General features: G+C 42.3%; 1 pseudogene; it reads right to left on the reverse strand.

Moving 5' to 3' along the window:
- Positions 1 to 23,895: 23,895 nt before the first annotated feature.
- Positions 23,896 to 38,210, reverse strand: LOC125540661 (annotated as a pseudogene).
- Positions 38,211 to 72,089: the final 33,879 nt, after the last annotated feature.

Consider the following 72,089-nt stretch of genomic DNA (forward strand, 5'->3'; position numbering starts at 1 on the left):
AAATAGGAGATCATTGTTATCATGGCTTATGTGATATGGGTGCTAGTGGTTGTGCAATACCCTATGATTTATATAAAGAAATTATCCATGATATTGCACCTGCTGAAATAGAGGATATTGATGTTACTATTAAGCTTGCCAATAGAGACACCATTAGTTGAAGATGTTGAAGTCTTGTGTGGGAAGGTTAAATATCCTGCTGATTTCTTGTTCTTGGTTCCCCACAAGATGACTTTTGTCCCGTTATTTTTGGTAGACCCTTCTTGAATATAGTTAATGCTAGGTTTGATTGTGAAAAGGATGTTGTTACAATTGGCTTGGATGATATGACTCATGAGTTTAATTTTGCTAAATTTCATAGACAACCCCGTGATAAAGAATTGCCTAGTAAGGATGAAATTATTGGGCTTGCTTCTATTGCCGTGCCTCCTACTGATCCGTTAGAACAATATTAGCTAGACCATGAAAATGATATCTTTATGAAAGAAAGAAGGGAAATAGATGAAGTGTTCCTTAAACAGGAACCTTTTCTAAAACATAACCTTCCCGTTGAAATTCTAGGGGATACCCCTCCACCCAAGGGTGATCCCGTGTTTGAACTCAAACCATTACCAAATAATCTTAAATATGCTTACCTTGATGAAAAGAAAATATATCCTGTTATTATTAGTGCTAACCTTTTAGAGCACAAAGAGGAAAGATTATTGAAAACTCTGAAGAAGCACCATGCTGCTATCGGATATACACTGGATGATCTTAAGGGCATTAGTCCCACGTTATGCAAACACAAAATTAGTTTGGAGGACAATGCCAAACAAGTTAGAGATCCTCAATGATGATTGAATCCCAAGATGAAAGAAGTGGTAAGAAAGGAGATACTAAAGCTCCTTGAGGCAGGTATAATTTATCTCGTTGCTGATAGTGATTGGGTAAGCCCTGTCCATTGTGTTCCTAAAATGGGAGGTATTACTTTCGTTCCTAATGATAAAGATGAATTGATCCTGCAAAGAATTATTACAAGTTATAGGATGGTAATTGATTTCCGTAAATTAAATAAAGCTACTAAGAAAGATCATTACCCTTCACCTTTTATTGATCAAATGCTAGAAAGACTATCCAAACACACACATTTCTGATTTCTAGATGGTTATTCTGGTTTCTCTCAAATACCTGTGTCAGCGAAGGATCAATCAAAAACTACTTTTACTTGCCCTTTCGGTACTTTTGCTTATAGACATATGCCTTTTGGTTTAGTAATGCACCTGCTACCTTCCAAAGATGCATGATGGCTATATTCTCTGACTTTTGTGAAAAGATTTGTGAGGTATTCATGGATGATTTCTCCGTTTATGGATCCTCCTTTGATGATTTCTTGAGCAACCTTGATCGAGTTTTGCAGAGATGCGAAGACACTAGTCTCGTCTTGAATTGGGAAAAGTGCCACCTTATGGTTAATGAAGGCATTGTCTTGGGGCACAAAATCTCCGAGAAAGGTATTGAAGTTGATAAGCTAAAGTTGATGCTATTGAAAAGATGCCATGTCCCAAGGACATAAAAGGTATAAGAAGTTTCCTTGGTCATGCCAGTTTTTATAGGAGGTTCATTAAGGACTTTTCTAATATCTCTAGGCCTCTGACTAATTTATTGCAAAAAGATTTTCCTTTTGTCTTTGATGATGATTGTGTAGAAGCGTTTGAAATACTAAAGAAAGCTTTGATCACTGCACCTATTGTTCAGCCACCTAATTGGAATTTACCTTTTGAAATTATGTGTGATGCTAGTGATTATGCTGTAGGTGCTGTTCTAGGGCAAAGAGTTGATAAGAAATTGAATGTTATCCAGTATGCTAGTAAGACTCTTGATACTGCCCAGAGAAATTATGCTACTACTGAAAAAGAATTCTTAGTAGTTGTGTTTGCATGTGATAAGTTTAGACATTATATTATTGATACCAAAGTTACTATTCACACTGATCATGCTGCTATTAAATATCTTATGAAAAAGAAAGATGCTAAGCCTAGACTTATTAGATGGGTTCTCTTGCTCCAAGAATTTTATTTGCATATTATTGATAGAAAGGGAGCTGAGAACCCCATTGCAGACAACTTGTCTAGGTTAGAGAATGTTCTTGATGACCCACTGCCTATTGATGATAGCTTTCCGGATGAACAATTAGCGGTCATTAATGCTTCTCGTACTGCTCCTTGGTATGATGATTATGCTAATAACATTGTTGCTAAATTTATACCACCTAGTTTCACATACCAGCAAAAGAAAAAGTTCTTTTATGATTTAAGACATTACTTCTGGGATGACCCACACCTTTATAAAGAAGGAGTAGATGGTGATATTAGACGTTGTGTACCTGAGCATGAACAGGAACAGATCCTACGCAAGTGTCACTCCAAATCATATGGAGGACACCATGCTAGAGATAGAACTGCACATAAGGTACTGCAATCCGGTTTTTATTGGCCTACTCTCTTCAAAGATGGTCGTAAGTTTGTTTTGTCTTGTGATGAATGTCAAAGAATTGGTAACATTAGTATACATCAAGAAATGCCTATGAATTATTCTCTTGTTATTGAACCATTTGATGTTTGGGGCTTTGATTATATGGGACCTTTTCCTGCCTCTAATGGTTACACACATATTTTAGTTGCTGTTGATTACGTTACTAAGTGGGTAGAAGCTATTCCAACTAGTAGTGCTGATCATAACACTTCTATTAAAATGCTTAAAGAAGTTATTTTTCCGAGGTTTGGAATCCCTAGATATCTTATGACTGATGGTGGTTCACATTTTATTCATGGTGCTTTCCGTAAGATGCTTGCTAAGTATGATGTTAATCATAGAATCGCATCTCCTTATCATCCGCAATGTAGTGGTCAAGTAGAGTTGAGCAATAGAGAGCTCAACTTAATTTTGCAAAAGACTGTCAATAGATCTAGAAAGAATTGGTCCAAAAACTTGATGATGCATTATGGGCCTATAGAACTGCATACAAAAATCCTATGGGCATGTCTCCATATAAGATGGTTTATGGAAAAGCTTGTCATTTACCTCTAGAACTTGAACATAAAGCATATTGGGCTATCAAAGAGCTCAACTATGACTTCAAACTTGCCGGTAAGAAGAGGTTGTTTGATATTAGCTCACTTGATGAATGGAGAACCCAAGCCTATGAGAATGCCAAGCTATTCAAAGAAAAAGTCAAACGCTGGCATGACAAAAGGATACAAAAGCGTGAGTTTAACATAGGTGATTATGTGTTATTATTCAACTCTCGTTTAAGATTTTTTGCAGGAAAACTTCTCTCTAAATGGGAAGGTCCTTACGTTATCGAGGAGGTCTATCGTTCTTGTGCCATAAAAATCAACAACTTCGAAGGCACAAGTCCGACGTTGGTGAACGGTCAAAGAATTAAACATTATATATCAGGTAATCCTATCAATGTTGACACTAATATTATTGAAACCATAAAACCGGAGGAATACATAAGGGACACTTTCCAGAACGTTCCAGACTCCAAAAAGGAATAGGTATGTGGTACGGTAAGTAAACCGATTCAAAACAATTCTAATGGCAATTTTTATCAGTTTCGGAATATTTATGAATTTTAGGAAGAAAGAAGTAGTCCGGGAAGGACACAAAGCCTACACGAGGGTGGAGGGCGCGCCCACCCTTACTGGGCGCACCCCCTGTCTCGTGGCCACCTCGTGTGTCTCCCGGACTCCGTTGTCTTGCACGTTATGTATTTTGGTCGGTAAAAATTCATTATATAAACTCCCGAAGGTTTTGACCACCGTATCACGCAAATATCCTCTTTTTTCGTTTCAAGCTGTTTTCTATTGCAGGTCTAGAGCATCCTGGCATCTCCAAGCACTCCCAAGGAGAAGTTTTTCGAGAGGGTTATCAACCCCTATCTCACGGAGGTGCTGCAACACCCTCAAACCATTGAGATGCGTGAGGGGGTGCTGCACATCCATGATGTGGAGGGACCAAGGCGTACCGGAAGCGTGGAGACCAAGCTCGAAGCCGTGGAGTAGCAAGTCTTCAAGTGCCAAGGGATGGTGGAGCGTGGACTCAACGCCAACCAGATGATGATCATGGAGTTCACCAACAACCACAAGCTAGATGCCAAAGTCATTGGGGAAACCATCTTCAAGCTTCAAGAGAAAATCGAGCACCTCCAAGCCCATATCTATGACCTGCAAACCAGAACTGTGAGTATGAATATAGATTCAATAGGATGAGTTTGGCTGCAGATTTAAGGATCCCGGAGACTCAATCATCCTTCTATGACTTGGAAGATGGACGACAAGCCTACATCATCAACAATTCCTACTTCACCACCTCCAAGGACATAATCACATGGGTATGGGCACTCCCCTTGGCAACTGCCAAGCTTGGGGGAGGTGCCCCGGTATCGTATCACCATCATACTCCTATCTTTACCATTTTATTTAGTTCGATCCTTTTAGTAGTATCTTGATCTAGTAGATTGAAGTTTTGATATCAAGTAGTTTTGAGTTTTGCTTTGTGATCTCTTTATGTAATCGAGTCCGTGAGCTATCTTTAATAAAGATTAGTGTTGAGTCAAGGGCTTTGCTTTCTTACTATGATCTTGAGGAAGTAGAAAGAATAAAAGAGTTCATATTGATCTTATGGATAGTAATGACTTCACACATAGAAAGTATGAGGCATAAAAGTTGTTGAGAGTTGATAAACGTAGTTTTGGTCATCGTTGCAATTAATAGGAAGTAATAAGGAAAGAGAGGTTTGACATACAAATATATTATCTTGGACATCTTTTATGATTGGGAGCACTCATTAAGTATGACATGCTAAAAGAGTCGACGTTGGACAAGGAAGACAGCGTAATGGTTTATGTTTTCTCACATCTCAGTTAAAGTATATTGTCATTGACCTTCCAAACATGTTGAGCTTGACTTTCCCCCTCATGCTAGCCAAACTCCTTGCACCAAGTAGAAATCTACATGTGCTTCCAAATATCCTTAAACTCAGTTTTGTCATGAGAATCCACCATACCTACCTATGGATTGAGTAAGATCCTTCAAGTAAGTTGTCATGTTGCAGGAAATAAAAAATTGCTATCTAAATATGTATGAATTATTAGTGTAGTGAAAATAAGCTTTATACGATCTTGTTGTGGAAGCAATAAAAGTGACGGACTGCATAATAAAGGTCCACATTCAAGTGGAAATATAAAGTGACATTCTTTTGCATTAAGATTTTATGCATCCAACCCTAAAAGCACATGACAACCTCTGCTTCCCTCTGCGAAGGGCCTATCTTTTAATTTATGTTTTTACTTTATGCTTGAGTCAAGGTGATCTTCACCTTTCCCTCTGCAAGCTCCTCGTGTTTGAAAGATCATGATATATATATATCCAATTGGGTGTAAGTTAGCATGGACTATTATTGTTGACATCACCTAATGGTGAATACGTTGGGAGGCAACACAATAAGCCCCTATCTTTCTCAGTGTCCGGCTGAAACTCCATAACCACAAGTATTGCGTGAGTGTTAGCAATTGTAGAAGACTACATGATAGTTGAGTATGTGGACTTGCTGAAAAGCTCTATTCTTGACTCTTTCTGATGTTATGATAAATTGCAATTGCTTCAATGACTGAGATCAAAGTTTGTTAGCTTTGAATGAAGTTTCTGAACCATACTTGACATTGTGAATTGATTGTTACTTGAGCATAAGAAGTCATATGACAAAATCTATTTATGTTGCTGTTATAAGAATGATCATGATGCCCTCATGTCCGTATTTTATTTTTATCGACACCTCTATCTCTAAACATGTGGACATATTTTTCAATTTCAGGTTCCGCTTGAGGACAAGCGAGGTCTAAGCTTGGGGGAGTTGATACGTCCATTTTGCGTCATGCTTTTATATCAATATTTATTGCATTATGGGCTGCTATTACACATTATATCTCAATACTTATGGCTATTCTCTCTTATCTTACAAGGTTTACTGATAACCCACAAGTATAGGGGATCGCAATAGCTTTCGAGGGTAGAGTATTCAACCCAAATTTATTGATTCGACCCAAGGGGAGCCAAAGAATATTCTTGAGTATTAGCAGTTGAGTTGTCAATTCAACCACACCTGGATAACTTAGTATCTGCAGCAAAGTGTTTAGTAGCAAAAGTGCTATGATAATAATGGTAACAGTAGCAACAGTAAAGATAAATGTTTTTGGGTAGTAGTTGTAACGGTAGCAATGGAAAAGTAAATAAGCGAAGAACAATATATGAAAAGCTCGTAGGCAATGGATCAGTGATGGATAATTATGCCGGAAGCGATTCCTCATGCAATAGTTATAACATCGGGTGATATAGAACTAGCTCCAGTTCATCAATGTAATGTAGGCATGTATTCCGTAAATAGTCATACGTGCTTATGGAAAAGAACTTGCACGACGTCTTTTGTCCTACCCTCCTGTGGCAGCGGGGTCCTAGCGGAAACTAAGGGATATTAAGGCCTCCTTTTAATAGAGAACCGGACCAAAGCATTAACACATGGTGAATACATGAACTCCTCAAACTACGGTCATCACCGAGAAGTATCCCGATTATTGTCACTTCGGGGTTGTCGGATCATAACACAAAATAGGTGACTATAGACTTGCAAGATAGGATCAAGAACACACATATATTGATGAAAACATAATAGGTTCAAATCTGAAATCATGGCACTCGGGCCCTAGTGACAAGCATTAAGCAAAGCAAAGTCATAGCAACATCAATCTCAGAACATAGTGGATACTAGGGATCAAACCCTAACAAAACTAACTTGATTACATGGTAAATATCATCCAACCCATCACCGTCCAGCAAGCCTACAATGGAATTACTCACACACGGCGGTGAGCATCATGAAATTGGTGATGGAGGATGGATGATGATGACGACGGCGACGAATCCCCCTCTCCAGAGCCCCGAACAGACTCCAGATCAGCCCTCCCGAGAGAGATTAGGGCTTGGCGGTGGCTCTGTGTCGTAAAACATGATGAAACTTTCTCTCTGATTATTTTTCTCCGCGAGACGGAAGATATAGAGTTGGAGTTGAGGTCGGTGGAGCTCCACGGGGCCCACGAGATAGGAGGGCGTGCCCTAGGGGTGGCACCCCCCTGTCTCGTGGACAGCCCGTGGGCCCCCTGGCCTTGATTCTTTCACCAAAAATTCTTATTAATTCTGAAAAGTGCCTCCGTGGATTTGCATGTCATTCCGAGAACATTTCTGTTCTACACATAAAACAACATCATGGTAGTTCTGCTGAAAACATCGTCAGTCCGGGTTAGTTTCATTCAAATCATGCAAGTTAGAGTCCAAAACAAGGGCAAAAGTGTTTGGAAAAGTAGATACGTTGGAGAAGTATCATCTACCATGAAGAGGGGGAATGCCGGCAGCTGGAATTCTGGCTGGAAAAGGAGCAAACATTGGAAGCCTATTCTGCACAGCTCCAAAAATCCTGAAACTCCACGAAACTTATTTTTGGAATTAATAAGAATTATTGAGCGGAAGAAACACCTCAGGGGGCCCACATCCTGGCCAGGAGGGTGGGGGCGCGCCCACCCCTATTGGGCACGCCCCCTATCTCCTGGGCCCCCTGGTGGCCCTCCGGTGTCCATCTTGTGCTATATGAAGGCTTTTACCCTGGAAAAAATCGTGGGAAAGCTTACGGGATGAAACTCCACCGCCACGAGGCGGATCCTTGGCAGAACCAATCTAAAGCTCTGGTAGAGCTGTTCTGCCAGCAAACTTCCCTCCGGGAGGGGGAAATCATCACCAACGATCCTCTCATCGGGAGGGGGTCAATCTCCATCAACATCTTCACCAGCACCATCTCCTTTCAAAACCCTAGTTCATCTCTTGTATCCAAACCACAAATTGGTACTTGTGGTTGCTAGTAGTGTTGATTACTCCTAGTAGTTGATGCTAATTGGTTTACTTGGTGGAAGATCATATGTTCAGATCTTTAATGCATATTATTACTCCTCTGATTATGAACATGAATATGCTTTGTGAGTAGTTACGTTTGTTCCTGAGGACATGGGTGAAGTCTTGCTATTAGTAGTCATGTGAATTTGGTATTCATTCGATATTTTGATGAGATGTATGTTGTCTTTCCTCTAGTGGTGTTATGTGAACATCGACTACATGACACTTCACCATTATTTGGGCCTAGAGGAAGGCATTAGGAAGTAATAAGTAGATGATGGATTGCTAGAGTGACAGAAGCTTAAACCCTAGTTTATGCGTTGCTTCGTAAGGGGCTGATTTGGATCCATATGTTTAATGTTGTGGTTAGGATTACCTTAATACTTATTTTGTAGTTGCGGATGCTTGCAATAGGGGTTAATCATAAGTGGGATGCTTGTCCAAGTAAGGGCAGTACCCAAGCACGGGTCCACCCACATATCAAATTATCAAAATACCGAACGCGAATCATATGAGCATGATGAAAATAAGCTTGACGATAATTCCCATGTGTCCTCGGGAGCTCTTTTCTCATTATAAGAAATTGTCCAGGCTTATCCTTTGATACAAAAAGGATTGTCACCTTGCTGCACTTTATTTACTTTCATTGCTTGTTACTCGTTACAATTTATCTTATCACAAAACTATCTGTTACCTACAATTTCAGTGCTTGCAGAGAAAACCTTACTGACAACCGCTTATCATTTCCTTCTGCTCCTCGTTGGGTTCGACACTCTTACTTATCGAAAGGACTACGAGAGATCCCCTACACTTGTGGGTCATGAGGATCTTATGACTTTTTAAAGCATCAAATTCTAAATACTGCTTGGATAGGATAGGGTTAAAGGGCAAAGTTGAAACACCCAGCCCTCGTGCTAAAAACGTGGCATAAATTCCACCATAGAAATAGCCGATGTTAGTGTTATGTTGTAGTCCGCGTCCAACAATTGCTCCAAGGTTATATCTTTTATCACCGTACAGAGCGGTGTGAATGAGGCTCAGATCGGGAGCACAATGTGTACTACAATCTTGTTTGCCTGCAATACATTTTCCATTAAATAATGCAAATTAGTGAATTGCAGGAAAATGTATGCTCTATTCTACCCGACGCCAGTCCCCTAGTTTCACCAAAGTAAAGACTAGTCAAAAATAATTCAAACTCAGACCTAGGTGGCTCATCGAGCGAACCCAGAATGGGATGCAGAGGTGAGCAAACCGTTCTAGAGAAATGGTAAATGGATTTTCATACAGTTTAAATGGCGCCCTAGACTCACGGGGAAAGAATTTAAATTCTTTGGCAAATGATTCAGTGAGGATGAGGTGTTGGTTACACTTATCTGAAATGTAGGGACCGAGGTCGGCATTGCGAACATATTTCTCAAATTCCTCCTTAATACCCACACTCACCATATAATCGTTGCATGGCCATAAGCATGTTTTGGTGGTGGCACTTCGAATGGAACTTTCACTTGGTTCAGCATAGGACCGACGAGCGGAGCTGCTGCTAGAAGATGCCTCTGAGGATCTCCTCCTCGAAGAACTCTTTCCAAAGAAGTTCATAATGTTCGCGCACAATTTTCTGAAAAATTTTGGTCACAAAAATTCATTAACAAAACTTCACAAAGTTGATAGGAATTACTCATAGGTATGTATAGAGTCCATAGCAAGCATTCAAACTACTTAGAACTCTAAGAATTCAACATGCAAGCTCATCTATAGCAGCACCAAGAGTACCTAATTATTCTAAAAATAAACCACTAAAACAAAAACTAATTGGACACATGGAGGAGTCACATACCAAGCAACCAATACCTGAAACAGTTTGGGAAACGGAGCTTCGAGCAAAGAGATCGAAATCCGCGGTTTCGGGAGCAAGAACACGAGAGAGAGTGTGACAGTGATTTTTTTCTGGGATGAATGGAGTGATGTGGGAAGAAGAAGTAAGTGAGGGGGCCCACGTGGGGACCACAATCCACCAGGGCACGCCTGGGGCTTCTGGCGCACCCAGGTGGCTTGTGCCCACCTGGGGCACCTCCCTCTGATATTATTTGCACCAGAAATTCAGAAATATTTAGAATAAAATCGTATCAAATTTTCAGAGCATTCGGAGAACTTTTATTTTTGGGTCATTTTTTGTTCCATGGAAAACTCAGATAACATACAAAGCAAGGCATTTTATTTTATTTTACTAAGAAAAACAGAAAACAAAAGGTAGGGACAGAAGGTAGTTGTCGGTGTCAAAACCGGCAGATCTCTGGTAGGGGGGCCCAAGCTGTGCGTCAAGAGATCGATGTTAACAGGAAGTCAGGGGACACAGTGTTTACACAGGTTCGGGCCATCTTAATGGAGGTAAAATCCTACTCCTTCTTGATTATAATCGACGAGTATGAAGATTACAAGAGTTGATCTACCTCGAGATCATAATGGCTAACCCTATATGTCTAGCCTATGGGGATTCTGATGATAGTTGCCCTCTACAAACTAACCCCGCTAGTTTATATAAACACCGAAGGGAGGTCTAGGGTTTGTACAAGGTCGGTTTATCAGGTAGGGAAACCTCCGGACTCTATTCTTTCCTTCCACGCATTGAGAAGACTCATCCGTATCTCGGTACATAATCTTCAGCTTGATCCTGCACGGCCCATGCAACTCGGCCCACACTCCTAGGCCGGACACGTGAGGACCCCCGAATCCAGGACTCCCTCAGTAGCCCCCAAACTTGCCTTCAATGACGATGTAGTATGCGGGCATAAGTCTTCGGCTTTGCATAGCGGGTTCTTCATTGTATTCTGAATTGAAGATAGTCCGGTATAGGTTTCCGCGCCCCATCTTTATGATTCCTTCCTGCCGTTGCCTCGATTTCACTACAAAAAAATACACTTCCGTGATGATAATTGTTTGTCACAGTAGGTCACGTTTTCTGTCATGCATGTACATCCATGACGATTTTATGACAGAATCAAGAGAGTCATACCTGTGCTGTCGTAGAAGTGTTCCATGACATTACCAAAATTATCATCAAGGAAGTGTATGATACGTCTCCGTCGTATCTATCTTTACCAACAGTTTTGCCCTTGTTTTGGACTCTAACTTGCATGATTTGAATGGAACTAACCCGGACTGGCGCTGTTTTCAGCAGAACTTCCATGGTGTTATTTTTGTGCAAAAATAAAAGTTCTCGGAACGACCTGAAACTCCACGGAAGTTATTTTTTGAATTAATAAGAAATACTAGCGAAAGAATCAAGGCCAGGGTGCCCACACCCTGTCCACGAGGGTGGAGCCCCCCTCCTAGGGCGCGCCCCCTGCCTCGTGGGCCCCCTGGTGCTCCACCGACCTCAACTCCAACTCCATATATTCACGTTCGGGGAGAAAAAAAATCAGAGAGAAGGATTCATCACGTCTTACGATACAGAGCCGCCGCCAATCCCTAAACTCTCTCGGGAGGGCTGATCTGGAGTCCGTTCGTAGCTCCGGAGAGGGGAATCCGTCGCCATCGTCATCATCAACCATCCTCCATCACCAATTTCATGATGCTCACCTCTGTGCATGAGTAATTTCATCGTAGGCCTGATGGACGGTGATGGGTTGGATGATATTTACCATGTAATCGAGTTAGTTTTGTTAGGGTTTGATCCCTAGTATCCACTATGTTCTGAGATTGATGTTGCTATGACTTTGCTATGCTTAATGCTTGTCACTAGGGCCCGAGTGCCATGATTTCAGACCTGAACCTATTTTGTTTTCATGAATATATGTGAGTTCTTGATCCTATCTTGCAAGTCTATAGTCACCTATTATGTGTTATGATCCGACAACCCCGAAGTGACAATAATCGGGATACTTCTCGGTGATGACCGTAGTTTGAGGAGTTCATGTATTCATTATGTGTTAATGCTTTGGTCCGGTACTCTATTAGAAGGAGGCCTTAATATCCCATAGTTTCCATTAGGACCCCGCTGCCACGGGAGGGTAGGACTATATTCGGAATACATGCCTACATTACATTGATGAAGTGGAGCTAGTTCTGTGTCACCCTATGTTATAACTATTACATGAGGAATCGCATCTGACATAATTATCCATCACCTATCCAATTCCTATGAGCTTTTCACATATTGTTCTTTGCTCAGTTACTTTGCCGTTGCCACTGTAACAATTACTACAAAACTACTACTGTTACTTTTGCCACTGTTACCGTTACTTCCATACTACTTTGCTACTAAATACTTTGCTGCAGATACTAAGTTATCTAGGTGTGGTTGAATTGACAACTCAACTGCTAATACTTGAGAATATTCTTTGGCTCCCCTTGTGTCGAATCAATAAATTTGGGCTGAATACTCTACCCTCAAAAACTGTTGCGATCCCCTATACTTGTGGGTTATCAAGACTATTTTCTGGCGCCGTTGCTAGGGAGCATAGCTCTATTCTTTGAGTCACTTGGGACTTATATCTACTGGTCACTATGAAGAACTTGAAAGACGTAAGAACTAAGATTTATCCCTCAACTACGAGGGGAGGTAAGGAACTGCCATCTAGCTTTGCACTTGATTCTCCTTCTGTTATGAGTAAACTTGCGACACCTAAATCGGCTTCTGCTATTAATTCTGATATGTCGCATGTTATTGATGATGCCACTTCTGCTATGCATGATACCTATGATGAAACTACTTCTATGCTTAATACTATTGTGCCATTAGGTGAATTTCTTGAGGAACAACTTGCTAGGTCTAGAGAGAATGACATTATTGAAACTGATAATATTGATGATAGTGATGATGAAGGTTCTCCCCCTAAATATGAATTGCCTGTTTTTCCTGAGGGTTATGTTATGGATGAAGAAACTGCTAGAGATTTTCTTGCTTGCAATGATAGATCAGATCTTAAGAAATTATTAGCTAAGATGAAACAAAAGTTTCTGAATACTAGAATGAAACATGACCCTGCTTTTGCTACTTCACCTATCTTTGTTATTGAAAAGGATTATGATTTCTCTGTTGATCCTGAGATAATTACTTTGGTTGAATCCGATCCTTTTTATGGCAATTAATCTAAAACTGTAGTGGCACATCTTACTAAGTTAAATGATATAGCCACCCTGTTTACTAATGATGAGAAATCTCGCTACTACTATATCCTTAAAATATTTCCTTTCTCATTAAGGGCGAAGCTAAAATATGGTTTAATTATCTTGATCCTGGTTGTGTGCGTAGTCCCCAGGATATGATTTACTATTTCTCTGCTAAATATTTCCCCGCTCATAAGAAACAAGCTGCCTTAAGGGAAATATATAATTTTGTGCAAATCGAAGAAAAGAGTCTCCCGCAAGCTTGGGGGAGGCTTCTCCGATTACTTAATGCTTTGCCTGATCATCCTCTTAAGAAAAATGAAATACTTGATATCTTTCATAATGGACTAACCGATGCTTCCAAGGACCACCTGGATAGTTATGCTGGTAGTGTTTTCAGGGAAAGGACAGTCGACCAAGCTGAATTGCTATTGAATAATATGTTTACAAATCTGTACCTATACTAATTTGTGACTCCCTAGAAATTACCACGTTAATTAGAATTTATGAGACGTTAATCTTGTGGGGCCGAGTTATAACGGTGTAGATCAATCCTGGAAAGTTCCATATTAATAAAAAAATCCTACAATTTAGGTTACTCTTACGCCAAAACAAAAGAACCAACCAACTAAAACTGCACCTAAATCTCTCACGTATGCTTAAACTTAACCCAATCTCTCGTGTCTCACATGTCCCTTTTTTTTCCTTTGTGAATCAATGTTTTTTTCTTGCTCAATCTTGCATGTCTCTCTCTCACGTACGAACATGACCCCATCTCTCACGTCTCACCTATCTTTTTTTTTCTTCCGAATCAACCTGTGTACGTATCTCTCAGGTCTCTTCTTTCTCTTTTTTCCTGGCTCCATATATGTACATCTCTCTCAGGTCTCTCCCTTCTCTATTCACTCAGTGCAAAAATAAAAGCAGTTGGCATAAACTTATTATGGTGTAGATCTTTAGCTAAATTCCCCCAAAAAAGATTTAATTGTATGTCGTGATTCCTAGGCCGCTAATTGTTTTGGCTCTTAAAACATATAAGCACATACAAATCAACTTGAAGCGGTTGATTGATTACTGAGTTGGCTGTGAGCACACCAATTGTACATCACAATTTGCGGGCCGGTCGTTTTGGCTTAGAGAACAAACATGCACGTACAAAATAACCTGAGAAGGTGATTGATTCCCCAGTTGTCAAAAATCCTACAATTTACGTTATTGTTACGCCAAAACAAAAGAACCAACCAACTAAAACCACACCTAACTCTCTCACGTACGCCTAAACATGACCCTATCTCTCACGTCTCACATGTCCCTTTTTTTTCTTCCTGAATCAACGTTTTTTTCTTGCTCAATCTTGCATGTCTCTTTCTCACGTACAAACATGACCCCATCTCTCATGTCTCTTCTTTCTCTTTTTTCCTGGCTCCATATATGTACATCTCTCTCAGGTCTCTCCCTTCTACCAAGCGGCCAGCTTGGTAAGCTATCTACAAAAATTTGCAAACAGGTCTCTCCCTTCTCTATTCAGTCAGTCCAAAAATAAAAGCAGTTGGCATAAACTTATTATGGTGTAGATCTTTAGCTAAATTCCCCCAAAAAAGATTTAACTGTATGCCGTGATTCTTAGGCCTCTAATCGTTTTGGCTCTCAAAACATATAAGCACATACAAATCAACTTGAAGCGGTCGATTGATTACTGAGTTGGCTGTGAGCACACCAATTGTACATCGCAATTTGCCGGCCGGTCGTTTTGGCTTAGAGAAAGAACAAGCACGTACGAAATAACCTGAAAAGGTGATTGATTCCCCAGTTGTCTGAACACATATGTATGTACGAGAAGAAGCAGCCGGCTGGATCGATCAATGCGGACGCTAGGTCGAGTCACCGGCAGGAAGCACATATGAAAACTCACGCGGAGCACAAAATTGGATCGGAACAGACCGTGTATTTTGTCCTGCAGTCATCTGCTTCGCCGCCCTTGCTGTTCTTTCAACATCGAGTTCTTGGCTGACTACTACTCTGCTGCCCCAAAAAAATGATTCATAACATGAACTCTAAAAACAGAATCAAATATTTTTTATAAACTATGATGCAAATTAAAACATGCACAATGATGCACTTGAAACATAAATACAATAAACATTTCAATATGATAAATTAGAAAAAATGATACAAATTATGTTCATTTAGTTTTAATGAAAATATAGAGTTGTAGCAAAATCACTATGAAACATGGCTGAATTTGAAGGATGCACCGGTGAAATAAAAACAATGAACACAAGTCATAGAAATTCATCAATAATCTATAGACTAGCCCGTGCATTTGCATGGTCGACGGTTTCGTTGAAGTCATATATGATCCAATTGCTCCTAATGTATTATGTTCGTTTTGATTTGCACCTTGGAAATTATGCTCTACAAACTATTTTTCGGTTCTCTACTATTAATATTTTCCATTTTTTTGTACCTAATAAGATTAAGTAAAACAGTAATGTCTAAGTTAACGCTCTTGCAACACATTGCAGAGTGCAAGAATTCACTTAAAATTGGATCAATATATTAATGCTAGCTACTTTTGCAAACGTAGATGAGAATGGATTTTTTTCCTCTGACATTTTCTAACATGACTCATGAATATGTGATATAGTGTACATCCACGATTGTATTATTTTTCTAAAAAAATATTGTGAATTTTTTGTTTTTCTGTATTTAAAATATTTCAACATCCATGTATATAGTATACTATTAATATCTCCACACATTCGCAAAATGACTAGCCCGTGCGGATGCACGGGTTGACGGCTAGTGAAAATAATTGGACACTTCCTGAACCAACTCCTAAGCCAACTCCGAAGAAACGAGGAGTTCTATTTCTCAGTCCTGAAGATATGCAAGAGGCAAAGAAACCTATGAAAGAGAATGGTATTAAAGCTGAAGATGTTAAGAATTTACCTCTTGTCGAAGAAATACATGGCCTTAATATACCACCTATTAAAGAAATACACGGTCTTGATAACCCGACACAGGTAGTGAAGGTAAACTCTCTATAGATATGATAAAGTTGAAATCCCGTCTACTAAGTTTGCTAGCCGATGCTTGGATGAATTTGATGATTTTATGGATAAACAAGAAAATTTCAATGCTTATGTTAGTAGACAATTGAGAAGTAATTCTTATATGATTGGACACTTGAGTGATTATATGTCTAGAGTTAAGGGTGAACTTAAACTCACTAGTAAACATGCTTCTATGGTTACCACTCAAGTAGAACAAGTGCTTAAGGCTCAGAATGATTTCCTCAATGAATTAAATGATAATAGAAATGATAATGATGTTAGAGTTATGACTAGAGGTGGTAGAATGACTTGGGAACCTTTGTATCCTGAGGGCCACCCTAAGAGAATTGAGCAAGAATCCCAGGGAAATAATGCTGATGCACCTGGTCCTTCTAAAAAGAAGAAAAAGAAAGATGAAAGGACTTTGCATGGTTCTAATGAACCTGTTGTAGACACACCTGAAAATCCTAATGATATTTCTATCTCTGATGCTGAAACACAATCTGGTGATGAACAAGAACCTAGTGATAATACTAATAATGATGTTCATGCAGATGCTCAACCTAGCAATAACAACGATATAAAAATTGAACCTGCTGTTGATCATGATAACCCACAATCAAAGAATCAACGTTATGATAAGAAAGACTTCGTTGCTAGGAAGCATGGTAGAGAAAGAGAACCATGGGTTCAGAAACCCATGCCTTTTCCTCCTAAACCATCCAAGAAAAAGGATGATGAGGACTTCGAGCGCTTTGCTGAAATGATTATACCTATCTTTTTGCGTATGCGTTTGACCGATATGCTTAAGACGAACCCTTATGCTAAGTACATGAAAGATATTATTGCAAATAAAAGAAAGATACTGGAAGCTGAAATTTCCACCATGCTTGCTAACTATACTTTTAAGGGTGGAATACCAAAGAAACTTGGAGATCCAGGAGTACCAACTATACCATGCTCCATTGAAAGAAACTATGTTAAAACTGCATTATGTGATCTTGGAGCTGGTGTTAGTGTTATGCCTCTTTCTTTATATCGTAGACTTGAATTAAATAATTTGACACCTACTGAAATATCTTTGCAAATGGCCGATAAATCAACTGCTATACCTGTTAGTATTTGTGAGGACGTGCCTGATGTTGTTGCAAACGTTACTATCTTAACAGACTTTGTCATTCTTGATATTCGTGAGGACGACAGTATGTTGATTATCCTTGGTAGACCCTTTTTGAATATTACAGGTGCTGTTATTGATTGCAACAAAGGCAATGTCAATTTTCTTATTAATGGTAATGAGCATACGATACACTTTCCAAGGAAACAACCTCAAGTTCACAGTATAAATTCTATTAGAAAAATCCCATCAATTATTATTGGAGGTTTTGAATTTCCTCTTCCTACTGTAAAGAAGAAGTATGATATTCTTATTATTGGGGATGTTCATATCCCCATTGAGGTAACCTAGTGTCAATTCAAAATTTCGCCTGTTTCATACGATTCGGAATGAGTTTGTTCACAAGACATGATCAACCTTGTTAGTGGATTCCTTTTGATGAGCATGAGATGAATGAAGTTAGAAGGCACAACTCTCTGTTCCCTCCTTTTACTTCCTGTTATTTAGAGTAAAGAAAGTAAAAATAGTATATTTTGTCTGTTTTCTGAATTATCCATGCAATAGAAAAATATCCCGAAAATAAATGTTCTCCAAATGCCTAGCAAATTAAATATGTTTTTTTCTGGAATATTTGAGAATATCTGGCATTGAGAACACACCAGAGGGAGCCAGCACCTGGCCACGAGGGTCCAGGGCGTGCCCCCCTGCCTCGTGGGCCCCTGGTGGCCCTCCTCCACTTATTCCTGCACCCATGCTCTTCTTCTTCATCCCAAAAAAATCACCAACCAGCTCAAGCATGAGTTCTAGCTCAACTTGCTGCCATTTTTGATCTCCTGGCTCAAAGCTCCATTCACAAAACTGCTTTGGGGGATTCTTCTTTGGTATGTAACTCCTCCAATGATCCAATTAGCTTTTCTTCTAGTGATTTATTTATTGCAAATTCTTGCTGCTAAGGCGACCCTATTCTTGAGCTTGCATGTCAAATTTAGTTGGTCCCAAGTAGTTCTAATGCATGATATAGTCTCTAGGCACTTTTGGGAGTAGTTGTTATCAATTTTATTGAGTTTGTTTTACTTTTATTTCGAATTACTAAAAGTTTCAGAAATTTTCAGAAAATAATGAGGAGATTTTTGAGGGGCTCTTCTAGCCAAAGCTCGAAGGAGAAACAAAGTAAGGAGAATAAGAAGCCCAAGTATAATCTCCCTCGAGTCGCGGAAGTTCGGCCATGTGAATGGCCTTGTGATGATTTCTTGAGAGCAGCTATTATTCATGATGATTTTTATTCTTTGGCTGACAATGCGGGCCTCACCGACTTCCTCCATGACAAGCTCGATTAGTATCTCCAACTCACAAATACTTTCGTGCAAATTTTTTACTTTCATCCTAAGAAATCACCTCCTTCAGTAGAGTTTCATTTATATGATGAGGCTAGGGAGATGTCACTATATGAATTTTGTGCGATTTGCAAGATACCCTTTGAGGGCAGATTAGATGAACCACTTCGTAAAGATGTGGATGGATTTATTGATACTATTACTGTAGGGGAAACGAGGAAGGTTCCCGATGCAAGAATTACTAGCATACACTTTCCTGTTCTATGTTACTTTGCAATATTTGCTATTAGATGCTTAATTGGTCGCGGAAACTGTGGAAATCTTAGTGTCCCTGATATTATTATTTTGTTCCATGCTTTATTTCGTGATAACTCTGTTAGTATGGGCGCTATTATTGCTAAATGGTTAAGTCTGAACCATACAAAGGGCCCCATCTTTGGAGGTATCTATGCTTCACGCCTTGCTAAACACCTTAGGATACCTATTAGGCATTATGAGAAAGAGGAACAGCTGCTACCTCCTACCTATTTATATTATAAGAGTATGGTAGGACATGAGTTTATTGTTAAAAATGATGAGAAGATGCTTAAGTATAATTTTAGATTGAATAAAACTCATAGTGAAACTATTATCTTGCCTGCACCCTCTTTGTTTGATTTATCTTCAGGCACGTTTCTCATTTTGCCGGAGGCTGTTTACGCGTACTGGGGCCAGACATCAGCTCCAGAGCATGAGCCGAAACCACCACTTGACCCTCATCGACAGTCTCTTTATCAGTGGGATCCGGAGGGGATTGCCAGCAACTGGTACTCAGATGACACTCCTCGGTACACCGGAGGGAGTAGCTCTAGCCTATGGGCATAGACCAACTTATGCCAAAAGCCTAAGCTTGAGGGAGTACGTATTTCTCACCGACATTACATTCATGATCACACACTCACTCCAATTGTCGGCGCTCATACGTTTTCATTGTACTATCCATGCTAGTTTAATTTCTTCTTCTAGTTTTCTTCTTGTGTGTTCGATAAACTTTAAGAAAAACCAAAAAAAATATTTGCTAGTTTACTTTCCATGCTTGTAGTAGTAGTAATTAAAATAAAACCCAAAAAGATTTCTCATTCTTCTTTTGTTTGTTGGGAGCTTTCCTGTGTAAATAGTTTTTATTTTCTTTTCCTTCCTTTGGGGGTCGAGAGCAGAAGACCTTAATGAAAATGCTGAGTGGCTCTTATATGCATAATTAATTTATTTAACCAGGAGCCCATATTGGCTTGTATTCTCCCTTGAATTGAATGCTTGCAGATTCCAGCTTAGTACAATGCACGTGCATTATTATTATTATCCACACTATTCGGTCATGCAAGTGAAAGGCAATAATGACGATATATGATGGACCGATTGAGATGAGAGAAGCTGGTATGAACTCAACCTATCTTGTTTTTGTAAATATGATTAGTTCATCATTCCTGATTTAGCGTATTATGAATAAACATTTTTCCAATGACAATTAGAGATTATAGTTGCTTATGCCATGCTTAATTATCTAGGAGCTTATAATGGTTTACCTTGCGTGCCAACATGCTATTAGAATGGTTGTGATGTGGTATGATAGGGTGGTATCCTCCTTTGAATGATTTGAGTGACTTGACTTGGCACATGTTCACGCATGTAGTTGAAACAAAATCAACATAGCCTTCACGATATTTATGTTCATGGTGGATTATATCCTACTCATGCTTGCACTCGGTGTTGATTAATTTTAATGCATGTTCATGACTGTTGTCGCTCTCTCAGTTTGTCGCTTCCCTGTCTCTTTCTAGCCTTCACTTGGACTAAGCGGGAATACTGCTTGTGCATCCAAACTCCATAAACCTTCCTATATGCGGTATCTACCTGCCGTTCCAAGTAAATTTGTATGTGCCAAACTTTAAACCTTCAAATGAAATTATATTTTGTATGCTCGAACAGCTCATGTATCAACTAGGGCTGTCTGTATCTTCCATGTTAGGCGGGTTATTCTCAAGAGGAGTGGACTCAGCTCCTCACTCACGAGAAAATGGCTGGTCACCGGGATGCCTAGTCGCATGCTCAAATCAAATGAAAATAATTAAACAAAACTCCCCCAGGATTGTTGTTAGTTGGAGGCACCCGTTGTTTTGGGCAAGCCATGGATCGATGCTTGTTGGTGGAGGGGGAGTATAAACTTTACCATTCTCTTTGGGAACTGCCTATAATGTGTGTACCATGGAAGATGTCGAGATCTCTTAGTTGTTATGTTGACAGTGAAAGTATACCGCTCAAAATGTTATTTATCTCTATTTCAAATCGAGCTCTGGCACCTCTACAAATCCCTGCTTCCCTCTGCGAAGGGCCTATCTATTTACTTTATGTTGAGTCCCGCTGCAGAGCACCGTTGTCATTTGCATGCATTACTATTAGTTTATATTGGGTATGACTATGACTAGATCTCTTTTACCATGAATTACAATGTTTAGTCAGTCCTTGATCTTTAAAGGTGCTCTGCATTTATGTTTTGCGGTCTCAAAAAGGGCTAGCGAGATACCATCTTGTTATATCATATTATGATTGTTTTGAGAAAGTGTTGTCATCCGAGATTTATTATTATTGCTCGCTAGTTGATTATGCCATTGATATGAGTAAACATGAGACCTAAGTGTTATTGTGAATATGGTTAGTTGATAATCTTTGCTGAAAATTTGAATGCTGGCTTTACATATTTACGACAACAAGAGCAAACATAGTTTGTAACAGTTTTTCTTTATCACTTTCAGTTTATCAACTGAATTGCTTGAGGATAAGCAAAGGTTTAAGCTTGGGGGAGTTGATACGTCTCCGTCGTATCTAGTTTTCCAAACACTTTTGCCCTTGTTTTGGACTCGAACTTGCATGATTTCAATGGAACTAACCCAGACTGACGCTGTTTTTAGCAGAACTGCCATTGTGTTATTTTTGTGCAGAAATAAAGGTTCTCGGAATGACCTGAAACTCCACGGAAGTTATTTTTGGAATTAACACATAATACTGGCGAAAGAATCAAGGCCAGGGGGGCCCACACCCTGTCCACGAGGGTGGAGGTCATGACCCCCTAGGGCGCGCCCCCTACCTCGTGGGCCCCCTGGTGCTCCACCGACCTCAACTCCAACTCCATATATTCACATCCGGGGAGAAAAAAATCAGAGAGAAGGATTCATCGCGTTTTACGATACGGAGCCGCCGCCAAGCCCTAAACTCTCTCTAGAGGGCTGATCTAGTGTCCGTTCGGGGCTCCGGAGAGGGGAATTCGTCGCTGTCGTAATCATCAACCATCCTCCATCACCAATTTCATGATGCTCACCTCCGCGCGTGAGTAATTTCATCATAGGCTTGCTGGACGGTGATGGGTTGGATGAGATTTACCATGTAATCGAGTTAGTTTTGTTAGGGTTTGATCCCTAGTATCCACTATGTTCTGAGATTGATGTTGCTATGACTTTGCTATGCTTAATGCTTGTCACTAGGGCCCGAGTGCCGTGATTTCAGACCTGAACCTATTATGTTTTCATGAATATATGTGAGTTCTTGATCCTATCTTGCAAGTCTATAGTCACCTACTATGTGTTATGATCCGACAACCCCTAAGTGACAATAATCGGGATGCTTCTCGGTGATGACCGTAGTTTGAGGAGTTCATGTATTCACTATGTGTTAATGCTTTGGTATGGTACTCTATTAAAAGGAGGCCTTAATATCCCTTTGTTTCCATTAGGACCCCGCTGCCACGGGAGGGTAGGACAAAAGATGTCATGCAAGTTCTTTTCCATAAGCACGTATGATTATATTCGGAATACATGCCTACATTACATTGATGAACTAGAGCTAGTTCTGTGTCACCCTATGTTATAACTATTACATGAGGAATCGCATCTGACATAATTATCCATCACCTATCCAATGCCAACGAGCTTTTCAAATATTGTTCTTTGCTCAGTTACTTTGTCGTTGCCACTACTGTTACTTTTGCCACTGTTACCGTGACTTCCATACTACTTTGCTACTAAATACTTTGCTGCAGATACTAAGTTACCCAGGTGTGGTTGAATTAACAAATCAACTGCTAATACTTGAGAATATTATTTGGCTCCCCTTGTGAAGAATCAATAAATTTGGGTTGAATACTCTACCCTCGAAAACTGTTGCGATCCCCTATACTTGTGGGTTCACTACAAGAAATATGTCAACTTGTGACCCTCACTATTGGTCGCTGAAAGGTCATAGTTTTTCATTTGCGAACTTTTTGTGACCAAAAACAGAAGGTCAAAAGCTGGCGGTCGTAAACTGAAATTAGTGACCTTCTTTGTGATATGTAAAAGGTCGTTGGTTCCACGACCAAATTTTTCGTCACTAGCAACCTCCCCAGGCCACGTAGGCATCCAGCGTGGCAAGCTGATGTGGCACAAGATTCAACCCGGTCCAATTCGGTTTTCTACATGGGCCTAGCCCAACAATTCAGCCTTTTTACTGTATATTTTCTCTATTAATTTTTTCTAGCTACATCGGCCTGGCCCAACAATTTGGCCTTTTTATTTTTTAGGCATGGCCCTTTGCGGTCCATTTCATTTTTATTTTCGAGGCTTTTGTGGTCCAATTTTTAGATGGGTCCCAATTGTCAGATTTTTCCTGGCAGTGGATCCACATCACTTTTTAAGCAGTATATATCAAACAGAAAGAAGAAAAGAATATGAAAATCTTCAAATAACAACCAAAATAGGTTTATTACAATATATTCTATACAGAACAGAACATGTGAAACTCCATACACTCGTTCACATCACAACAACTAGTTTAACCTACAAATATTGCATGCCCAGGAACTTAAAAATTCACGTACAAATATTGCGATTGAAAAATAAAAAGCTCTGCCAAGTTAAAGCTAGCTACTTTTGGATATCACGGAACATGCTCTTCAACATAGGAAGAAGTCATCAATGGTGTTCTATCAACAACACAAGCTCCATTGACCTACAAGAACAGAATGGAATAGCAAGTACTCGGATCATTCAAGTAGATTACAACCAACATATATATGTAGAAGTACATCAGGAAATATGATGGAGCAATCAGACAACAAATACATTAAGTAAACAGCCCAACCGATGAGTGATGACGACAAGCAAAGAGTATAAACCCAGGTTTGGACATAAATAGTGTCAACTCGAGAAGAACATAATAAGGCAGTAAACTCAAGCAGAACATAATTAAGCACGATGAAAGGGACCATCCAATTAAATTCCATTCTCAAGTCGATGAATTATTCTAGCAATAACCAAATTAGAAACATCCCTCGTTGTTCTATTTAACCATACTAAAAGACTATAGAAGAATCACTCTTGGTGAATCAAATCATAACAAATCGAGCAATAGATACAAGAGGCACATCAGGCCTAGCCATTTTCGTTTCAGTAATTTAGAAAGAGGGGCGATGGCGCACAGAACCTTGAGGCCCTGTTATGGGGTTGTGTTTGATGAAGGTTTCCCTTTGGGGCGGCAGCTGCAGCTCCGCCAGATGCAGCAGCAGCACCTCCAACCGGCACGACAGCGGCGACAGCACAAATGGTCACCTGTGTGACATTTCAGATCATCATTACATAATTTTATTTATTTATTCAAGACACAAGCAGCAAAGATAGTGTCTACCTTCGCATATAGAACCGAGCATAGATTTACAGCACATCAACGATTCAAGTAGTTCAAGACTTAATTACTTTTTCAACATCAGGGTAAGAGATATGGAACAGAAATGCACAAATGGTGCCTATTGAGTGAGAGCAAGCAATATAAAGGGGCACAACTATGTGAAACTGTTATCAGTATTGTTTCAAAGTTTACTGTGGCATATTTTTCATGATTAGTATGACTTCTTATAAATAATAACCAATAATACTGCCGCCAGATGAGCTGCTTATACATAACGATAAGTCAACTAACAACTACGTAAAGATAATGATAGGCCATCTGATGTCTCAGTATTTCCCAAAATAATTGAGCTCAGGTTCAACATGGTATCAGCATATATATATATATATACCAAGACTTGGTGCGAGAGTATGGCATACAAGCGAAACGACATCACAGTGTTTTTGGCAACAACAATGTGCCGTCTGATCCTACTAAGAAGACTTGTTGTCATCCTGATGATGAAAAAGGAATAACAAATTCCTGAGGGCACGTGAGCAATCATTAGAGCGCATCAAATTTCAAAATCAACACTGACTCGTATAATACTACCTATTCATGTACTTGTACTAGTGCAGGATGACTCATTGTCCTACTACTGCCTATTCCGGTTTCTTTCAAGTTGGGAAATAACTGAAACTACTCATCATTCATGAACATACATCTGTAATCTTAATCTATGAAACACTGAAATTACTGCAGAAAGAACTACTGTAATGAATCATTCATGAAATAGTGGGGGTAGTAGCTGTAGGTAATGTAGCACTTGTCGAGGTAGACCTGGCCGGAGGGGGCGCCGCCGCACTCGACCGTGATGCGCTGCATGTAACACCCCAAAAATTTAACCATGATTTATTAATTAAATTTTTTCCTTGGTAAATTAAAATTTTATTTTCTGGATTTTCTTTGGATTCAGAACCACTCTTTTCTTCTGAGTTTTACCTCCAAATAGATAACCTTTCAAAAATATTGTTGGACTTGTGTACCCTCTCAAGAAACATTTCTTTTATCAGTGGAATTATTTATATGATTATTTTTCCTTGAGCTTTATTTCATTTAAAAATGATTTTTATAAGCTTTAGAGCCTCTTCTGCACTACAACCCTTTCTTATATTCATTTAGAAATTCCACCAATATTTGGGGAGGACATGTGAGGTTGCTAAATCACTTTTATGCAAAAACCTCTCTTAATCTTTTGGAGATTTTGAGCCCTACCTCAAGTTTTCAAATCTTGATCAGTTTGTGGTTTGCACTGCAACCTATTTAAATATGTCTTTAAAAATTACATAAAAATTTGGAGATGTCTGTAGATGCATATAATTCATTTTTATTCAGAAACCCATGAGTGTTCTTTGAAAAATTTGAGCAAATCATCCTCTTTTGCTCTCTGGCCCAGTTGGGTGGTTTCTACTGCAACTCTGTTTTATTTTACTCTAGGGCCCATGATTCTTTCTCCTGCTTATAAAACCATCCTACAAAACCCTTAAGTCCAGGAGATTGGACCCATTGAAATATTTTTGGCCCATGCAATGATAGCCTTTAGTTTCTGGCCAGATTTGGTTTTCTCAAAATTTTGCACTAACAAGTTTCTGGCTTTGCCCTAACAACCTTGCCATCATCACTTGTACCTAAAGAGACTAGGATCTGGAGTTTTTGGCCACCCCAAGAGATGTCTAGATACCCATAGCATTCTGTCGAACACCTTGAGTGCATGAACAGATTTGGGCATGATTTTTAGTTTGCATTGTGAACTTGATCCTGTGAGCCAACAAACTTGTCCACTAAGCTCCTAGCTACCCCTAACCTAGACCTGTTAACTGCCAGCCTCGCTCAAGCCCTCTAGCACACGATGGCATTTCGTCGAGCACCTGGCGTGCGTGCTCTGGGCGTGGCCAGAGCACGCGTTTTGCACGTGCGTGCACCTGAGTCGCCGCGTCTGGCCCCTGGCCTTTGCTCGCCCGCAGGGCTATGCCTCGTCCTCACCCACTCGCTAGAATCCGCCAAGCCACCCCTGGTGCCCTACAGCGCCGCCGTCAGGTCGGCCATGACAGCTAGCTGACGGCCGCAGCAGCCCCTGCCATGGAAGGTGCCGCCCAAGCCATACGCGTGCGCCAGCCGCCACGTCGCCCTGTAAGCTACAGAACAGTGGTTCGCCGTTCTTATCCACGGCCGCCGTCGGAACCGACCTTGGCCGCCTATAAAAGGACCACCCGAGCTCCTCCAAACCCCCAGGCCACCTCAGGCCATCCCTCTAATGCTTCCATAGCCGGCAATCAATGGGGAGAGGCCTTCTTCCTCGTCTTCGGCCAGTTGGGCCGCCGCCGCCTTCCGACCCCGTTCGTCGCAAGCAGAGCCCCCCTCCCCGTCCATCCAGTGCCACCACCCTCTTCCCCTCGACCATGCGGAGCCGCCCAACCCCTCAGCCTCGACCGGGAGCCCCGTAGCCCAAGCCCCCAAATCCTCCCGAAGCCACCTCCGCCACGGAGCTCGCCGCCGGCGACTCCCGTCGTCCCCACCAGTCGTTCGACCACCGGGAGGACCGCCCTGAACCAGCGGATCCATCCCCGCCTTCAGAACCCCGCGGGGAGTCGCCGTTCGTCGACGGTGATCACCGGAGCCCCGCCTCCGCTCGGGCAGTGGAGAAAGGAGGCGGGCGACTGGTCAAACCTGACCAGTGGGCCCAAGGGACCCACTACCAGTGACCCCGAGCCGGTCCACGCTGGCATAAGTGAAGGCGTAATTCGAGAGTACGCTTTCCCCCCCGAACCGTTTTTTCTTTTTCTGTTTCTTTTATTTATTTTTTAAAGACAGAATTTTGACTAAACTTTGACTGGCTATAACTTTTTAAATATAAGTCCAAATGATTTGATTATTTTTCTGTTGTTTCTCAAATTTTGTGTAGTTTATTTTCATATTTATTCGAAAATTTTCCAAACAACTTTTTGTACTATTTCGAAACTATGTGTTAATTTAAATTTTCTCAATATAGGATTTTGAAGAAGGAAGCAACTTTCAAAAAATGCACCCCACTTGCATACTCTTGAAGGCAAGCATTCTGAACCCTGGCATAATATGGTTGTGTGTTATTTGATATGGTTACAACACCACCTTAACACGAAGTATTCGTTATTTTATGTGATGATATGATCATACTCATGAGTGCATAATAAATGTTCCTTGCTGTTGGAATTTAATATGCTTGTGATAGTCATCACCCTCGTATGCCTTTCATGCCTATCGGAAGGAATCCGGGAAAGCCTCTGTCTTGGGTAGACACGAGCTTGTCTCCAGTCTTCGTCGAGACGGTTGTGTCCGGTATGGCATAGTGAGGTATGATGAGTGGTGATTCTTTTTGTTGGTTGAAACATATTTGTTATGCTAATCATGCGGGGAATACTCAAACCTCCTGAGTCGGCCGTAGATCGAGTCTTGTTCCAGTAACCCCCATACTTGTTTCGTACTACCACTTGTCCCTGCCATAGGTAGGGTACGGTTCAGTAAGTTGTCAACCCCTTACTAGCACACATCGTACAGAGAGGCCATGGTGGAAGATACCGACTGCATTCGGTAGGCATGCCAACAGGTCCGGGGGCATGGGTGTTTCCGGTTGTAGCCGAGGGGGTAGCTCCCCTAGTTTGCACGCGTTATAAATTTTGTGATCCCATGCTAATCGATGTTGTAGCCTCCCCACTTAGAGTTTTGCTTAACGGGTGTCGTGGGTGATTCCAGACACCGGTAAGTTAGGCTGGTGTGTGCGGTCAGCTGTGTTTTCAATTAAAAGACCGTAGACGGAATTAGTTCCGATGGACTAAAGGAATCCGTTACTCGTGGGTAAAGAGTACACCCTCTGCAGAGATTACATCTATTCGAATAGCAGTGTCCATGGTAAAGGACTACAGTCTGGGATCGGTCAAGTGTCGGTCTTAGTGTCAGTCTTCAGAGGAAAAATTGCTAAACCAGAACATTGATTATGACCGATGACATATGATGATTATGATTATTATTATTGTGGACTAACCATTTAAATTATTGAGTATCCCTGGGATGGTTCTACCTCCTAGATATTCACTGTGATTATTCTCTTATAAGCCCTTTATGTGGTGTCACTCAGACACCCGACTGTGGCATGCTTGCTATTTAAATCATTTATAAGCCCTTTATGTGGTGTCGCTCAGATGCCCGACTATGGCATGCTTGCTATTTAAATTATTTATAAGACCTTTATGTGGTGTCGCTCAGATGCCCAACTGTGGCATGCTTGTCATTTATATTATTTATAAGCCCTTTACGTGGTGTCGCTCAGACGCCCGACTATGGCATGCCTGTTATTTAAATTATTTATAAGCCCTTTAAGTGGTGTCGCTCAGACGCCCGACTAAGGCATGCTTTATATTTTTATCCTTTCGAGGCGTCGCTTCAGATACCCGATCGGTGCATTCTATTTCTACTCCATTATTGCATATTCATGTTGTATATGAATAACCTTCTTGCGTGCATCATGGATTTTATTTTGTGGCTGACGTTGTTATCATGAGATATTTCAGAGCATGATTATCATTCTTATATTATACATGTGTTCATAATGTTTGCGAGTACATTCAAAAGTACTCACTGGCTTGTCCCTGGCTATTGTCATGGCCAGATTTCTTGCACGGAGAGGAGCGTTGCGATGACAGCCCCGGAGCCTACGCAATGATGATAGCAGCCTCGCGAAGATAGGAGTTATCCTGGTCAGCTATTCCTGTGGGAAGTGGAGTCCCATAGACGCTGATGAACCACAAACCGCTTCCGCCATTAGCCACTAAAAACCCTGTGTTGTACTCATAGGCCAGAATGGTCTTGTACTACATATTATGTATTTTTGCTTGGAGTTTCTGTATCAAGTTGGTGTCTCATCAGCTAACAGTAATCCTGGGGCTGGTGAGAACAAGGGCCATTTTCTGGGAAATTAATACCCGGAAATCCGGTCGTGACAACCTTGGTATCAGAGCCAGACTGACAATGGCTAATCCTATCTTAGCTAGGTCAATAAACCTAGATTAACCAATCCACCAGACCTTAACCTAACCCGGGCCAAGCTTCTCATGTAAGATAGCCACACAGTGACCCCGACACCTTTTGGCAGTCGGTGCCCAACCTATCAGCCTAGCCTGTCGATCACACGCTAGTGACCGACACATAAATTGTCCCTTTCGCAAGCGTGCGAAGGAAGACTCCGTCCCCTTTTTCTATAAAAAGGACACGCTAGCCTCAACCTAGCACAGCACAGCCTCTTCCCCAAACCGAGCCATAATTGCTGGCCATATTGTGCACAAAGAGACCACAACAAACAACCTTGGAGGTTTTGTGCCCGTGCTAGCAACCCCCCCCCGCCGTGCCTTTGCATTAGAGGAGCCCCTAGAATATGTTGTGTACCAAGGGCCCATGAGCAGTGAGAGCCGTCAATTCTGGGCCACTGTGCACATCTATGGTAGGGGTCTATCACCAGAACGCCCCTACAGGTTCACCGGAAGGACAACTTCCTTTGAGCCACAAGCCATCCAACTAGCTGCTCGAGAGGCTATAGTTCAACTCAGGCACTTGTCGCCCAGAGTTAATTGTCGCTCGTTCTACTACTACCCCGGCCGTGACGGGTATGGTAGGCCACCCCAGGTTACCAACGGAGATCACAAGATGGATCCTGCACTGTTGCATCTGGTGCGCTATGTAAGTGCACTAGAGCAACTGTTCGATCAAATCACCCTTGATCTGATCGCAGCTCGTGGAGAACTGGTTCGCCGAGCCCCGGCGAGAGGAGAATATGAGCCCGACGCCGACAACCCAGTCGTGTTGTTCGGACAACCAATAGAGTCCTTGAGGTCTGCCCCAGCCATCGACCAAAATGCTTTGGTGTCCCAGAAGTGCTTCGTCGCCTTTTGGGAACACGCTCCAACGGGATTGTGGCCAACAACCCCCGCGATGGTCATCATCGCTACCCCGACACTGCAGCTCCTCAAATCCATCCAGCTACCCCCGACGGTGAGACCCGTGGAGAAGCCTCGACGTCCACAAGGCATGCCCACTTAGACATTAACGAGGTTGACTAAGTCACTCGAGTGGTACTGAGTCTCAGTACGTCCACGCCCTGTAATTGTGTAATCTTGCATCGCCATAAATAAGCGCAGCCTGCTTGTGTGCCTCTGTTTTGAATAGTAGCATTGCATAAGTATGTAGCGTGCAGTTGCATTTTTTATTCCGGGCACAGCTACCAAAACCACCCCGACGACACCCACAGTAATACGTCACTTTTGGGAGATATGTGTATCTGTAGCATTGACCACGACCCCATAGAGTAGATTCGGCAAACTAGTTGCCCTTCACCGCGATAGGTAACAACCCAGTCCCAATGGTATATAAACGGAAACCTCGTGACCTTGCCAAGTATCCCTCACCTTGTACACAACTCTCACAGCCATTTCTTTGCCATGCCGAGCCCTAGTATTTATCTGAGAACTCCAGATGCAACCCCAGGTAGCTTTGTTAAAATATTGTGGGACTTTACCTGCAGTACCATGGGTGCTACCCATCCACCCCAGTACGAGTTGCTCAAAGCGAGGATCACCCCATTCACCTCGAAATATTGGGCAGTGGTGCACATCCCTCCCACAAACCCAAACCAAGACCCTACGGAAGTCTCCTTCGTGGGGAAATCTATGCCAACTCCGCAAATGGCCATTGAAGCTGCTGCGTACGAAGCACTTGCTCGCCTTCGATTCGCGGTACCCTATGCCAGCGAACGGGGGTATTATTACTTCCCGAGTCGTGCAGCACCCGGTGAAGTAGCATCTTTTCCCGATGGACGAATCGAGAGAGACCCAGTACTGGCCAACCTTGCCCAGTATGTCATCGCTCAGGAGCGCTTGACCCAACGAGTAATGGGTTATCTCCAGAACCTGGCTGATTTAAATCCTCAGATCGCCATCGGCAGACCACTGACGCCCGACCAGGAGAGACGCATTCATCGACTAGTCAATCCGCTTCCCCCGATAGAAGAAGAGTGTGCCCCAATCCCAGAGACATTTTCTCAGGACCCTGTCCATTTACCGTTGTCATTGTAAACGTCACTGCTATGTTTATTGTCTTAGCATTTATTTGTGTGTTGCAACTTATGCGTGGTATCCTAAAAATTGTGCGATGAATTAAATTTTTAGTTTCAGTTAATGTGAGTGATTTTTACTGTTGTTAGTTTTTATTAACTGTTTTCACTCGCGGTAAATTCTGAAGTAAGGTTTTTTCCCTGAGTTGTTGCAGCGTATATCTCTTCACGACATAGATTTTTATCTCCGCAGCACCACGACAGCAGACTCACAACCGCAACCACTCGACCTCGTACACTGATTGCAAATGCACGTGCACATGTTACACCTAACTGATCACCTCACTGGCACCATAGTCTCTGAAGGAGAAATTTGTGGGTGATTATTCGGGTACAAGTTACCTCCAGCACACTGACAACAGTTAGCACCCGACACTGCACTTAATCCTCATGATCACTGCCACCGCGGAGAGCTAACACTCGAGCGGCAGCATCACGACGATCATCGAGGATCATCACGCATAAGAGCACGGAGAACCCCAGCAATGCCGCCAGCCCTCCGCATATGAGGATCGTGTACCAGTCCGGCATCATCTCCGCCATTAGAGCCTCGTTCTGAACCCTTGTAAATAGAAATGGAGGAGAAGGAAGGAGAAGGAGAAGCGAGGCCAGGTGTGAGGAAGAAGAAAGGAGCACCTCGGTCGTTTTATAGCTCGAGATCGGTGTACCGTGGGCGAAGTCCACCAGCGCCGCTCGTCGCTCGATCGCCGGTGTTCGGAGGCGAATCCGCGAGCAGTGCCGACAGCGCACTGGCCCGCGAGGTGAGTGCACGCTGCGCCGGCAGCTAGCACGCCGCGCACTACCGCAGTACGGCCTAGATGCTCTACGCGCTAGACGTCGCCGGTGGAGAAAGCGCGGGAAAGCGCGCAAGAGAGAGGAAGAAGAGAGAGCCAGAGGTAGAAGAAGAGACTGACAGTGGACCCCGGGTCCACCTGTCAGCCAGAGAGAGCACTGTGCTCTCGGGTGCAACTAGCGTATTTTGGGTAATTTAGATATTTAATCAAAAATTTGCTGTAACCAGTAGTAATCCACACTGTAGTTTTACACCATTTAATTGCCCACTTATTGTAGCCACATTTTACTTACATGAGTAGGATGGTTATTTTCGGTATTACCTTGTGATGGTAGGAGTAATATTTTTCTAAACAGCCGTTAGCAAATCTCGAGGACGAGATTTTTCTTAAGGGGGGTAGTGTTGTAACACCCCAAAAAATTAACCAAGATTTATTAATTAAAATTTTGCCTTGGTAAATTAAACTTTTATTTTCTGGATTTTCTTTGGATTCAGAACCACTCTTTTCTTCTAAGTTTTTCCTCCAAATAGAAAAACTTTCAAATATATTGTTGGACTTGTATACCCTCTCAAGAAACATTTCTTTTATCAGTGGAATTATTTATATGATTATTTTTCCCAGAGCTTTATTTCTTTTAAAAATGATTTTTCATAAGCTTTAGAGCCTCTTCTGCACTACAACCCTTTCTTATATCCATTTAAAAACTCCACCAAAATTTGGGGAGGACATGTGAGGTTCCTAAATCACTTTTATGCAAAAACCTCTCTTAATCTTTTGGAGATTTTCAGCCCTACCTCAAGTTTTCAAATCTCAATCAGTTTGTGGTTTGCACTGCAACCTATTTAAATATGTCTTTAAAAATTACATAAAAATTTGGAGATGTCAGTAGATGCATATAATTCATTTTTATGCAAAAACCCATGAGTGTTCTTTGAAAAATTTGAGCAAATCATCCTCTTTTGCTCTCTGGCCCAGTTGGGTGTTTTCTATTGCAACTCTATTTTATTTTACTCTAAGCCCCATGATTCTTTCTCCTGCTTATAAAACCACCCTACAAAACCCTGAAGTCCAGGAGATTGGACCCATTCAAATATTTTTGGCCCATGCAATGATAGCCTTTAATTTCTGGCCAGATTTGGTTTTCTCAAAATTTTGCACTAACAAGTTTCTGGCTTTGCCCTAACAACCTTGCCATCATCACTTGTACATAAAGAGACTAGGATCTAGAGTTTTTGGCCACCCCAAGAGATGCCTAGATGCCCATAGCATTCTGTCGAACACCTTGAGTGCGTGAACAGATTTGGCATGATTTTTAGTTTGCATTGTGAACTTGATCCTCTGACCCAACAAACTTGTCTACTAAGCTCCTAGCTACCCCTAACCCAGACCTGTTAACTGCCAGCCTTGCTCAAGCCCTCTAGCACAGGATGGCATTGCGTCGAGCACCTGGCGTGCGTGCTGTGGGCGCGGCCAGAGCGCGCGTTTTGCACGTGCGTGCACCCGAGTCGCCGCGTCTGGCCCCTGGCCTTTGCTCGCCCGCAGGGCTACGCCTCGTCCTCACCCACTCGCCAGAATCTGCCAAGTCACCGCTGGCGCCCTACAGCGCCGCCGTCAGGTCGGCCGTGGTGGCTAGCTGACCGGCGCAACAGCCCCTGCCATGGACGGCGCCGCCCAAACCATACGCGTGCGCCAGCTGCCCTCTGGAGCAGCTTCAGGTCACCCATGAGCCGTCTGCTAGCGCCCGTCGCCGCCACGTCGCCCTGCAAGCTACAGAACGGCGGTTCGCCGTTCTTATCCATGGCCGCCGTCGGAACCGACCTTGGCCACCTATAAAAGGACCGCCCGAGCTCCTCCAAACCCCCAGGCCACCTCAGGCCATCCCTCTGATGCTTCCATCGCCGGCAATCGATGGGGAGAGGCCTTCTTCCTCGTCTTCGGCCAGTTGGGCCGCCGCCGCCTTCCGACCCCGTTCGTCGCAAGCAGAGCCCCCCTCCCCGTCCATCCAGTGCCACCACCCTCTTCCCCTCGACCGTGCGGAGCCGCCCAACCCCTCAGCCTCGACCAGGAGCCACCGTAGCCCAAGCCCCCAAATCCTCCCGAAGCCACCTCCGCGTCCCCACCAGCCGTTCGACCACCGGGAGGACCGCCCTGAACTAGCGGATCCATCCCCGCCCTCAGAACCCCGCGGGGAGCCGCTGTTCATCGACGGCGATCGCTGGAGTCCCGCCTCCGCTCGGGCAGAGGAGAAAGGAGGCGGGCGACTAGTCAAACCTGACTAGTGGGCCCAAGGGACCCACTATCAGTGACCCCGAGCCGGTCCACGCTGGCATAAGTGAAGGCGTAATTCCAAAGTACGCTTTCCCCCCCGAACCGTTTTTTTCTTTTTCTGTTTCTTTTATTATTTTTTAAAAACAGAATTTTCACTGGCTATAACTTTTAAAATATATGTCCAAATGATTTGATTATTTTTCTGTTGTTTCTCAAAAAAAATCTAGTTTATTTTCATATTTATTCGAAAATTTTCGAATAAACTTTTTGTACTGTTTTGAAACTATGTGTTAATTTAAATTTTCCCAAAATAGGATTTTGAAGAAGGAAGCAACTTTCAAAAAATGCACCCCACTTGCATACTCTTGAAGGCAAGCATTCTGAACCCTGGCATAATATGGTTGTGTGTTGTTTGATATGGTTACAACACCACCTTAACACGAAGTAATTGTTATTTTATGTGATGATATGATCAGACTCGTGAGTGCATAATGAATGTTCCTTGCTGTTGGAATTTGATATGCTTGTGATAATAATCACCCTCGTATGCCTTTCATGCCTATCGGAAGGAATCCGGGAAAGCCTCTGTCTTGGGTAGACACGAGCTTGTCTCTAGTCTTCGTCGAGACGGTTGTGTCCTGTATGGCATAGTGAGGTATGATGAGTGGTGATTCTTTCTGTTGGTTGAAACATATTTGTTATGCTAATCATGTAGGGAATACTCAAACCTCCTGAGTCGGCCGTAGATCGAGTTTTGTTCCAGTAACCCCCATACTTGTTTCATACTACCACTTGTCCCTGCCATAGGTAGGGTATGGTTCAGTAAGTTGTCAACCCCTTTGTAGCACACACCGTACAGAGAGGCCATGGTGGAAGATACTGACTGCAGCCGGTAGGCATGCCACCAGGTCCGGGGGCATGGGTGTTTCCGATTGTAGCCGAGGGGGTAGCTCCCCTAGTTTGCGCGCGTTGCAAATTTTGTGATCCCATGCTAATCGAGGTTGTAGCCTCCCCACTTAGAGTTTTGCTTAACGGGTGTCGTGGGTGATTCCAGACACCGATAAGTTAGGCTGGTGTGTGCGGTCAGGTGTGTTTTCAATTAAAAGACCGTAGACGGAATTAGTTCCGATGGACTAAAGGAATCTGTTACTCGTGGGTAAAGAGTACACCCTCTATAGAGATTACATCTATTCGAATAGCCGTGTCCACGGTTAAGGACTATAGTCTGGGATGGGTCAAGTGTCGGTCTTAGTGTCGGTTTTCGGAGGAAAAATTGCCAAACCAGAACATTGATTATGAGCGGTGACATATGATGATTATGATTATTATTATTGTGGACTAACCATTTACATTATTTGAATCATTGAGTATCCCTGGCATGGTTCTACCTCCTGGATATTCACTGTGATTATTCTCTTATAAGCCCTTTATGTGGTGTCGCTCAGACGCCCGACTGTGGCATGCTTGCTATTTAAATCATTTATAAGCCCTTTATGTGGTGTCGCTCAGACGCCCGACTGTGGCATGCTTGCTATTTAAATTATTTATAAGCCCTTTATGTGGTGTCGCTCAGACGCCCGACTGTGGCATGCTTGTCATTTATATTATTTATAAGCCCTTTACGTGGTGTCGCTCAGACACCCGACTATGGCATGCTTGTTATTTAAATTATTTATAAGCCCTTTAAGTGGTGTCGCTCAGACGCCCGACTAAGGCATGCTTTATATTTTCATCATTTCGAGGCGTCGCTTCAGACACCCGATCGGTGCATTCTATTTGTACTCCATTATTGCATATTCATGTTGTATATGAATAACCTGCTTGCGTGCATCATGGATTTTATTTTTTGGCTGACGTTGTGATCATGAATTATTTCAGAGCATGATTATCATTCGTCATATTATACCTGTGTTCATAATGTTTACGAGTACATTCAAAAGTACTCACTGGCTTGTCCCTGGCTATTGTCTTGGCCAGATTTCTTGCACGGAGAGGTGCATTGCGATGACAGCCCCGGAGCCTGCGCAATGATGATAGCAGCCTCGTGAAGATAGGAGTTATCCTGGTCAGGTGTTCCTGTGGGAATTGGAGTCCCATAGACGGTGATGAACCACAAACCGCTTCCGCCATTAGCCAATAAAAACCCTGTGTTGTACTCATAGGCCAGAATGGTCTTGTGCTACATATTATGTATTTTTTCTTGGAGTTTCTGTATCATGTTGGTGTCTCATCAGCTAACAGTAATCCTTGGGCTGGTGAGCACAAGGGCCATTTTCTGGGAAATTAATACCCGGAAATCCAGTCGTGACACTACACGGCCTGGGTGACGTAGTTGCTGCAGTAAACGTCGCATTGCGCCAGCGTGTAGACCTGCTGGAAGCTGGTTGCGAAGCCCAGGAAGAGGTCGGCAGCTGCAATCATAATACATAAGCACAACACATCAGAAGCCATTCTGTCCTTGCCGATACCATGTGTCAAAAACGCATCTTACTTAGTTTTCCTGCTCAAGTTAACAAAGAAATCTAAAACCATGTAGCACTAAATTAAATTGCAATACAACTCTAAGAAGGCAAAATCTGCCACTACCAGGTTGGATTGTGGGGAATCGAATTGCACATGTTTTAGAGAGATAGTACAAGCAAGCATTGTTCTGTCTGAACTCTTTTTTTCGCATATGGATGTGTTAGCGCAACATCTAACATTAAAGCTGAATATATATCCATGTTACAGCAGTAAATAAATATACATAGAGCACAACGATGAAGTCAAGCTCAGGGCTTCACTTTGCTTAGTAATTTTGTTTCTAGACCACAAAATGTACACAAGATAATCTATAGTAGCTCAAAGTGGCTGTAGCTCAAAAACAAGAAAAACAACTATTGATAAGAAAAGGCAAAAGGCTAAAGCACATGTTTGGCCAACAGAACTAAAAGCTATATCATAAAACAAGGAAGGGGATATAATGGTTTCCCTTGCTCAGTTTGTTAAGCCTACATATAGCATTAGTTCAATTATTGCTGCTACTATCACATCGGTTCACCAGATTAAGCTTCTCAATTACACATCAGTTAATTAGGCGTGCTAGAGTAGTTGTGCACATGCATCAACTTAAAGTTACCACATGCCTGTAGTTACTACTACTGCAAAAAAAGTGCCATGATTTCAAGTTCAGACAAAGGAAAAGGCGGGTGCTAGGATTTAGTTTCGGTTTTAGTTCACTCACGTGGTCTGACCAGGCATGCTCCCTGTTGTAGATGATGGCCGCGCCGAGGCTCCTCGCCATGTTGATGCCGGTGCTAGTGATGGGGATGGTGGCCAGGTGGACCAGGAACACGGCGAACCCGATTGGCAGCGGGGCAAGGATCTGTCGACGTTCCACACACCATTAAGCACAGACAGTAAGGAGATTCGACAGGGGGAAGAACGGCGGTGATGGTACACACGGGAACGTGGGAGTCCCTGGCGTTCCTCTTGGTGTCGGTGGCGGAGAAGACGGTGTAGACGAGGAAGAAGGTGCTGATGATCTCGCCAGGAACAGCCCGAAGGTCACGCCAGGTTGATGTGCCCGCCTGCATCCATCCATCCCTTAGCAGTTGGAGCTGCTACCACGCACCATCACGTCGACGGCGTCGTCGTGCTGCAAGGCCCGGCGGTGGGCGTAGGCCACAGACAGACAGAGGCCCATGGGAGCAGCCGAGCAGGAGCTGCCAAAAGCTCTGTCGATGTGTGCATCTGGATCGGGATGCGGAGCGAGGTGGGAGGGAGGGAGTTCCTGCCAGATCTGGCCACAACATGAGCAGCTCGAGTCGATCTAGGAGGAAAGGGGAGGGGCTGCCTGCGATGAGGTTGGAGGTCGCCGGTGCGATTGGAGAAGAGAACGTCGGCGGATTGGGTCTGGCGTTCGAGAGAGAGGCGGATAGGGAGACGATCGGCCACGGCCTCCGTCGTCACCGTGGACGCAGCCACCCGTGAGGGCGGCCGGCAGGTGACGCGGTGGGCGCTGCTGCGGGACGGGGAGGAAGTGGTGGCGGCGAGGAGCCGAGGAAGGAGGAGTGCGGATGCGGGTTAGGGTTTGGGATGGATGGGATTGGGGGTGGGTGGGAGACGAGAGGGGGTTTGGTAGGGATGGATCGGGGTGGGTGGGTCTGTGGGGTTTCCCCTTTTTCATTTTCTTTTTTCTTTTTTGTTGTCTATAGATAAATGGATGGATGGATGGATGTGTACCATGTCATCAATCCGTGTCAAACCAACTCCACCAATGGGAATAGGGTATATGCGATTTGTGTATTTTCTTTTGTTTTTCTTCTACTTTTACACATGCAAAATTAAAAAAAATGGTCTCACATTGTGCACGAGTTTGTATCTTGAATGACAAACAATGTTGACTAAGGAATTTTTCATGTTGTTTGCACGAAAAAATCATTTTCCATTTTTTAAATGCCCAAAATGCGGTTTTTTCGTGAAGAACCTACCAAATAATTGTTGCAAAATTGGACCAAATAAATTTTATAAAATACTAGGCCATATTTAATGCACAGTTGACCAAATGGTTGGGTGTCAAAAGCCTTGGCCCACCTCTTGTGAAAAAGACAAATTTCCGCCGATTCAGTAGGAAGCGGGTCAAATTTGAACCGCAGCTGCCTCATAGTTTGCTCTTTATTTTTTCCAAAAATCATTTCTAGGTACATAAGTATCTATTTAATCAGAGAAACACCAAAAAAATTCGAAGATTCAACAACTAGCTACGAACGGTCATGCCCGCCGTTTTGACCACATTTTGAAACGGGCATAAAAAATTCAAAAGAAATCAAAAAAATTGATAACATTCGCATTGTGCCATTATATGTGACTAAGTTTCCAGGAAAAATAATAAACTTGTAATACGGCAATTATCCAAAAAGTGTTCTCAGAAATGAGCTATCATGCGTGAAGATTCATGGCTTTCAAGCCAAATGATCAATCTTATGGCCACATTCATGGCATAGTCTGCTCAAATGATCTCATATTCTATACAAGGGTGCATCTTGGAATTCCAAACAATGTTTCCTAAGGGAGTTTTCATTTTCTTTGCACGGAAATTTCATTTTCCATTTTTTGAGTGCCCGAAATGAGTTTTTTTGTGAAGGACCTACCATATATTTGTTGCAAAATTGGACCTAATCAATTTTATAAAATACTAGTCCATATTTAATGCACAATTGACCAAATTGTTGGGTGTCAAAAGCCTTGACCCACCTCGTGTGAAAAAAAATTCTGCTGATTCAGCAGGAAGCGGGTCAAATTTGAAATGCAGATGCCTCATAGTTTGCTCTTTATTTTTTCTAAAAATCATTTCTAGGTACATAAGTATATATTTAATCAGAGAAAGACCAAAAAAATTCCATGATTCAACCACTAGCTACGAACGGTCATGCCCGCCGTTTTGACCGCATTTTGAAACGGGCATAAAAATACAAAAAAATCAAAAAATTGGAAAACATTCGCATTGTGTCATTATATGTGAACAAGTTTCCAGGAAAAATAATAAACTTGTAATACGGTAATTATTTTAAAAAAGTGTTCTCAGAAATGAGCTATCATGTGTGGAGATTCATGGCTTTCAAGCCAAATGATCAATCTTATGACCACATTCATGGCATAGTTTGTTCAAATGATCTCATATTGTGCACAAGGGTGGATGTTGGAACGACAAACAATGTTGCCTAAGAGAGTTTTCATTTTCTTTGGACGAAAAATCAACTTTCCATTTTTCGAGCGCCCAAAATGAGTTTTTTTGTGAATGACCTACCATATATTTGTTGCAAATTTGTACCAAATCAATTTTATAAAATACTAGGACATATTTAATGCACAATTGAAAAAATGGTTGGGTTTCAAAAGTTTTGGTCCACCTCTCGTGAAAAAGACAAATTTCCACCGATTCAGTAGGAAGCGGGTCAAATTTGAACTGCAGATGCCTTATAGTTTGCTCTTTATTTTTTCCAAGAATCATATCAAGTTACATAAGTATCTATTTGATCAGAAATACATGGTTTGGTGGTGATACGTCGATGTTTGGATGCTGTCCCAGGGCCCCAACTCCAAAGCGCGTAGACTCGCATGCTCGCCGCGTGGTCAACGTGTGACCATGGTGTTGCCGTGCGTTCTGGGCGGCCTAATCATGTCTACTAGGTTGGGCACTCACCTGATAGGTGTCAGGAAGAAGAAGTCAATATAAGAATCTCACGAGGAGACTGAACTGAGCTCAAACATGAATTAGCTCCCAAGTGTTTGATTAGTGGTATGGGAAATGTGCATGGTCAATGGGCCTGAGTTTTGGCCGAGGATGATCATCTACTAAGGACACTATCTTGGAAAATTTGCAGCTCAAATGGAGGAGCCTAGGTGTCACTTGCTTTGCAACATACCACACTGGACAGAAATATGAATTTTTAAGCAACACTCACATGTATTGTTAGATGGGGCTCAACTTTTGTGGAGAGCAATGATTTGGGAATATAGAAGATGTGGCAAAAATTCAGCTCATTAGGATATGCCTAGCTAGTACTTCCTTCACAACAGTTCGAGTTGAACAAAAACTTTGGAAATTTGCGAGGAAGATTTACCAGGCAAATGGAGTTGAATATTTTCATGAGGCAATGATTTGGATAGTAAAGAATGCCCAATTTTTTTGGGAATTTTGGGAATGACAGAAATATAGGTTGCTTCACAACCTAGGGCAAAAATTGACACATGGACATGACACATAGGCAAAACTGATGAGGTGGCCCCTAGTCATAGGAATAAGTACCAATGCATCCACGTTTACAACCTCATGACAATTTATATTGGTCGTAATCAGGTAGAAATAAGGTCATTGGCCACTCTTGTCTTCTTTGTGACCATTTGGTGTAAGCAATTTCAGGGTTTGAGCCCTTCCAAGCGAAATGGCCCTGGATTTATGACCAATTCAGCTGGGGTCACTTAGAGAAGGTCACAAGTTGACATATTTCTCTTAGTGGTTATCAGTGTCCACTTCCATGATGATAAATCGCGGGTCATAGAAGTTCTTTCGTCAAGGGTGACCGACATGTGGCATCCACCGTAACGTAACACCGTTAAGCTATCGGTTTCGGTTTTGGATCCGATAACCCGTTAACAGCCCCGACCAATGGGGATTTTCCACGTTTAAAATCATCATTTCCTGGAGGAAACACGTGTCATCTCACCATTGGGACAGATGTCATCCACTCATTGGACCGAAGGCGCCTATGATACGTCGACACGTGGCACGGCCCAACAGAGGCCCATTCCTGTGAAAAGGCCGGCCCGTTTGACTAGGTCAAAAGGTGGCGGGCCGGCCCATGGAAAGCCTATTAACGACACGTTCGCATATAGCCCATTTACAACCCGGTAACACAGGGCCCCTTACGGCCTATCCAAATTAGGCCTAGTAGCATCATCTAGGCCGTCCAATATGATTCCAGCCTGTTTTAACTTCCAGCCCATGTATGGCTCATGATGTCTTTCGGCCCATATGAGGCCCTTTGTAACTCTTTGCCCATTAACGGCCCGTGGTGACACTGGCCCGTAATGAACAGTGTATCACTTTATCCCCATTAACGGCCCATTATTCCATTGGGCCGTTTCCAGCCGATGTTATCTTTCGGCCTTCTCAGGGCCCTTTTGTTCTTGTGCTCATTTCCAGCATTCGGTTACTTACGGCCCATTACTATCATTTTCTGCTTGTGGACCAAATTTAGCCTATTGTTATAGTTGGCCCATTTCACTACAACAAAAAACCCCCCATAGCAACGCATCAATGCGTTATTGTATGTCCATATATGTGTTGCTAAGGTCTACACCAACGGATTAATATACGTTACTGTTCGTGGCGTTGGAAGGGTCTACAACAACATATATGCATGCATTGGTAAACTACGTGTAGAAGCGTTGGTAGATAGCAACATATAGAGCTAGAGCCCAACAATGTTTCATATGCGTTGGTGGCGACAATGGACAAATAAAACAGATCACTGCTTCATATGAATTGTTCGCGACCATGGACGAACGGATTTTTAAACGGACATAACAGATCAGTAGCCCAATTCTGGACCTTGCAATGTCGACAGTTGGAGGCACAATATAATGAACAGAAAGTTCTCATATATTAAATTGACTATTGTGCATTACAAAGAACATGATCCAAAGATTACAAGAGGTGAAACTATCTATCAGTAGCCCAGTTCTTGACCTTGCAATCAACTATAATGTTTGAAACATTGACCCTAAAAATGTCATTCTAATTTGTTTTATCCTGATATGACATTCTTATTATCTTGTAGTAGCCCCATTCTTAACCTTGCAATAACAATCAGAGCCATGCATCGGCAATTTATCTTCGTGATCTACAACAACAACAAAAACAACAATAATATGAGACGAGCAACTTGCATGAGAGAACTCAGGTTATCATAGAAATACAATTTAAAGGAGCACCCTACAAATGTGATTTATCGAGATATAGACATATATATAGATAAGGGGATAATTAATAATCTGAATACAAAACGAAAATCCAACATGAATTTATAAATAACATCTTAGATTATGCTATTTATACCCGTGTACTAATTAATTTTGCATCTTGCATCAACTCAAAACTATATGAACTATTAATATATATTTTTAGTGTTCCAGTCTATTTTCTCTAAAAAATACCGAAATTTAGATGTGGAAACTGCATATACTTGCAATGTCAGTATCATCACTCTGTAAAATAATAATAATAATAATAATAATAATAATAATAATAATACATGCTAGCAAAAGGGCCATCACTAGAATATGGAGTACAGACACACAGACTTCAAGTTTTCACCCATTCTTTGTAAACCGAGAGCATTCTATTTATTTTAATTGCCTTACACATGTTTTGAATATGCATGGCTCGTTAGAGGCTGCATATTAATACACAGAGCAGCTTTGGCCAATCAGATGTGGTTGTTCATTGTGAACAACCATCAACTTGCATATACTACTAAAAATTATACTCCCTCCATTCCTAAATATAGGGTGTATAGTTTTTGGTACGGAAATTAAAGAACGCACATGGAGGGAAAATTTCACAAGTTTTGGGCGAGATTACGCCTGACTAATTGACATGAGTAAATAGAGGAGCTTGCCTGATATAAGGAGATGTAATATAATTCCTAAAAAAATTATCCAAACGAGTGGTGCAAGGCAATGCACCTTATATTTCGGAATTTTTCTAAAAAATCTATACACCTTATATCATGGAACGGAGGGAGTATTATATTAAAAATGAGATGAATTTAGCAACTAACTAAATGACAAGTATCTAGCTAATAATATTGAATATACTGAATTGATTATTTCCATTTTTTAGAGGTCTCTACACTAGCTAGATTTGCGTTAGATTGCTCCCGTACTACTCTTGCTTGTGATGATTTATTAGTCATGCATGTTATGGTGTATTAGGAGAAATCTCAGTGCAACAACTTGAAAATCTTCAAATATGCTACATCACACAAGAGATCGTAATTACTGAGATTCACCAAGTCATAGATTAGAATTTCCTGATCCATGAATAAAATTCTCAGAACCTACAGAAGCAACAACACGAGAAAAAAATCATCATCAGATTTGGGACAGCTGGAGTTATCAACTCGTGCATAGAAATAATACATGCATAATGAACTAAGAAACACAGGAGGGCACGAGAACTACGAACTATCTAACCCACTTGTGCTCATCATGATGCCAACCCGAAGGCCATGACTTGACCTTGAAGGGATGCAGGATCTAAGTAGTATAGAAAAGTGCACCCTAATTATATACAAGAAAGGACATATAAAAATAATAATTCATTAGCGGCTGGGAAAGAAGAGCCTACCAGACTGAGTCACCATAGGAAGTCTGGTTTCTACATGGGGTTTGGCTTAAACTTAACTGGCTGTTTTATGGCTTATAGAGTAGCATTATGTATAATGTCAAATAACTTTCATGTTCCAAGTTTAGCTGGTGACATCATGACTCACATTCCAAACTAAACTGGAACCCCAAACAGATCACAATGTTAAATGTAACTGAAATAGAACAATCATGTAGTAAGAAGTCATAATTAGTTACCCCTACTCTAGCTAGGAGTCCGATGGATGGAGGACCAATGGTTTTCTGGTTGATCACCACAAAAGTATTGTAAATTACTGAGAGAAACTCCATGTCATGGAAACGCGCGAGCATAATCTTTTCCGAGAGAGAGAGATAGTGAGAGCAGGGGAGACACTAAGCAAAATACCTTATTTTTCAATTCAATGATCTTATTGACAGGTTCATCAACTTGAGTCTCTCGGAAGAAACCATCTTTTCTCCTTGTTCGGTGTTTGAGTAGAAGAATCCTGCATTTATTTCACTGAGAAACATATGTATCAATTAAACTCTCCCCTTCAGTGATGCGCGTGAAACAGGAAATCTAAGGGCCTATTTGACAACTATGTTTTTTCTTAGTATTTCGAAACTACTATGGTTTCTAAAAATACTATAGTTTTAAATACTTTAGGGTGTTTCTGTGGCAGAGCTACAAACAAATAGCTGGGCAGGACAGGCTGAAGGGAAGCTGTTATGCACTCATCCTAACAACAATTTTTCACTAGATACAATTTCTTTTGACGCACTGTGGATATAAATTGGAAATTCGACGCAGTTAGAATGTTCTCATGTTAACATTGCTTCACTCAAATACAGTTTACACTCAGATTGATGCCATGCTAACCAGTGCTAACAAGAATTCTGGATATGAATGAATCAAAGGAAATTACTTGCATTGTCTGGCAAGTTCTTTTCCCCTCATGTAGCAGTACTTATATCACTAAACCAAATCTCTCCTGCAAAAAAAAGCAAGACTCACATCAATTGCAAATAATGTCCATGAAAAAGGGCGATTTTATCAAGACATATGAGCACTCAATTCAAATCAGCAGTGCAAGTCGCAAATCAAACAGTGGCAGGGACTCAGGATTTTGGAGAGGTCGAGAGGAGTTGCTCGTTTCCTTCGGGGCTGAGTCGCTGGCTGGCCACTGCGAGCTGCGTCGGTCGGTGCCTCGGGTTACGACTAGTCGGCTGCTATGTACCGGTTGGCGCCGTCGGCAAGGAACTAGAAACAAACAATGATGAGCGAGGACAGGGCCGTACTGCTAAACTGATGCAGTTGAGGACGGGGCCATCGGTGCCTGTGTCGTACCTGGCTGTGCGGAGGAAGAACGGCGGCTTCGGCATCTCAGGTCGCGCGGAGGAACGGCAGCGACCGCACCTTCCCCGATGCGAGGAGGATGGCGACGACACCGTGTGTGTCCCCGACGCGAGGAGGATGGCGAAGATGCTGTATGCGTCCCCGACGGGCGGAGAAAGTGGCAAGGGAGGCGGGCTCAGCGAAGGAACAGGGGGAGGCGGGCTCAGTGAAGGAACAGGGGGAGGCGGGGCAAGGAGACGGCGGCGGTGGGAACCCTAGCTGCTGAGGGCAAGAGGACAGCGGCAGTGAGGGGAGGGGATGGCGGCCGATGCAGGGTGTCTCTCGTTTAGGATAATCTACTTTTTTAAGATGAAGGCCAAAACGAAGGGATAATATAAACTTCGTGCACCAGCGACTAGACAGAAGAGGTGGAGGTGGGTACGGGTAGGTTAGCGCTAAGTGGGGAATGTGGGAGGTTCAACGAAACAACACATCATGCTATCTTCGTTGTTAGACATGCGTGGGTTTTTGTTTTAGTGTTTGTGGCCCGTTAATACGTTGGGTCGTTTTCATAGCATCATCAAATACGGTCTATTAACAACGGTCCATTATGGTCGGCCCATGAATGGACGATTCCAACTCTATCCCGTTTATGGCCATAATGCGGTCTGTTATTGGCCCATATTTGGCCAATGGATCATACGACCCATATAAGGCCCATTGATGATGCGGCTCGTAGAAGGCCCATTGTGTCTACGGCCATAGAAGGCCCATTGTTTCTACGGCCCGTAGAAGGCCCATTATTTCTACGGTCGGTAGGAGGCCCAGTGTCACTATAGTAAATATGTAGCCCATGGTAATTGTGGCTGAGTTTTAAAAAATAGGTTATTGCGGCCACTAGCAAACCGCGGAAAAAGAACTGCAGTGATTACAAGCAAACAAATAAACAAGACAACAAGGAAATAAATAAGGAAGCAACTTACGCTAGGCTATCATGGCTATTACACATATTACATCCACTGGGCATCAAAGTTCGCCACTCGTGCAAATATAGGGAACAAAGCAGCATATAAACACCGTAGCAAAACAAGTCCAGAACTGAAACCACTTCATAAGAGCTCAAGAAACAATATCCTGGGTACCCATAATGCTGGCAAGATGCTTAGCAAGATTATTAACTTTCTCTTGTTTGGCGCTTAAATCCTCGAGCGCTTGCTGTTGCACAAGAAAGTAGGCATCTGAATTCTGCAGGGACTTCCTCAGTCCTTCGGCTTCTTGCCGCAGCAAGCTGACTGATGCCTTTCAGCTTGTAGCTGAGACTAAAGAAGCCAAATTGATTCAGGCAGCCAGTTCGAAGAGCTTGTGCCAATGGTATTGGTCAGTAACTCAAACACTACATCGATGCAGGACTGTGGGGTTTTCTCACTGTCTACAAGATCGTTTTTATCACCTTTCTTGGAGACCAACAGGGTTGTCTCACTATCTTGAACCTTATCTGCACTACTTTCTCTACCATTGCATAGTGGGGTGCTCTTCTCCAATATTTTGTTCAGCTTCACAGGTTTAGCATGTAGTATACGAAACTCATTTTGGTAAACTGGTTCAGTAGTAAGGTGGATAGGATAACAACATGAAACAAACATATATCTATGTACAATGGTCACTTTATTGTCCATATAATTCTAGTTTATGTTGCATAATCGAGATAGAGACACAGTTCAACTCATATATTTTTAAGACACAATAGCACAGAATATAAGTGTGAGAAACTACACAGCATTGGCAACACTTGTCATGTGCATCACATGAGAACATAACTGTTTATACAACATAAACTGAAATCAACATAGAGCAAGAAGTTAAACAGCAATCCAGTTAAAGAAATAGGTTTAAAACATACCTGTTGCGCCATTGGAGTTTCAACTGGATCCTTCAAATTCGAAAGTAGTTGGTATGAGTAAATACAATTCGAAAGTAGTTGCGCCATTGCGTCAGTTGCTCGCTCCGGAGAACGGAGTCTTAGTCATCTTGCCCATGAGGCATGGTTCACAAGCATCAAGTGATTCATAATCAAGTGATTCCAAAATCCCATCAGCATGGAGTTTCTTCATGCGCTTTACACCAATATGACCTAAACGGCAGTGCTACAAATAAGTTGCACTATCATTATTAACTTTGCATCTTTTGGATTCAACATTATGATTATGTGTATCACTAAGATCGAGATCCAATGAACTATTTTCAATGGGTGTGTAACCATATAAGGTTTTATTCATGTAAATAGAACAACAATTTATTCTCTTACTTAAATGAATATCCGTATTACAATAAACATGATCAAATCATATTCATGCTTAACGCAAACACCAAATAACACTTATTCAGGTTCAACACTAATCCCGAAAGTATAGGGAGTGTGCGATGATGATCATATCAATCTTGGAACCACTTCCAACACACATCGTCACTTTACCCTTAACTAGTCTCTGTTTATTCTGCAACTCCCGTTTCGAGTTACTAATCTTAGCAACTGAACTAGTATCAAATACTGAGGGGTTGCTATAAACACTAGTAAAGTACACATCAATAACATGTATATCAAATATACTTATGTTCACTTTGCCATCCTTCTTATCTGCCAATAACTTGGGGTAGTTCCGCTTCCAGTGACCAGTCCCTTTGCAGTAGAAACACTTAGTCTCAGGCTTAGGACCAGACTTGGGCTTCTTCACTTGAGCAGCAACTTGCTTGCTGTTCTTCTTGAAGTTCCCTTTCTTCCCTCCGCCCTTTTCTTGAAACTAGTGGTCTTGTCTACCATCAACATTTGATGTTTTTCTCGATTTCTACCTTCGTCAATTTCCGCATTACGAAGAGCTTGGGAATCGTTTCTGTTATCCCTTGCATATCATAGTTCATCACAAAGTTCTACTAACTTGGTGATTGTGACTAGAGAATTCTGTCAATCACTATCTTATCTGGAAGATTAACTCCCACTTGATTCAAGCGATTGTTGTACTCAGACAATCTGGGCACATGCTCATTAGTTGAGCGATTCTCCTCCATCTTTTAGCTATAGAACTTTGTTGGATACTTTCATATCTCTCAACTCGGGTATTTGCTTGAAATATTAACTTCAACTCCTGGAACATCTCATATGCTCCATGATGTTCAAAACGTCTTTGAAGTCCCGATTCTAAGCTGTTAAGCATGGTGCACTTAAACTATCAAGTAGTCATCATATTGAGCTAGCCAAACGTTCATAACGTCTGCATCTGCTCCTGCAATAGGTCCGTCACCTAGCGGTGCATCAAGGACATAATTCTTCTGTGCAGCAATGAGGATAAACCTCAGATCACGGATCCAATCCGCAACTTTGCTACTAACGTCTTTCAACATAATTTTCTCTAGGAACATATCAAAATAAACACAGGGAAGCAACAACGCGAGCTATTGATCTACAACATGATTTGCAAAATACTACCAGGACTAAGTTCATGATAAATTTAAGTTCAATTAATCATATTACTTAAGAACTCCCACTTAGATAGACATCCCTCTAATCCTCTAAGTGATTACGTGATCCAAATCAACTAAACCATGACCGATCATCACGTGAGATGGAGTAGTTTCATTGGTGAACATCACTATGTTGATCATATCTACTATATGATTCACGCTCGACCTTTCGGTCTCCGTGTTCCGAGGCCATATCTGTATATGCTTGGCTCGTCAAGTATAACCTGAGTATTCCGCGTGTGCAACTGTTTTGCACCCGTTGTATTTGAACGTAGAGCCTATCACACCCGATCATCACGTGGTGTCTCAGCACGAAGAACTTTCGCAACGGTGCATACTCAGGGAGAACACTTCTTGATAATTAGTGAGAGATCATCTTAAGATGCTACCGTCAAACTAAGCAAAATAAGATGTATAAAAGATAAACATCATATGAAATCAAAATATGTGACATGATATGGCCATCATCATCTTGCTTCTTTGATCTCCATCTCCAAAGTACTGTCATGATCTATATCGTCACCGGCATGACACCATGATCTCCATCATCTTGATCTATATCAATGTGTCGTCACGTGGTCGTCTCGCCAACACTTGCTCTTGCAACTATTGCTATCGCATAGCGATAAAGTAAAGCAATTATTTGGCACTTGCATCTTATGCAATAAAGAGACAACCATAAGGTTTTTGCCAGTTGCCGATAACTTCAACAAAACATGATCATCTCATACGACAACTTATATCTCATCATGTTTTGACCATATCACATCACAACATGCCCTGCAAAAACAAGTTAGACGTCCTCTACTTTGTTGTTGCAAGTTTTACGTGGCTGCTACGGGCTTAAGCAAGAACCAATCTCACCTACGCATCAAAACCACAACGATAGTTTGTCAAATAGACTCCGTTTTAACCTTCGCAAGGACCGGGCATAGCCACACTTGGTTCAACTAAAGTTGGAGAAACAGTCACCCGCAAGTCACCTTTGTGCAAAGCACGTCGGGGAAACCGGTCTCGCGTAAGCGTACGCGTAATGTCGGTCCAGGCCGCTTCATCCAACAATACCGCCGAACCAAAGTATGACATGCTGGTAGGCAGTATGACTTATATCGCCCACAACTCACTTGTGTTCTACTCGTGCATATAACATCAAACCATAAAAACCTAGGCTCTGATACCACTGTTGGGTTTCGTAGTAATTTGAAAAAATTTCCTACGCACATGCAAGATCATGGTGATGCATAGCAACGAGAGGGGAGAGTATGATCTACGTACCCTTGTAGATCAACAACGGAAGCGTTGACACAACGTAGAGGAAGTAGTCGTACGTCTTCCCGATCCGACCGATCCAAGCACCGTTACTCTGGCACCTCCGAGTTCTTAGCACACGTACAACTCGATGACGATCCCCGGGCTCCGATCCAGCAAAGCTTCGGGGAGGAATTCCGTCAGCACGACGGCGTGGTGACGATCTTGATGTTCTACTGTCGCAGGGCTTCGCCTATGCACCGCTACAATATGACCGAGGTGGAATATGGTGGCAGGGGGCACCGCACACGGCTAAGGAACGATCACGAGAATCAACTTGTGTGTCTATGGGGTGCCCCCTGCCCCAGTATATAAAGGATGGAGGAGGAGGAGGCCGGCCAAGGCTATTGGTGCAGCCAGGATGGGAGTCCTACTAGGATTCCAAGTCCTAGTAGGAGTCCATCAAGAGGGGAGGAAGGGAGAAGGAAGTGGAGGAGTAGGAAAGGTGGCCGGCCCCCTTTTCCCTAGTCCAATTCGGACAAGAGGGGAGGGGGGGCGCAGAAGCCTTTTTCCTCTTCCCACTAAAGCCCATCAAGGCCCATTACTTCTCCCGTAACTACCCGGTACTCCGAAAAATACCCGAATCACTCGGAACCTTTCCGATGTCCGAATATAGTCGTCCAATATATCGATCTTTATGTCTCGACAATTTCGAGACTCCTCGTCATGTCCCCGATCTCATCCGGGACTCCGAACTCCTTCGGTACATCAAAACTCATAATATAACTATCATCGAAACCTTAAGCGTGCGGACCCTACGGTTCGAGAACAATGTAGACATGACCGAGACACGTCTCCGGTCAATAACCAATAGCGGGACCTGGATGCCCATATTGGCTCCTACATATTCTACGAAGATCTTTATCGGTCAGACCGCATAACAACATACGTTGTTCCCTTTGTCATCGGTATGTTACTTGCCCGAGATTCGATCGTCGGTATCCAATACCTAGTTCAATCTCGTTACCGGCAAGTCTCTTTACTCGTTCCGTAATACATCATCTCACAACTAACTCATTAGTTGCAATGCTTGCAAGGCTTATGTGATGTGTATTACCGAGAGGGCCCAGAGATACCTCTCCGACAATCGGAGTGACAAATCCTAATCTCGAAATACGCCAACCCAACATCTACCTTTGGAGACACCTGTAATGCTCCTTTATAATCACCCAGTTACGTTGTGACGTTTGGTAGCACCCAAAGTGTTCCTCCGGCAAATGGGAGTTGCATAATCTCATAGTCATAGGAACATGTATAAGTCATGAAGGAAGCAATAGCAACATACTAAACGATCGGGTGCTAAGCTAATGGAATGGGTCATGTCAATCAGATCATTCAACTAATGATGTGACCTCGTTAATCAAATAACAACACTTTGTTCATGGTTAGGAAACATAACCATCTTTGATTAACGAGCTAGTCAAGTAGAGGCATACTAGTGACACTCTGTTTGTCTATGTATTCACACATGTATTATGTTTCCGATTAATACAATTCTAGCATGAATAATAAACATTTATCATGAAATAAGGAAATAAATAATAACTTTATTATTGCCTCTAGGGCATATTTCCTTCAGTTAGATGGGTTGTAGCTGATTCTCTGCCCAACGGTGTAAGTGTGCAATCTGGAAGAGTCTCGATTATGTGTGGTGGGGCTAGTTTGTGGGCCACTAGAACCATGGTTCTATCTGCATAGACGAGTAGCACTGTCTTTTGTGAAGAACAGGTTTTTGCTCCCTTAGATACTGCCATCACCCCCTCCAATTCAAATGGCTGATAAACAAGAAAAGAAATTGAACGTACAGACATTGTATGATACACAGATGTGCTAATTAACATATATGTTGTCTAACCAAACAAGACAGCATGACACAATTTAACATATATGATGCCTAACTAAACAGGATAGCATGACACAGTTTCAGATATATCATGGATAACTTAACAGGATATAATGGCATAATTCAACATATGATGAGTATCTAAACATGATGACATGACAAAACTATATGATTTCTTTCTAAAATAGGTTGGGATGAAATAATTCACATACATGTTGCCTAAGTATACATGATGGCATGATATAATTGACGTAATTGATTCATATACTAAGCAGCTGACACTCGCATGTATGATCTCTAAACTAAGCCGATGGAATACAATATTGTGCATATGATGTCTAAACTAAGCAATGCAAGACACCATATGCATGATATGAGAAATATAAACATTGCAACCTAGAGCATACACCTCAGGTGGGATATAGGACTAGTCATCTGTCTCTGAATCCTCCTCTGAGGAGCTCCCTGTAACCATCAAGATATATGCTTCAACAGGTACCATTGCCTGCTCTGAAGACCTTGTTTTCACTCCAGATTTTTCCATAACCCGCTCAAATGGCAAATACACATGAAGAGTAGTTCAATATACAAAGATTGTCGACAAATGGAATACGTAATGAAAAAAAGATGGCATGCGATATTTCAGATATATGATGCCTGGCTACATGGCGGTGCATAATTCACATATATGATAACTGGCTAAAAAACATGGCATTACATAATTCACATATCTGATATAGAAAGCAAACAGGAGGCATTCACACAAAGCATGTCTAACCTAAGCAGATGGCATGGCAATGCAAGACACCATATGCATGATATGAGCAATATAACCCTGCCAAGTTAGAGCTTGCACCTCGGGGGGGGGATACGACTGGTCATCTGTCTCTGAATCCTCCTCCGAGGTGGTATCTGTAACCAGCAAGAAATCTGCATTGACAGGTAGCACTAACTGTTCAGAAGACCTTGTTTTCACTCCAGATTTTTCCCATGACTGACTCAAATGGCTGATGGACAGGAAGAGTAGATGAATGTATAAACATTGTTGACAAATGGAATACATTATGAAAAAAAATATGGCATGATACAATTCACATATACGATGACTGGCTAAATAGGATGGCATTGCATGATTCACGTATATGATGCCTGGCTAAAGAAGATGGCATTGCATAATTCCCATATACTCCCTCCGTTCCTAAATATTTGTCTTTTTAGAGATTTCAAATGGACTACCACATACGGATGTATATAGACATATTTTAGAGTGGAGATTCACTCAATTTGTTCCGTATGTAGTCACTTGCTGAAATCTCTAAAAAGACAAATATTTAGGAATGGTGGGAGTATGATATAGAAACCAAACAGGCGGCATTCGCACAAAGCAAATCTAAACTAAGCCGATGACATATAAGATGTATAATGTAAGCAATGCGAGGTTAGAGAAAACGCCTCAGGTGGTAAACAGGCGTGGTCGGCTCCTTCTGAATCTCCATCTGAATAGTTATCTTCATTTGAAATACAATCTGGAAATGCAGGATGGGGGGGCACTTCGCCCACCATGGAGCGGCGTCTTCATGACATTATATTCCTACGCAACGGTCTTCTCTTTTCCTCTACATGTTCAGTACGATTGTGTACAATATCTGACATGCATAATAAAAAAATAGTTAGATTTTGTAAGGCCCAAGGGGTGCATGAAAAAATCAAGACTGATGGTAACAAATGAGTGGATGGATCCAAAACTAATGATAGCAGGTAGAATATAGCTTCAGTTTAAAAAGATAAACAATGGATCATCTATTGTTTGTTGCCCACCCAACATGAACAACATAGAAGACCCCATATGAACCAAATATTAGACAGATACTATTCGTTGCTGCCTTGATATGAGACCCACGGGCATTTTAAAACTCCAGTTTGAACGATAAAGTAGCAGATAATAATAACTGATGTATAACGTAAGCAAACACAAAAGACTGCGACCTCTCTTCCGGAACTATGTAGTCCTCAGGTTCATCTTCTCAGTCGATGATGGCAATGCAGTTGGCGTGGCTGCCGGCAACGGGGAACATGATCTAAGGCGGTGAAAGAAAGTCTGCAGGGGGATCTCTGCTGCAGTGAACGCTTCTGTCGATGGTGCACCTCAGGTGGGGTGGATGAAGGCACGGCAGGAGTAGGACATAATACACAGAGTTTTCTTTAACGCCTATCTGAAAATGAAGTATATCTATAAGGGCTCCTTAGAATTGGAGGATTCTATAAATGCAGGGACAGGAAAAACACAGGAATCGGATAAGAATGCACGTGTGATGTCTACCACACAAACTTCTTCTTGTAGAAGTTGTTGGGCCTCCAAGTGAAGAGGTTTGTAGGACAGTAGCAAATTTCCCTCAAGTTGATGACCTAAGGTTTATCAATCCATGGGAGGCGAAGGATTAAGATGGTCTCTCTCAAACAACCCTGCAACCAAATAAAAAGAGTCTCTTGTGTCCCCAACACACCCAATACAATGGTAAATTGTATAGGTGCACTAGTTCGGCGAAGAGATGGTGATACAAGTGCAATATGGAAGGTAGCTATAGGTTTTTGTAATCTAAAATTATAAAAACAGCAAGGTAACTAATGATAAAAGTGAGCACAAACGGTATTGCAATGGTAGGAAACAAGGCCTAAGGTTCATACTTTCACTAGTGCAAGTTCTCTCAAGAATAATAAAAAAACTGGATCATATAACTATCCCTCAACATGCAACAAAGAGTCACTCCAAAGTCACTAATAGCGAAGAACAAATAAAGAGATTATTGTAGGGTACGAGACCATCTCAAAGTTACTCTTTGGGATCGATCTATTCAAGAGTTCGTAGTAAAATAACATGAAGCTATTCTTTCCGTTTGATCTATCATAGAGATCGTACTAGATTAACACTTTAAGACACAAATCAAGCAAAACCCTAATGTCACTTAGATACTCCATTGTCACCTCAAGTATCCGTGGGCATGATTATATGATATGCATCAAAAAATCTCAGATTCATCTATTCAACCAACACAAAGTACTTCAAAGAGTGCCCCAAAGTTTCTACCGGAGAGTCAAGATGAAAACGTGTGCCAACCCATATGCATAAGTTCACAAGGTCACTGAACCCGCAAGTTGATCACCAAAACGTACATCAATTAGATCACATGACTATCCCATTGTCACCACAGATAAGCACATGCAAGACATACATCAAGTGTTCTCAAATCCTTAAAGACTCAATCCAATAAGATAACTTCAAAGGGAAAACTCAATCCAATACAAGAGAGTAGAGGGGGAGAAACATCATAAGATCCAACTATAATAGCAAAGCTCACGATACATCAAGATCGTATCACCTCAAGAACACGAGAGAGAGAGAGAGAGATCAAACACATAGCTACTAGTACCTACCCTCAGCCCCGAGGGTGAACTACTCCCTCCTCGTCATGGAGATCGCCGGTATGATGTAGATGGCTACCGGTGAGGGATCCCCCCTCCGGTAGGGTGCCGGAACAGGGTCCCGATTGGTTTTTGGTGGCTAGAGAGGCTTGCGGCGGCGGAACTCCCGATCTATTATGTTCCCCGATGTTTTTAGGGTATATGGACATATATAGGCGAAAGAAGTTGGTCATGGGAGCCACGAGGGGCCCACGAGGGTGGGGGGCGCGCCCAGGGCTTATGGCATGCCTCCCTGCCTCGTGGCCACCTCGAAGCTTCCCTGACTTCAACTCCAAGTCTCCTGGATTGCTTCCGTTACAAAAATAACTCTCCTGAAGGTTTCATTCCGTTTGGACTCCGTTTGATATTCCTTTTGTTTAAAAGACTGAAATAAGCAAAAAAACAACAATATGGGCTGGGCCTCCGGTTAATAGGTTAGTCCCAAAAATAATATAAAAGTGTATAATAAAGCCCATTAAAAATTCAAAAAAGGTAATAAAAGAGCATGAATACTTCATAAATTATAGATACGTTGGAGACGTATCAGCATCCCCAAGCTTAAATTCTGCTCGTCCTCGAGTAGGTAAATGATAAAAGAAAGAATTTATGAAGTGTGAAGTCTAGCAGGTGCAGAAGTTTGTTCAATTATAATTTCAATCACCTTTTCTAGCATCATTGTATGTCATAACAGTAGCTCATCTCATAAAACTTTTCATGATCAAGTAACAAGCTATTCACATGTTAAAGCATAGACCATAAACTTTCTTGAGAGCTAGCAAACTACTTTCTCAGTCATCAAACAATTGCAATTCATCTTATTTTCAGGAAGGGTCTATGTTAGAGCTTTGATTTAGCGGACTCCACATACTCAACTATCATTTAATCTTTCACAATTGCTAACACTCACGTGATATTTATGGGTTCAAAATTTTAATCGGGCACAAACAAAGATTGGGGCTTATAGTTTCACCTCCCAACCTTTTACCTCAAGGGTAATGTCAACAATAATAATTTATGAACGCCTACATCCAAGTGGATATGTATATCCGGATCACCCCAACACAAAGTGCTTGCCAAAGGAAAAAAATGTAAAAGGGAAAGGTGTTGATCACCATGACCCTTGTATAAGGGTAGAAGATAAAAGTAAAAGATAGGCCCTTCGCATAGGGAAGCAGAGATTGTCATGCGCTTTTATGGTTGGGTGCGCAGAGGGAAGCAGAGATTCGCAAAAGAATGTCACTTTATATTGCCGCTTGTGATAAAGACCTTTATTATGCAGTCCGTCACTTTTATTTCTTCCCTATCACAAGTTCGTATAAAGCTTATTTTCTTCGCACTAATAGATCATACATATTTAGAGAGCAATTTTTATTGCATGCACCGATGATAACTTACTTGAAGGATCTTACTCAATCCATAGGTAGGTATGGTGGACTCTCATGGCAAAACTGGTTTAAGGGATATTCGGAAACAAAAGTAGTATCTCTACTTAGTGCAAAGAATTTGGCTAGCATTATATGGAAAGGCAAGCTCAACATGTTGGATGATCCAAGACAATATAACTTTTCAGATATAGGAAAACATAACCCATTAAGTTGTCTTCCTTGTCCAACATCAACTTTTTAGCATGTCATATTTTAATGAGTGCTCACAATTACAAAAGATGTCCATGATAGTATATTTATATGTGAAATCTCTCTTCCTTCAATATTCTTTCATGAATTGTTCAAGTGATCAATAAAATGTTTGCTAACATTCAATAAATTTACCACCTCTACTTCTTATATGTGAAGTCATTACTCACCATGGGATAAGCATACGAAACATATAAATTTACCACCTCTACTTCTTATATGTGAAGTCATATTTATGATATTCAACTCATTCAACCATTTACTCATAGGATATATGTGAAGCACACGAGTAAATGACAAACTACTCCAAAAAGATATAAGTGAAGATCAATGAGTAGTCAAACAATTATTTAACTATGTGAGGACTCTCTCTCATTTAAGTATTTCAGATCTTAAGTACTTTATTCAAACAGCAAGAAAAACAAAACAAAATGACATTTCAAGGATAGAACACGTCATGTGAAGAAGCATGAACTTAGGTTCAACCAATACTAACCGATAATTCTTGAAGAAGAAAGGTGGGATGCCTACCGGGGCATCCCCAAGCTTAGGTGCTTGAGACTTCTTGAAATATTATCTTGGGGTGCCTTGGGCATCACCAAGCTTGAGCTTTTGTGTCTCCTTAATTCCTTTTATATCACGGTTTCCCTAAATCTCGAAAGCTTCATTCACACCAAACTCTAGAAGAACTTGTGAGATAAGTTAGTATAAACGAATGCAAAAACCTTATCATTTTATACTGTAACAAATTACTAAGATTATTATTCCACATTGCATACTAAATGTCTCTGCATATTTAATACTCCTATCCTCAAATAGAATCATTAAACAAGCAAGCATATGCAAACAATGCAGACATAACAACAATCTACCAAAATAGTGCAGTCTGTAAAGAATGCAAGATTCATCATACTTCCCTAACTCCAACAATTATGAAAAAAATATTAAACTTTAGAAGATTTATCAGAGCTCAATATTCAAAAACTTTCAACATTTTATCATTCTCTGACTTCTCTAGGGAATTTTTGCAACAGCGGTAAACTTTCTGTTTTGAAGCAGCAACATGTATACTTGCAAAATAAGCATGGTAAAGGCTATCCTTGACATTTTTATTAAAATATAGATGCAAAAAATTATTCTAAATAACATCAAGAAAATACTAACAAAATAAAATGATGCTCCAAGAAAAACACATATCATGTGGTAAATAAAAATATAGCTCCAAGTAAAGTTACCGATGAACGAAGATGAAAGAGGGGATGCCTTCCGGGGCATCCCCAAGCTTAGGCTCTTGTTTGTCCTTGAAAATTACCTTGGGGTGCCTTGGGCATCCCTAATCTTAGGCTCTTGCCACTCCTTATTCCATAGTCCAACGAATCTTTACCCAAAACCTGAAAACTTCACAACACAAAACTAAACAGAAAACTCGTAAGCTCCGTTAGTATAAGAAAATAAAACCACCACTTAGGTACTATTGTGAACTCATTATAAATTAATATTGATGTAATATCTACTGTATTCCAACTTCTCTATGGTTCATAGCCTCCGATACTACTCATAGATTCATCAAAATAAGCAAACAATACATAGAAAACAGAATCTATCAAAAACAGAACAGTCTGTAGTAATCTATATCATTCGAATACTTGTGTAACTCCAAAAATTCTAAAGTAATTGGTGGACCTGAAGAATTTGTCTATTCATCATCTGCAAAAATAATCAACCTAAAAGCACTCTCCAGTTAAAAATGTCAGCTAATCTCGTGAGTGCGAAAGTTTTTGTTTTTTACAGCAAGATCGTGAAGTAAAATTGGGTTGCCTCCCAACAAGCACTAACGTTTAACGCCCCTAGCTAGGCATGATGATTTCAATGATGCTCACATAAAAGATAAGAATTGAAACATAAAGAGAGGATCACGAAGAATATGACTGGCACATTTATGTCTAACCCACTTCCTATGCATAGGGATTTTGTGAGCAAACAACTTATGGGAACAATAATCAACTAGCATAGGAAGGTAAAATAAGCAAATCTTCAAGATTTTCAACACATAGAGAGGAAACATGATATTATTGCAATATGTAGAAGCATATGATCCTCTCTCATAATAATTTTCAGTAGCATCATGAATTAATTCAACAATATAACCATCACATAAATCATTATTTTCATGATGCACAAGCATATAAATTTTACTATTTTCCACATAAGCAAACTTCTTCTCATGAATAGTAGTGGGAGCAAACTCAACAAAATAACTATCATGTGAAGCATAATCCAATTGAAAACTAAAATCATGATAACAAGTTTCATGGTTATCATCATTCTTAATAGCATACAAGTCATCACAATAATCATCATAGATAGCAACTTTCTTCTCATAATCAATTGGAACCTCTTCCGAAATAGTGGATTCGTCACTAAATAAAGTCATGACTTCTCCAAATCCACTTTCATCAATATAATCATCATAAATAGGATGCTTGCTTTCATCCTAATAAATTTGCTCATCAAAACTTGGGGGACAAAAGATAACATCTTCATCAAACATAGCTTCCCCAAGCTTGTCGCCTTGCATATCATTAGCATCATGGGAATTCAAAGAATTCATACTAATAACATTGCAATCATGCTCCTCATTCAAAGATTTAGTGCCAAACATTTCATAGACTTCTTCTTCTAGCACTTGAGCACAATTTTCCTTACCATCATTCTCATCAAAGATATTAAAACGATGAAGCGTATGAGACAAACTCAATTCCATTTTTTTGTAGTTTTATTTTATAGACTAAACTAGTGATAAAACAAGAAACAAAAAGATTCTATTGCAAGATCTAAAGATATACCTTCAAGCATTAACCTCCCCGTCAACGGCGCTAGAAAAGACCTTGATGTCTACTACACAACCTTCTTCTTGTAGATGTTGTTGGGCCTCCAAGTGTAGAGGTTTGTAGAACAGTAGCTAATTTCCCTCAAGTGGATGACCTAAGGTTTATTAATCCGTGGGAGGCGTAGGATGAAGATGGTCTCTCAAAAAACAAACCTGCAACCAAATAACAAAGAGTCTCTTGTGTCCCCAACACACCCAATACAATGGTAAATTGTATAGGTGCACTAGTTCGGCGAATAGGTGGTGATACAAGTGCAATATGGAAGGTAGATATAGGTTTTTGTAATCTGAAATTATAAAAACATCAAGGTAACTAATGATAAAAGTGAGCACAAATGGTATTGCAATGGTAGGAAACAAGGCCTAAGGTTCATACTTTCACTAGTGCAAGTTCTCTCAACAATAATAAGATAACTGGATCATATAACTATCCCTCAACATGCAACAAAGAGTCACTCCAAAGTCACTAATAGCGGAGAACAAATGAAGAGATTATTGTAAGGTACGAAACCACCTCAAAGTTACTCTTTCGGATCGATCTATTCAAGAGTCCGTAGTAAAATAACATGAAGCTATTCTTTCCATTCGATCTATCATAGAGTTCGTACTAGAATGACACCTTAAGACACAAATCAACCAAAACCCTAATGTCACCTAGATACTCCAATGTCACCTCAAGTATCCATGGGCATGATTATACGATATGCATCACACAATCTCAGATTCATCTATTCAACCAACACAAAGTACTTCAAAGAGTGCCCCAAAGTTTCTACCGGAGAGTCAAGACGAAAACGTGTGCCAACCCCTATGCATAAGTTCACAAGGTCATTGAACCCGCAAGTTCATCACCAAAACGTACATCAAGTAGATCACATGAATATCCCATTGTCACCACAGATAAGCACATGCAAGACATACATCAAGTGTTCTCAAATCCTTAAAAACTCAATCCGATAAGATAACTTCAAAGGGAAAACTCAATCCATTACAAGAGAGTAGAGGGGGAGAAACATCATAAGATCCAACTATAATAGCAAAGCTCGCGATACATCGAGATTGTATCACCTCAAGAACGCGCGAGAGAGAGAGATCGAACACATAGATACTGGTACATACCCTCAGCCTCGAGGGTGAACAACTCCCTCCTCGTCATGGAGATCCCCGGGATGATGAAGATGGCCACCGGTGAGGGATCCCTCCAACGGCAGGGCGCCGGAACAGAGTCCTAATTTGTAGGCGAAAGAAGTTGGTCATGGGAGCCACGAGGGGCCCACGAGGGTGGGGGGCGCGCCCAGGGGTTATGGCATGCCTCCCTGCCTCGTGGCCACCTCGAAGCTTCCCTGACTTCAACTCCAAGTCTCCTGGATTGCTTCCGTTCCAAAAATAACTCTCCCGAAGGTTTCATTCCGTTTGGACTCCGTTTGATATTCCTTTTCTTCAAAACACTGAAATAGGCAAAAAAACAACAATATGGGCTGGGCCTCTGGTTAATAAGTTAGTCCCAAAAATAATATAAAAGTGTATAATATAGCCCATTAAACATTCAAAACAGATAATAAAAGAGCAGGTATACTTCATAAATTATAGATACGTTGGAGACGTATCAACGTGCAAAACAGAGCATTTGGAAACATAGAATTTCAGTCAACCTGAGTGTTTGGTACACATGAATTGGAAGAACACGGGAATGGAGAAACGTTGTCAAATTAAAGTCAAACCATGTGAAAATGAAAATATAAGAATCTTATTATGCCAGTAATGCAATTAGTTCTGTTCTTCATGCATATTAATTTGAAAAGGACGTCCAAGTGAATATTAAAAGTCCTACATTTTTTCTTTGAAAGAGACACCAAAGGAAAAAATCCTCCAGTTTTGCTTTGCTCCACTCCTTCTAACCAAATGCATGAATAGTAGTACCATAGTAGTTCCATAGCAAAGGATCCCTGAGGGATTGACATGAATGTAGAGTAACAAAGTGATGCGACGAGTGTACAACCTCTTTGGCATAGCCTTGTGGACCTCAGCATCATTGGGTTGGACGTGGAGGATGGTGATGCTGGTGTGACTATCGGAGGCGGGGAAGAAGATACGAGGCCTCTGGAAATGGCGCTGGGGGTACTGTTCGCTATGATGGATGGTTCCGTCATTGGAGCAGCTCAAGTGAGGTGTACGGCGGCGGGGCTGAAGCAGGACAAGACAGACAACGTTAATCTGAAGTGGGACTCTAATATCATCTACAATAGATGATGTAAAATACATAACCAAAAAGTGCTAGATGTAAAATGCATTAGCCGCGCCATGGCCGCTCCGACAGATGCTGTAAATACTATTCACTCTGAACTTAACTGAAGAAACTGAACTTTATAGTCAAAACTGAATTTTACCATCGAAACTGATTGAATTGGTACCAGAGCATTGCAATAGATGTTTAGGGCGTTCCAGAACTAGTAGCAGAGAAGCAGTGATCTAAATTAGCAGACGCTCGAGCAGGGAACGCACTAGCAGAGAGCAAGTCGTGCAGTAGCACCGCGAGCGAGTGCTAAAGCAGCAACTCCTGTAGCTACTGAAGGTCGTGCAGCAGCAGGAGCAGCGCGAGCGAGAGCAAGAGCAGAGCAGCATCACGAACTAGAGCAAGAGCGGAGCAGCAGCGCGACCGACAGCAATAGCAGAGCACATTAGCAGCACAAACGAAAGCAAGAGCAGTGCAGTAGCGCGACCGACAACAAGAACAGACCCGCAGCGCGAGCGAGAGCCGGAGAAGCTGTAGCTAGTGTCGGTGTGGAAGTCGCCGGCATGGAAGCAACGACATGGGGGAGAGACCCCATGGATGATGTGGCCGGCAACGGCACCGTTGATGGAGACCCGCAATGGCTGCTCGGTATCGAGCACCGGCAGCCCCGTAAGATCGAATAAGAGATAAAATGCAGCGGTGAGTCTAGAACCTCCTTGGTAGCACCGAGTTGGCCTCGGCTTCATCAGTGGAATTGGTGAGGGTGCTGTAGTTCCGGTGGGGCAGGTCAAGACGGCGTTGTGGCGATTGAGGTGGCGCGATAGACGAGGCGAACATCGGGGCATCTCCTTGGAGGTGGAGGACGGGGCGGCTGATCCGGCAGGACAACGAGATCGACGACGGATCCTCATCCGGTGCGGTAGATGAGGGACGGCGAGCTGCTGCGCTGGACGACGTAGTTGGGGAAGATTCTCCGGCTGGGCGGCGGTCGGGAGGCCGACGAAGGAGCGTGGGGTTTCGCGGGTTTAGGCGGCCTCGGTGTACAAATGGGGGGACGAAGGGGAAGGGAGGGGGAGCCATGGCTTATGGACGCTCTTGTCCGAAATGTAGGGTAAGTTACCAGCATACTCTCACCGGTTTTGACACCGCGACATGGAGCTTCGTTTCCGGCTGAGGGGTAGAAGGGGGATTTCGCGTGTCTGGGCTGCGGGACCAATTTCGGATGAGGAGGGAGTTTTTGCGCGCGTCGAAATTTTGATATAACAAGGAGCAACACGGGTTGAAGAGGCGGGAGTTTCAAAGCTGGTGAGACAAAAGATACTCGAGCTTGATCATTTCGGGATAACAAGGTGCGGATTCCTTGTTCGGTAGAACAAACATAATGTGTAAAAAAACAATTCAGATAAGACACAAGAGAGTCATGTCCCCTTTTACTATATTACTATAGATGCCATTGAAAAAACAACATGAAAAATTTAAAAATAATCGGGAGAACAAGATTACCCTGTACAGTACCAAATCGATTCGCACTTCCCTCAACAAGAACAAAAAACAAATCAATTCCCACCAAAAGAAAGAGTAATGTCCCTTTTTATATGATTACAAATGCCAGGATCTCAGATTTCAATTTTTGAATCCACATTATGTTGAATTCGAATATATCGTTAGGTGACCTTGCGGTTTATAATTGATGTAGTCGTACATTTTGATCTTCCATCATATATGAACATTTTACTCCACCATGTGAACATATATATTGTCGTCTACCATATGGACTAAATTTGAATCAATTTTCCTTATTTGAATACGATTGTTGTCAAGTTATACAATAATTTAAATATTATATTGATAACAAAAAACATGCATATAGCAGTAATCATATTTCACTATGAACTACATGTACCATACGATCTCCAATTCAAATATTTGTATCCATTTTATGGTGAATTCAAATCAAAGTACAATATTGGTCTAGGTAGCAAGATGTTCGGGATAATCTAAACCCTGTTTTCATATGTAACATTTTTGGCTGAATTGGGACAGGTTTTGGTATAAGCTTCTTGCAAAACTGGAGATTCTCTCAACAAGCCTCGTGGTTCCGACAGGGAACGTGTCACCTTTGTGTGTGAAACGATATACGCTGCCTCCCCCCTGATTTTCTTTACAGAGGCAACATAGAACTATATGAGTGCCCTGTTATATTTTGGAATTATTTCGGGTTCGTTTGGCCTTCTTATACATTAATTGAGTTTCTGGACTTTTAATGTGCATAATCCAAATTTGAACTGCAGGCACATGCTGCGATGCACCAAAGTTGACTGAAAAAAACACATTGAGAAACTTGGTTTTCAAATTCTTCTAAATCCAAAACATGTCTGAAAATCATGAAACTTGGCATGGTGTCATGTCATGGTACTACCATGTTGTGGTAAAAAAATTGGCCAAAAAGGAACAGATTTTGGTATAAGCTTCTTGCAAACCGATGCTTCTCTCAAGAAGGCTCGTGGTTCTGAGAGGGAACGTGCCACCTTTGAGTGCGAGACGATATACACTGTCCCCCCTTGAGTTTCTTTACAAAGGCAACATAGAACTACATGAGTGCCCTGTTAAATTTTGGAATTATTCCGGGTTTTTTTGGCCTTTTTTATACATTAATTGAGTGTCTGGTAATTTAGTGTGCATAATCCAAATTTGATCTACAAACACATGCTCCCTGGACCAAAGCTGGTTGAAAAATCACATCTGGGTCCTTGGGTGAATTTCTAGGTCCCATGCAAGAAACGGGAATAAAATTCAAACATCTGTGCATCGTGGCTCGGCCAAGAACATTGAGAAACTTTGTTTTAAAATCTTGTAAATCCAAAACACGCCTGAAAATCATGAAACTTGGCATGGTATCATGTCATGGTACTACCATGCTGTGGTAAAAAATTGGCAGAATAGGAACAAATTTTGGTATAAGCTTCATGCAAACCGGAGCTTCTCTCAAGAAGGCTCGTGGTTCTGAGAGGGAACGTATCACCTTTGTGTGCATAATTCAAATTTGAAATACAAGCACATGCTCCAGTGCACCAAAGTTGGTTGGAAAATTGCATGTGTGTCTTCGGGTAAATTTCTAGGTTCCATGCAAGAAATGGGAATGAAATTCAAAATTCTGGGCGTTGTGGCTGGGCTAGAAACATTGAGAAACTTAGTTTTCTAATTCCTGTAAATCCAAAACACGCATGAAAATAATGAAACTTGGCTTGGTGCCATGACATGGCACCAACATGCTGTGGTAATTTTGCAGTCCGATTTGCGAAGGCGCACACATTAGCAATCAACAAAGTCATTTTGGAACAAGTGCTGTCACATTACAATTAGAAACACAAGTATTATTGATACTGTGGGCGTTCTATATACTACCATTTACGTGCCGCCACGCGTCCCCTTTTTTTATTAGCTAGGAGGCATCGTGCAGGGTAGCTATTTGACTACGAGAGGCGTGCAATCAGACCCCTGTGTGTGCTTATCGGGAGGAGAGCCCTTTGACCTCCATCTGCCGTCCACCTCTCTCCCAAGATTTCCATTAATGGCGTGGCTATGTCTCACTCGACTGAGATTTAAGAGAGAAAAAGAAAATCTGAAAGCACGGATCTTGATGTAAGATCCAACGGACCTATATAGCAACTACTGCAACTTATAGGAAGACTGATGAATATATAAGGATGCGGCTATGCCCGAAATACACAAGGGCAAAAGAAGAAGGAAGACAAGGATCTGGTTCGCTGATCTCTACTTTCTTGATGCGTTGCTATAGGCCACGGGAACTAGTCTCCGCGGAAGCGACGCTGAGCTATTTCATGTCCTCAAGACGTTGCTTGAGAGGATCCACGGATTCCTCCACCAGCCATTGGCGCTCGATGCGGATCATGTCATTCTCGTCCATAAGTTTCTTGAAAATGACGTTGGTCCTCTTCTACAAGGCACTGGTCTCCTCCTGCTGGTGTGCACTTCGGACGATCTTCGCCCTCAGCAGGTCGCGCTCGGCCCGGAGCCTCTCATTGCCCTCCCTTAGTTGCCGGATGACACCGGTAGCCTGTTCAAACGAGGCTTTCATGTTGTCCTACAACCTCGCCCAGCGGGAGATCTGATCCATCTGGCTATGGACGATCACATGCATGCGCCTGTAAGAGTCGTCGCCTGCCTGCAAGACATTTTCCCAGGCCGCCGCGGCACGGTGGGACATCTCTGCTGCATTCACGGTGCGGCGGGACATCTCTGCTGCTTCCGCGGCATGGCCGGACCAATCTGGTGCATCGACAGCATGGCGGGACCTCCGTGCTGCTCCGGCTGTGCGGCAGGACTTCTGTGCTGCTACTTCCATGCGGTGGGACATGTCGGCTGCTTTCGCGGCGAGGCGGGACATCTCTCATGCTTTCGCTTCCATGCTCGCCTCTCCCTGGTGGTAATCTCTCGACCCAAAACTCACGCCGGCCATGGCAGACGCAAGGGAAGGATGCTGAATGACTTGTTTGTTTTTGTGGATGAGGAGTTGAGGAGTAATGTGCAGTCATCTTGGCATAGTAGTATTTATAACTAAGTACTAATACACTCCTGAGTGGGAAACCGTTTAGGTTGTGATCGTTGTGAACAGGTTTGCAATTCAATATAGCGTGGTAGTAGTAGTAATTTGGAATATGACGAGACGCAAGCTCAAAATTTATTGACGGTTCTAGTTTCGAAGTGCGGCACTATTCCCGGATGGCGTAACCTGGGCACGTGTTATCGGCCGTGGTGTAGCATATGTCATGGTAGTTCTTTTTCTACTCCTGTGTACGTGCAATAACTGGCACCGTCGGATACATATCTTACGGTTATTGGGGCGTTCGACAGGAATAGCCACGTCGCGAGCTATAGGCTAGTCTTTTTTCATACGCATTAAACCTATCTCTCGGGACTTCTCGCACGATGCCACCCAATACACTTGTACTCTGAGTGTAGTATGTTATACAGGAAGAGAAGAGGTGCACCGACGCACTCATCCTCTCACACACGCATCTGTTTTTTCTCGAAAAGGAGGATGATGACCCCCGGCCTCTGCATCTGGGAGTCACACACGCATCTGTAGCTATGAATTGTAGTGTTCTCAACCATCCGATTGGCTCTATCATAGGATTCACGTTGCTCCTTGGCCTTGAGATTGAGAAGTTTAAAACGCGGAGGCTAAGCTGCAGGCGCAAGGTTTTGGTTATTGTGCGGGCCGCACACGGCACCAACACCACACGAGATTCGTCTGCTTGGTGCGCAGTCCGGTGACTTGTCCAATAGAACCAGGCCCTGCTTGGTATCTGCGCCTCGACTTATGCGCGAAGAAATTAGGGTCGGAGGGAGTACTACTAGTAGTAGTTCTACTTTGATGTATCGCATCAACTCGCACAAGTATGAAACACTTCGTGAACAAACAAGCAAATACTCCCTCCGTTCCAAAATAATACTCCCTCCATTCCAAAATACTACTCCCTCCATTCGGAATTACTTGTCACAAAAATGGATGTATCTACAACTAAAATACATCTAGATACATTCATTTCTTAGACGAGTAATTCCGAACTGAGGGAGTACTTGACTTCCATTTTACCAAAAATGGATGTACCTATATAACAAAACATGTCTAGATACATCTCTATTTTGACAAATAGAAGGCATGTATTGTGGAACGGAGGGAGTAATTGTCATCAAAATGGATAAAAAGGGACGTATCTAGAACTAAAATACGTCTACATACATCTTCTTTTATCAATTTTGATGACAAGTAGTACTTCTTACCCAAAGGAACTTTATATCCAACAGACATAAAGTATCCATTTGACTGTTGGAAATTACTGATCTGAAGTCAAAGTAATTGCTGCATCGCCACCAAAACCCACCATTTCTTAAGCTAAAGTAGACCGAGCTAATCCCTATATTAGAATACTACTAAAATAAACAGAAGGCACTGTAGAAACATTTAGGACTTGAGCTTGTCAATCTGAATGTGGAGGGACACCAGCTTAGCCCCGGCTAGCAGCTTGGGCGGAACTGTGAAGAAGGTCAGGTCCTGTACGGCAACGTTGCCGGGATCCTTGCTACTTGTCACCTCCATTTCCACCTTGATGGCGTCGGTCGTCCCTTTGGGCTCCCCCGGCAGGCCGCTCGCCCACAGCTTGGCCACGTAGTCCTGCAGTGGGGACGCCCCAGCTCTGATGCAGACGACCGACACGGCGATAGGCGCGCCGATGTCGAGCATGCCGCCGACCAAGAAAAACGCAGGGTTGTCCTCCTCCACGAACAGCAAAAGCCGTGGCTACGACAGTGCCACTTGCAGTTGGAGCACCTTGCCGTACTGGATCCTGTGCATCGGCATGAGTTGCGCGGTGCTGATGTGGTGGTAGAGCGCCGGGGCGGGCCTGCGTAGCCGCAGACGGGCACGAGGCATTTGCAGGGCGCGAGCGGACACACGCTCTGGTGATCGGCGAGCTTGTGGTAAGTGATGTAGAGCCCACAGCCTTCGTGCGGGCACTCCACCCTCATCGATGAAAGGACGGCGTCCAGCGCCTTGTTCCGCACATCGAAGCCACCGCCGCGCTCGCACAGCTGGCACTGCCGCTGGTTCCCGGGGCGCTCGATGTGGCAGTCCGCGCAGGCCAGGTGCCCTCCATTGCACTACAGATATCAATCGAACAACACATCAATCAAGAAACCTGCACCTTGCTCGATCAGCCGAACGGACCAGGTGTATTCGAACCTCATACAATGGAGGCGTCAATGGGTGGAGGCACAAGGGGCAGTGGAGCACGGTGAGGTCCATCGAGACCTTAGAGAGATCCATCGTTGGGTCTTGTTCCGTCTGCATGATCTTGCCCTCCTCGTGCACAACCATCTCTCGCTTTAGGGCCGGGGCATTACTTACAAAGCTTTACCGTCACATATGTATACTACTTCAAGGTGCATTAAGGGGTTGTTTGGTTCTAGGCCTAGGAGTGCCACACTTTGCCATACAATGTTGCCAAACTTGCCTAAGGTTAGTTCTTCAAAATGAGAGCCACAAGTTGGCAAGCCTAAGGGAATCTTGCCACACCTTTTGTGTGTATGTGATGTGGGACCATAGTGTGGCTTGCCTAAAATGTGGCTTGAACCAAACACACACCTAAGTTGGTTAAACTTGCCTAACCTTATATGTGACAAGCTTTGGCAAACTTAGTCTCAAACCAAATAGCCCCTAAATCAACACATGCAAGTATCAAAAGGAGAGTCACAGCATGCATGCATGCATTGTAATTAATGCATCGGTAAACGCAAATTTTTGAAATATATTGAGTGTAGTGCTTTGATGTATCCCGTCAACTCGTACATCAACGAGAAGTTTGATTATCCTCTCCCTCATGGACTTAGCTGCACCTGCCTTTGGCTGTATGACAGGTTGTCCACCCACCTGTCATACACGCAAAGGCAGGAGCGTCCCTCCCTCGCCCATGAGCGTGGTGGCTGGCGCAACTAGGAGAAGCTTTGTATACACACCCTCCCTCCCTCACGCGATGGACATGCAGCAGTTCAATCGGTGTCAGATGGCCAGAAGCATACTGTAGTACTCCTCTAGTGCAGTAGTACTCCATCATTGTTTGACTTCCCGAAGAGGTGAAGAGCCAAGCGCAGCCCAGACGCTCATTTGGTAGTTTCATGTGTAGAGTAGTCTAGGATAGCGTGTACCGTGCCTGTAAGCTTAAAATCGTTGGGGTCGGCTCCATGCTATGTGGCCGTCTCGAAGTTTTTTTAAAATTAAAATAGTATTCTGGCCCTACCTATTGTCTTGGTGATTGTAGTTTGCAAGCTCATCTGGTCAAGACATGAATACATATTTTAATTTGTGGTGGGTAAATGTTAGAGGTTGCAGCAAATATATTGTACACTTCGGGTCTTTCAGCAAACTTTAGAGGCAAGCATGTGGGGCCAGTGGTATGATGTATCACGTCAACTCGTACAACGAGGAGAAGCCTGATTTTACTACTACACGCCTTCTCCTTCGCCCATGCGCGCGGTTGCTCGCAAACGAGGATAGGCTTTTGCTTATATAGTACTACAACAAGCTATCCCTCCCGCTCGCGGTGGACGAACATGCAGAAGAGGATTTGCCACTGTAGAAGCAGTAGTAGCAACATCATTGTTCGTCTGCTCGAAGAGGCGAAGAGCCAAGCACAACTCGAATGTGGCAGTTGCAAACATTGGAGCACGCATATAGCCAGGCTCTTGCATGAGACAAAATTGCTATGTGAGCCCACTATTGTAGTACGTACTTGCTAGTATAGCCGTGTAAACTAGAAAGGAGTATTTGCATTTCTAGAGATTTCAACAAGTGACTGGACTACACCGAGACGGAGTACATATGGAGGAAAATGAGTGAATCTTCACCGTAAATAAATACGTAGTTCTCTCGTTTTCTTCTCTGAGGTGCACAATATTGAGTATACAGACTAGTCTCTTTTTGACACGCATTTATGTTTTTCTGACATAGTACAAATGCAAGCGCTCATGTAGACGTGCATACACTCACCCCTATGAACGCACACTCGCACACCCTACCCCTATGAGCACCACCGATAGACTGGGGTGTTTGTTTTCAGGGACTTTTTGGGGTAGGGACTAGAAAAAGTCCCTGTTAGAGACTTTTTAACCAAATAGGAGGGACAACTCGGGACTAAAAGCTGGTTTTTGGGTCTAAATGAAGAAGACTCTTAAGGAGAGTCTTTTTTGGGCCTTTTGGGACTTTTCCATCAATGCCCCTCCCTGCACCCATTGGCCCGCCGCCCCATGGTGTTGTTTGGTTGTTATTTTTTTATACTAGGGGTAACATGGTCATTTAATAACCTCTAGGGAGGGACTAGGGACTTTTTAGTCCCTGGAAACAAACAGGTAGGGACATTTTAGGGACTAGGGACTTTTTAGTTGGGACTAGAAAAAGCCCTAGGACTTATGAACCAAACAGGGAGTTGAGCTGGCACTATCATCTTGAAATTTACGAAGTCACCATAGGCACCTCGTCGTCAACGGGAACGTCTCCTCACACGCGATAGACTACGTGAGTGGCAGTCGCCTCCATAGGTGCTTGAATGCCAAGGAGGGAGAGGGTAGCGGTTCCCGAGACGTTGAACGGTCAATGATGCATCCTCAATTACATGCAGAGGGAGTTAATTGGAGAAGCATAATAGAGCCAGCACGATGTGAATGCAACAGAGTTTGGACTCTCATATAAAGGCGCCCCACCACTCCAATCCATCTACTCCTAAGTCTCTACGCAACACTGCTCACTCCAATCCAATACCAAATGACCAGAAGCCACAAGCACGTATGGAGGCGATGGACGCGAGCGGCAGTCGGTTGTGCCAAATCATCCAAGGCGCTGGCCTGCGGTCCCGCACCATGCAGCGTTTCAAGA

The sequence above is a fragment of the Triticum urartu genome, chromosome 2 (genome assembly GCF_003073215.2).
Source record: "Triticum urartu cultivar G1812 chromosome 2, Tu2.1, whole genome shotgun sequence".
Classification (NCBI taxonomy): Eukaryota; Viridiplantae; Streptophyta; class Magnoliopsida; order Poales; family Poaceae; genus Triticum; species Triticum urartu.